The 72,089-nt window shown below is 35.9% G+C and overlaps 1 protein-coding gene across 1 annotated transcript; it reads right to left on the bottom strand.

Moving 5' to 3' along the window:
* Nucleotides 1-36,417: 36,417 nt before the first annotated feature.
* Nucleotides 36,418-71,215, bottom strand: LOC145688170 (very-long-chain 3-oxoacyl-CoA reductase-like). The gene is made up of 6 exons (XM_081762010.1): nt 70,747-71,215; nt 61,787-61,833; nt 59,263-59,338; nt 57,195-57,532; nt 47,015-47,230; nt 36,418-39,943 (listed from the first exon to the last, which is right to left on the bottom strand). Exons 1-6 carry the CDS (start codon nt 70,895-70,897, stop codon nt 39,833-39,835), a joined length of 939 nt encoding a protein of 312 aa, XP_081618136.1. The 5' UTR covers nt 70,898-71,215; the 3' UTR covers nt 36,418-39,832.
* Between the last annotated feature and the right edge of the window lie 874 nt (nt 71,216-72,089).

Here is a 72,089-nt window from a genome sequence, read left to right as displayed (position 1 = left end):
TTAATGTTTTTGAAGGTAACACTGAAGCACTGTTTTTTTCCACTAACACAATACCTTTCAGTATGTTCGACACCATTACACTTATAACATCTAACAAAGCTACGTTTCATAGGCTGCAATCCTAATGTAAAACGTATTCGGTTTTCTTCAAACATGTTCGGTGTATGCATAACAGGTGGCATTGTTTTAAGTGTTGAGTAGTTTTTTATATTTTATAAAATGATCGTAAATTGGCGCAATGGTCAACAATTCAGAAACTGAAGATGGAATGGTTTCACCAAAACATTTTTATAAAGTTCTGGAAAATCCAGACTGGTAACAATACTACAGAATATTTGTTATTCAGTGTATGTCATACCAAGGACATTGCCAACACTGATTTTCTCTTGGGAAAACGTTCCAAGTTCTTCCCCTTCATTCATTAATCGGTAGAAAAATGTTCGTACATACTGTGTACGTCTTACCGTAGAAGTATATTTACAGAGTAAATTAGTGCAAATTTCCTAGCAATACACAGAGTAACGAAAGAATGAAAGGTCCAGTTAAATTAACGCCTAATTTGGGTTAGACTTGTCACTAAAATACATTCCAATTCTAAGTCATACCTATTTATCAATTCATCAAACCTAACCAGAATGATTAAGCAAGAATGGCTATCAGTGGCATCTACTATAGGTAATGATTTAATTTGTTGTTCCAATGAACGAAAAACACGTTGTACCAGCAACTTTTCAAAATTGCATTGAATGGCAGGACGTGTCATATTGGTCTGCAGTAGGTTCATCTGTACCAGTGAAGGCGAAACTCTTCCTTCATTATTAATGTAAGGAAACTCTGTTCTGTTCTTCCAACAACAGGTGTTCCGAAGAAATCGAAGATAAAAAAGTATATATATATATATATATATATATATATATATATATATATATATATATATATATATGGTATTATTTGTACATGTATTACTCTTTAACATAAATACCTTTTCTATAATACCCAGAATAATATCAAAACAACACTTTGACTTGGATATAAATACTGAGCACAACATTATACCTGGAAAAAAGGACCTCGTGGCAGAGCAATGTTAACGAATTATTTTGAAGTTGTACATGACCAAATATATGAATAATTTTGCCCTTTTCGTGCCAGAATAGTACCATGAAACTTCCTTTCCTATTTACACAAATTTAAAAAAGATTATAATACGACATATTACTAATTTAGACCAGTAATAGACTAAGTCACAATTTTTATCCCTAAGTCCGTACCTGCGAATTCCAAAGTGATTGGAAATTCGGTACGGCACGATTAGTTTCCGGCAATATTATCGCAATTGCCCACCAGGTGGCAGCACACTTCAGACACAGGAGTAGAAGCAATATATTCCCTCTTTCTCTTGGAAGAGTATTATCATAGTGCTCTTACAAATATATTTGCATATATATAAATAGATACAACTGCATTTATTGGTGCTATTACGTTACAACTGTTCGCCTCAATTGCTGCTTGAAAATATTCATTTTGTACATGTGTTTTTCTTCCGGAAGGTGGTGAATCTTCGAGTGTTTCGTAACCGTTCTTAAACTTGTTAAACCACTGCTGCACTGTCCGCGTAGTGAGAACACCCTCACAAAAGGCCTGGCATATCTTCCGCCCCGCTAAAGCGGCGTTTCACCCCAGTTTGAACTCGTACAGCTTACACGCCCTTATGACGTTCTGTGGAGGTCGCATGTTCACTCTGTTCTTACGCAAGTCCACGGTGTAACTGAATTGCCACAAACAGGTAGTATGCTGTATATACCTACACCAACAACTGACACCATTACATTCAATCCATTCTCCTTATCTCCATTTGCATCCAACTCACGGTGTGATGGCCAATTGAACACATATCTCCACATCAAGCGATAGAACTTTCTAGGTTACCTTTATAGTATGACTTATTAACTACTTTGTATTACTCTTTCATTCTGATATACATTATTTTATATAGAGAAATTTCATTAGCAAATTTCGGAAGTGCTAGGGTCGCAAACTTTCAAGTAAGAAACCTCAGAGAAGAGTGGCCCCGCTTAGCCTAGTTGCTAACGCTCTTACCTTTGATGCGATTGGTCACAGGTAGTGATGGGTAAATTCCCGGGAAGATATTTTTCGGGAATGTTCCCTGGGGAGATTCCCAAAATGGGAATTTATCCGGGAATTTATGTACATTCAGAAAGAAAATTGCATTCTATTACTATATTATGATTTCAAAGTTGATTTTTTTATATCACAACATATTATTACTGTTGTCCACAGAGAATTCTTTAAAATGTATATTCTGAACGGTACTATGTTACTTTATTAACACTTTATTATATTTAGAGTGTACGCATAAATGCATATTTATTTACAATATGTTCTATCAATTAAATATGTGAAAAAATTATATAGTAACAGTTTAGATTTATATGTAAGTATATTTGCTCAACTTGACTCTATTACTGATATTATAAACACATTAAATTTATAAATGTTATAAACCAATTAGATTGGATAAATGCTAGAATATACATGACTCACCAATTTATCAACATTTGCGCATACATATTTTTGTTCACAAAATTTGCAAAATACTTACTTATCTTTATATTTTAGCACGTAATATTGCCATAACCTTTCATTTTAACTATTTCTTGAAATTCCATACGTTAATTCACATGTGAAAGAAGTCCGAGTAATTCTTCAGAAATTGGAGTCAGAGAGAGAAGACAGACCGACGTCTATTACTAATGGTGGTTCAGGGTTTATTAATAGTACTTCATCTCTCATAATTCTAAATTACTTTACAAAATGGTTCCTTTTCATCATTTGTAAATTAGTACTTTGCTAATTTTGGCTGTTCTTTAGCATTGGAGGCCAGATTTTGCACCTATTTTTTTTGCAATATTCTATTCCGATGCGGTTGTTTTATGGTTTCATACGTTAAATTACGTTACCAACATTAAATTCAGAGAGCATTGCGGAGCGAGCGTTAGCTAATGAAGACGTGTTAGAACCCCGCATGGCACGTTGTTTTCTATCTTCGCTACCAACAATTGACTTTCTTTTCTCACATAAATCACATCCACTTACCTTTCCGTTTTGTATAAATCCCCTACTGCCTTAAAAAAAATATGTTCGATACTTTCTTGACTACTTGAACATCACTATCAACTCATTTCTTCCGTAAATCATCCTACATTTTGCTAGTTTTGGCCTCCAATACTAAACAATTGCCCTACTTTTTAGTGCAAATGGAAATGGTACTTAAAAAATCATATTATTAGTTATATAAAGTACCGTCAAATAATTTTAAATTTTTTAATCTCCAAATTCTTTAAAACCTAGAAGTAAATTATAATATATTAAAATAAAGTAATTAGTCATATGGTTCTTATAATTTGGAGGATAAAGTAAAGAAATGAAAATAAATTCCTTCCTGGGAATTTATAGGCCAGGGAAAAACCCGGGAATATTCCCATTTTTAAATTCCTTCCCACCGGGAATATTCCCACTGCCCATCACTAGTCACAGGTTCGATTCCTGTTGGGGACTCTCGGTCTGAAAGGTGTCACCACTTTTTCAGGTCAACCATCCTGAGTGAGGTTTTCTTTGGGTTTTCCTCATTAATACCAGGCAAATGCCAGGGTAGGAATCTCAGGCTGCTTCTTTCTTTTCCCATTCCTGTCTTCCCATTTCCCCAGCTGTGAGATCGCTGAGGAACATCATCCGTCATACGTGACGTGTTAAATGGTTATAGATGCCGAAAACCTAGAAATCTAAATCATAATCCTAATATTCGAGAAGAAAGAAGTATAACACAACATAATGATTTCCTTAGGCTAGTTTTAGGCGGAAGCATTTATCGTAGCAAAACTCGTATCATTGATATCTTACCGTGTAAAGTAGCAAATGCTATAGCATTTCCCATGCCATGGCATATCCTATTGCATTTGTTGTCGATATAACCTGCTCTATTTTGTAGCATTTCCTCCAGCATTTCTGGTCCGATTGCAGCACCGTGGTGTGTTACAAGAAAGCTTAAAATTTTGTGCTAAATATCCATGCTCTTTGTTTTGTATGGGAAATTGACTTCTAGTAAAGAAAAATGAGTTGGAGTAGGGATGCTCTTTGCCCACATACCTCTTTGTGGTTTTCATTTCTTAATATAACCGGCGAGAACTGTTGTTACAACCACTTTAGCTTTAGCTACTTCACGCTTTAGTTTCGGAGCCATAATTGCGCTCTTCTCGAGTAATTTGTTTGCTACGTCACAACAAGATGCTTATCAAAATGCTACCGTATAAAAGCACCATATACTTTTGATGTCGTAGAATATTATACGAGATTTTTGACAGCATGTGCTACGATAAATGTTTCCGTCTAAAACTAGCCTTATGGAGGAATTCATTGAAGAAGATGTTGAGTTTTGTTATGTGATTTCTTTACTATTATGTTGCTTGCACAAATTAACTACGTATACTGTATTCTTTCGTTGTGATATATTACATTTCACCAGTAAACTTTGAAAATATTCAGGCTCATATTCTTCATCGCTACCTTTGAATCTCGAACAGAAATTAAAGACGAATTGCTATTCAATTTACATTTAGCACAAAGTCAAAATGTGTAGTATGTATACAGATTTATAGATACGACTTAAAGGCTTATTCCGTGCTAGTATTCGCAACAATTGCGAAGCGTAACGCAACGCAAAACTTACAAAAATCAATTATAGCTGCTCAGTGGCGGATCTAGGCCGGGGCCGGGGACTAGCTTCTTCCCCCCCCCCCGGTTTTTTGGGTTACAAAAATATTTTAAGCTATTATGTATATATTTTTCAAAGTTTATAGTAAACTCATCATATACCTATCTCAGTCTGTGGTCTGGCTGCCTCCCCCCAATTTTTACTTTCTAGATCCGCCTCTGTAATTGCTATGTGGATTATCACAGACTAAAATGCAGAATTTACGCTGCGTTTACGCCAACCGTTAAGAGATGTGCTCCTATATTGAAATTTCACGAAGATGAGAACTTTGATTAGTTAGATAGATTTTAGTTTAGCGTCCCGTTCAGTAGGGAGGATATACGAGACAGGAACCTACAGTTTAACATGGAATCCGAACCACTCAGCAAAAATGATAGTGTTAAAGCAACTGAATCATCACACAGGCCTGTGGACCTATCATGGCCATCATTTTTGCGCATTATTTCAACACCAAGGTTTCAGCCTTTTATTGGATTTTTTTTTTTTTTTTAATTTTTATACTCCAGCAAACCGACTTTAAATTTTGGTGTAAGAGGAAAATTTAAATCATCTCTTGGATAATCTGAGTAAGACACTGCCTTAAAAGTTTGACCCAGTTTGGTCTTGAAGTATTGAACAGTCTCTAGGTCTGTGTTCGTGAGAACGAGCAGATGGACAGAATCTAGAAACTCTTTCTAGATATGTGGATTTAAATATATAAGCCCCTGAATTTGTTATATTATTATTTTCATTATCACAAAAAAGAAATCGATACTGAGTATCTTTGTGATTTTATGGTTAGCGTATGCCTTCCGCTGGGACTCGGATTGGATTCCCGGTGGAAGCTCATGTGATTTAGATACTACGTTAAGCTATAGATACAGGTCTCACATACATCTTTAATGTTGAAAAGGATCTTAATCCCAATACAAACCAGTCCATCCCTCTAACCTTGTTATTTCCTGATACTGACCGCCACACTTATCAAGGAATATATTACTACATATTTTTCTTGACCAACAATAATTCACCGCATATTCGCTTTCTCTTCACATTGCCGTGTACATTATATATGGGTGCGGACTTATTTATGCATTAGCGTACATGTTTCCTGTAGCTTACGCAAGGATGTCCATATTTTAATATATATGTTTTAAAAGGTTAAAATCCTTTTCTTGAGTAAGATATTACGCAGAATGAAACATTTACCATATTAAGACATGTATACAAACATCTGAAACGATGAGTTTGAACCCCCCCCCCTCCCTGATGAAATTATATGTAACTTAGCCATCTGACATGATACATTGTCACTGATAGCTAAAGTCATACGATGTTCTCTGTCATCCTAAGAACGTGTCGGCGATGGTACGGAGTGAGAGCACACAAAAGAGTATTGAGTTAGAGGAGGATACTGGAAGCTATGAATCAACTAGATAAAGGGGAAATCTGTTAGAAATGCCATGCCTCTCTCAATACATTTTGATGCCAAGGACTACACTGACCTGATTGACTGGATGAAATGTAAGATGTTTTCCTCTCCAAAGACAGAAAACTTAAAATAATTTGTCATTTATGGAAAATAAAACTCTGCCTGAATTTGAATTTATAAATTTTCTATCACGCCCAAACATTTAAAAGATGTATTAATTTTTTAACAGAGTTAGCCGATGAAGTAGGCGGACAAAATAGCTGAAATGGCTATATTAGAACAACATTGCAATTTTTGATGCCTAAATTAGACCGGAAATCTAATTTCAAGATGATATCTTATATTGATAATGGTGAAACAACATAACGGTGAATGGTGAAACATGTTCTGAATGATTGGATATGGCATGGACGAAGCTCCGATTGCACTCATCTCCACGTGGTGGCATCTAGATAATTTTACCAAAAATAATTTTGCTAAATAGGTAAAGAGCTGCAAGCTTTTTCTTAAAAGAAAAAAAAATCAAATCTAAGTATATAAAATCACCCTCAAGGTGAGTAAAAGAATAATCTTGTATACATTTGTTGACATAAAAGTGTATCTGTTTGTAATACTGTTACAAAATCGTTGTTTCACCAAAATTAACTTATTTAGGCCACATGCACGAACCTTGAATATACTGTTGTGATTTTAAAAATATTTTTACTATTATCAAGCAGCTAAAATAAAATAATTTCATGCAATTAGAAATCGAAAAAAAAAATAATCTTTAAACTTTGACCATTAAAGCAATAATCGTTGCTTTCGATCACTTCTTTTCAAGCTGTAGGCCTTTTGCGCCTGAAATATCAAAGATAGGAATTTTTCAATATTCTTCTTTATTAGGATGTATACACGCAACTTTTTTTCACACTATTATAACCTATAGAAATCAATATTCGAAAATTCACTTTTTTCCATCCACTCTACTGTACGTTCATCGGGAAGAATGGGCATTCGAAAGTTCCTTTTTCGCTACATAGGCACTCAAACACATAACCCTTTCAGCACTACTGATTCTTACATATTATATTTAATGCATTTTGATATTGTTACTGAAATTCGTACACAATTTTGGAGAAAAAAAAAGATTACATTTTCAAGGTGAACTTGAACTATAGTACTTTGTGAATACATGATGCTAAATACAATATTTGCAATAATAAAATCACTAGTTTAGTTACTGTATTGATACATCATGATGATATGCATGTTATATGTGACGTATCAATACAGTAACTAAACTAGTGATTTTATTATTGTAGGTATTAAAAAGAGATTTTTTTGTTCAGTAATTTTAGAAATTTATATTATTATTATCTATATCCTCTCTTGCCAAAACATTCACTAATTCAAACTCAGTTTGAAAATTTAATTTTTCTTCAGTAAAACTTCATACAAATTTCAGTAACAAAAGCATATATCCTATTGAAATTCCTCCGAAATTGTAATAACATTATTTGATTAATATTTTACTTTATTATTTACCTAGTCATGTTTGGATACTGATTTGCAAGACGGTAAAACATACACATTTCAATTTTTCAGAAGAGGTCTACGATTATCAGGGTAGTAAGTATGATGTCTTAGATTCAATTATGGAGGAAATACCGAAAATATCAAACCCACAATTGGGAGGGTATCCACTGAAAGACTTAAATAAATAGTTTATTGCAATCCATTATTACACAATTTCTTAATGTGCATATTTTACGTTAACAAATTATGATGTGGGGTGCACTTTCGCAATATAATGTATCATGAATATGATCAACAGTTCTGTTCCATATATTTTATAGAAGGTAATAGAATATTGTCATCTATAAAATATGTTGCATACATTAGAGTTATATATAATATGTGCAATTTATATTTGTATTACTTTGGTGTTTACAAGATGCTGAAAAGGCCAAATAAAGAATTATGAATAAAGAATTTTAGAACTAACATTATACATGTTATTGTATCTTTCGTGATATGTCTCTGTATATGATGATAAATTTCCTTGTTTTCTGGCTATGTTAAGAGGTCTCATTTTTTCACTTGCTATTCTGATCCATTGTGTTACCAAGATTTTTTTTTTTTTTTTTTTTTTTTTTTTTTAATAGTGAAGTTACACATTTTGCAACAGGGAGTGCTAGGTTGAAATGTAATGTTATACTTCAAAGAAACAATTGAAAACCTCATTAACCTGGTTGTACATACTTATAGATCTTGTTTCAATTTTCTTCCTTGACAAGGTGATTAAATTACCGTATATTTTCTCAAAAAACGATGATCTCAGAAACTACTGTTATAGAATTATATTGCATTATTGTTATTATGAACTAGTTAATTGCGCTTTTGGAGTATTTTGTATTACGCGTGAGAACTTTAATAATTGCGCCCATATTGAATGAACCTAGAAAATGTTCTACCTCATTTTTTAACGGCTTTAAAAAATCTATGTTGATATCCCGAACAATTATAACAGTATTCTCGACTTTTCGAAAATAATTTAATGTGTATCCATGTTATTTATAAATATTTCTATATTATTGTCAGGAGTTCTATATACACATACAATTACAAGATTGTAATATACAATTTCAAGTGTGTAGCTTTCAAAATGTTTTCATTCAAGTATTGAAACCTAGTCCATTACTTCGTTTTTAGGCCGATTCTAGCAACATATACAAGTTTTCCCTCTATCTTTATTACTTCTGTAGTACCTCCCTCTCCCCGCCCGTTTTAGCTGAAATTGCAGAATGTTTAGATATCCTAAGCAATTTATTCATAGCCAGCGTTCTGACATACAGATTAAATTCACGCTCAACAACTTGCTCGAAAGTAGTTTTTCTAACATGCTTCTTTTTTATATATAAAATGTAAATTGTTGTACATTGTACTGAAAACTAACTATATTATCGTTGTTACGTTTGTCACCTACTTTGTGAGACTGTATTCTTTTTCTTTAAGATTACTGTCTTTCAGTTATTTTATCTGCAATAACATTACTGTCATAAGACTATTTTCGATTTATCACCCATTAATTGCTTATCAAAACTACAATTACTTTTACGGATATATTTATTTTGGGTTGATGATGGTACCATAAAAAAATTATAATTCGAACGGTGCGTTGGAGGTTTCCTTTTAGTGATTTCCTATATATGTTATCATGGTGAGCGACAATTTGTTTAGGAGAAAGAATGATATCAGAGGAGTTCCTATTTTTAATATTAGGGTTTCCATTGATACCTTCTACATTAGCTCGTATGACATGACTTCATTTTCCATTTACTGCTTCAGAACAAATCGTTTCATCAATTGATCTTCGCGACAGCTTATTGCTAAATGACCTAGTCAGTGCAGTTATATTTGCTTCCCTACTCGTACTTGCAATACTGTCCCCACCTTTGTACATCTATATCTATTTATCTATAGCTATCCATCTATCTACCTACAGTATACATACATACATACATATATATATATATTAGACTTTACTAGTTAAAGTAAGGCTATCATTGTTTATTTAAATTTTCCATGATGCTGGAATAGTACTGCCTACTTTCAGCTCGTAGTTCCAAGAAACTCCCATTTCAATAGTAGGGGCTATACTTAGTTTAGAAAATGCTCAACTTTTCTAAGAACATTTGTTAAATGGTTGCCTAAAGTATATACTGAATATCTACGTCTGTATGTAAAAGAATACACTCACTGACTCAGTTAGTGCTAAAATATTTGAATCTGCAAATTTGATGTCTTGTACAGTCTGCAGCAGAGAAACTGCAACATGAACATGTAAGTTCATTGTGAAACTACGCCTAACAGCGCAGTGTCTAAGTGGCATGAGTCACCCCAGGAGAAACCTCGGCGTCCTCCCCTGCACACTTATTTTGGAGCAAAAGACTGTCGTTTCTCAATAAACTTACAAGCTCATGTTGCAGGTTTTTTGCTGCGGACTGTACACATACTCTTCTAAAATTTAGACTGTGCATAAGATAAAGTGTTATGAGGTTCAGTTCCTAAGGTGGAGGAAAGGGTTTAAATTTTTGGAGGATGTCTTTGGAAAGAATATCGGAAGAGAGAGTAACAATGTGCGGAAGGTAGCTAGAGAAAGGAAGATAAGCAAGATAGAAAGATTTAGGATATGAACATGGGATGCATGTACCATGCTACAGGGAGGAAAATTAGAAAATCTTAAAGAATAAATGAAACAAAATTATCTAGACTTGATAGAAGTTTGTGAAGTTAGATGTAAAGTTAAATGGTGTGTTGAACAGCGAAGGATATAGAATGTTTACTCAGGTAGTGAAAAGGTCGGTTATAATGATGTAGGAATAATTTGGTAAGCTATTAAAATAGAAGGTAGTGAACGTAGAATTTGTTGATGATAGAGTTATGATGTTAAGGGTTAAAGGAAGAAAGAAGGATATAATGGCGGTACAGACATATGCACCGACCACGTCACAAACAACTGAAGAAGTAGAGGAAAGTTATGAGAAAATAGAAGAAATTATAATCAGGAAAGAAGAGGGCTCCATACCTAATTGTAATGGGAGATTTCAATGCAGTTATGGAAGAAAGAGAGCAAGGTAGTATCGTAGATAAATATGGTTTAGGTGAAAGAAATGAAAAGGCAGAGGAAAAAGTCAATTTATGTAGGCAGAATTTACTAGTAATTGGGGACACTTGGTTCAGTTACCACAAGAAAACATTACATACATGGCATCCTTAATAGGCAGCCGAAGACACCAGATGGACTGTGTTATGATTCAAGACAGGAATCGGAATAGCTTGAAGAACGTGAAGATCCTTCCCGGGGCCGACATTTTCTCTGATCATAACATATGCAGGCCGAAGTAGATATTAAGCTGAAAAAATGTAGGCAAAACAAGATGAAGTCAATAAGATGTTGAATATTGGAAAGTCGGAAAATAAGGAAATTAGAAATATTTTCGTTGAAAAATTCGAAGAAAAATACTTCAACGAGGAAAGGATAAGCACAAGTAGTAACAAATAGTAGGAACATTTGCTTACAGCAGGCTGCAGGGAAAGTAGTAGGTTGCCGCTAATACAAAATAAAAAGGACGTGGAAACAGGTTAATACACAAGAGGGCAGAATGATGTACAGGAAGTTAAACAACGAGTTACGAAGGGAAACAGACAGAGCAAGGGAAGAGTTTTACAAAAGAAAATACGATGACATAGAAGAATTGGAAAGAGTTGGGAAATGAGGAAACGCACAAGAAGGTGAAATATATTGCACTTCGGAGGAAAAAATGGGTATTAAGATGGCAGTAGAAAATAAGAATGGGAAGGTAGTCTTAGGAAGATGGGAAGAATATGTTGGGGGCTTTTATGAGAGTAAGAATAGATCGTGAAACCTAGGTGTTGAAGTAGAAAATGAAGTAGGCGAAGATGATAAAGGGTCTAGTATTCTTGGGGATGAGTTTGGAAAATATATATACGAGATTAGAAATGGAAAGGCAAGCGGAATAAATAATATACTAATCGAATTCATTAAAAATATGGGAGACAAGTATAAGAAAGAATTGTTCCGACTCTGCAATGAAATATTAATACAGGAGAGTGGCCGAAATAGTTCCTGAAGATAATCATGATATCGGTAGCTAAGAAATCGAGCCCAGAGAGATGTGAGGATTACGGAACTGTTAGTTTCACATCGCATGTGGCAAAAATTATGCTTCGAATAGTAAACAGAAGGCTGTATGGAAGAGCAAGTGAAAAAGTTGAAGAGGAACTACTCTGGTTCAGGAAAGGTAAAGGCACAAGATAATCAATTATATTATTAAGGGTAATCAGGGAGAGGTTTATAGAAAAAATAGAAAGAGGTGTATGGTGTATTTATTGATCTAGAACCGCTTGAATTTGAAATTGTTGTTGGAAGATCTAAAGAAAGTTGGGTTAGAATGGAAAAGATAAAAGATTCATAAGAGAATTTTATGGGAACCAGTAAGTAAGTTTCAGAATATGGGAGAAAATGACAGAGAAGAGTGTAATTGGAAGGGGAGTTCTACAGGGATGCTGCCTCTTGCCAACATTATTTAATATCTACCTAGAAGAGATAGTGAAAAAGAGCTTACATAATGAAGACAGTACTTCGGGAGGAGGTAGAGTAATTAGGTGTATATGGTTTGCAGATGATATGCCATTCGTGGTGGAATCTGAAGAGAAAATCAATAAGATATTAGAAAACTTGAGGAGGGGCTGTGAAGAATATGGGATGAAAATAAACGTAAGGAAGACAAAAGTCATAATGATTGAAACGAAGCAGTTGGTATAAAATATAGAAGTAGGAGGGGAGAAAATAGAACAGATGACTAGTTTTAGATATCTGCGTGGTATTATTTGTGATTAGGTGAAGTGCGAACATGAAATAACAGCATGGATAGGAATGGCAAAAGAAGTTCTTAGGAGAAAGAAAACTCTATTTTATGGGTCTTTGAATAAAGAGTTGAGAAAAAGATTCATAGAAATGCTTCGTGTTAAGTATTGTATTATGACGAACAAAAAAACATGGACATTACGCAAAAGTGGTGAAAGATGACTGGAAACTTTCGAAATGTAGGTGTGGAGAAGAATGAAGAGAATTGCTGGGTCGGGCGGAAAACGAATGAGAAAGTGTTAGAAATGATAGGGGAGAAAAGAACAGTTTTATATATCACTGAAAAGATGAAGAGAAACTGTTTGGGAGATTGGCTGAGAAGGAACTTATTATGAAGAACGTGCTAGATGGTATAGTGATAGGGAAGAAAGGAAGGATTCTATAATTGATGGACGGTATCACAAGAGAAAAGTCGTACGTGAAAACGAAGTTAGGTGAATTTAGTGTAGCATGAAAACTTCTCAGTTGCAGCAAGCGACCTGCCAATAATAGCAAAAATAATAGCAAAATATCTATAATGAGACGACGACGATGATGATGATAATTACTAGATATCTGAAAACACTGGACGAAATAACTTAAAAATATGTACAAATGTTTCTCTTAAACCCTAGACTAAGTGTAATGGTGATGTGTAAAAGTCATCTCTTAAGAAAGAAAATAGTATTAGATTCTTTACTGACGGACAGGCACTAATCTATAATTGGGAGATTCTAACTCCAAAATATGAATATGTCAGTCACTTATGCAAAGTAATGTAGTGAACTCAACCGGAAGGAGAAGCTCCTTTTGAACCACAGTACTTAGTATATATCAAACTATCCACTTTGTGAAGCCATTCAGGTCATCCCCAAGCATAGTGACGGTATGTCAAGCTTCCAGGATTTTATTTCAGAATTAGATTTACGTATTTCAAAAAGAAAACGTTTTTAATAGACACAGTTTGCAATATGAACATTGTTCGATCACTTAGGGAGGGACGAATCTTCTTTCATCGTGCGTTTGAATCTTCTTAGTCTCCTTCTGAGACACATAACTGGTTGACCTGAAGATGTACACTTTCTAAGAGTATTAGGATTGCTCTCGTTAAGCAATTTAATTTTAAACTATACTGAAATGACTTTTAAGCAGGGAAATACATAATGAAAGTAAAAATTACCTTATGAGCCTTTCTAGTTTCCTTAATGGATGCTAATCTTCGATTCAGCGTCCGAGCTATTAGAGAAAAGAGTATTTCTTACCTACACACAAGGGCTACAAAGATTAATAAAGAACGCACCCTATTAAGACTGATTACATCAGGCAGGAATTACCTAGCATATATGATGTTGATATGGTATGTTAAATGCTTTTAATGATTATCTGAGATTTTGGGCATTTAGTTTAAACAACTGGACTAAATTAACAAGCTACGTTAAAGAGCAAATTTATTTCATTAATATCATCAATTTTCGTACGAAACTGGTAAGAGACCAGTACATAGGAATTGTCATATTATTGAAATATTTGTTTACAAGTGATATTACATTTAATTTTACATAATATCACTTAAATATTCATTAACCTCGCAATAACCTTTGTTACACAGAAATTTGAACAACTTTCTGAGTTTAGGTATAATTTTAATATTAGTTAAGTAAATTGACAACTTATTGTACAGTTTAATGGACATAGGAAGGAAATTATTTTAGTGCAACTATAGTTTTGATATAATGTGTATATGCTGTTTTTTGTCGTGTGTATCATGTGGTTCGGATCCCATGTTAAGCTGGAGCTCCACGTTTCATATAGCCTCGCTGCTGAACGGAACACTCAACTTAATCAAGTCAAATCAATTTTGTCGTGTGTCATATGAATCTGCATTTACATAAATAAAATTGTTTCAATTTCCTTCAATGTTGTGACATATTTTCACTACATTCTGTTAAATCATTATGTGTATGAAATTAAATGAAAGCTTTGAGTTTTACCTACCACGGTTATGCCGGTTAGGCTAAAGGAGACGGTGATGATGAGTAATGAATAAAATGGTGGAATGAAGAAAGTGGGAGGAAACGGTAGAATCCCGAGAAAACCCACGCACACGGTGTTTGTCCACCACAAAGTTCACTTGGCGCGAGCTGGGATCCAACCAGGGACCCCACACACCAGAGGTGAACGCTCTACCACTGAGCCACCGAGTCCCAGTCATTATGTATTGTAATCATTTTTTTTCCTACTTCGACTTCGATGTTGACAGTGATAGAAGTCTTTTCTTTTTCAAATATTAACATCACTTAGCCCTTTAATTCTAAATATAATGAAATTGCTATATACATATCTGATACACAGCCACATTATCTGATCCGAATTAACATTTACAATGAAGAAAAAGTTCTATGAAATGCGTAGTTTTAAACCCCATGATTATGTTCTGTAATGAATGACTAAAGAAGTACGCTACGAGCTCTTTCACTAAAGTTATTCATCAGATAGGAAGGATAAATAGAGAAGAAATATGTAAGAACTAAAATAAATAAATACATAAATAAAATTTTTTATATAAAAAGCTGAAAAGTTTCCAGATGGACACCATGTTTAACTACAGGGTCACATTATAGTGTTACTAGGGTGAAAGTAGATGGAGCTATTGTGGGAAAATAAAACTAATGAAACAGGGAGTCAGTAGAAATGCAGGCGAGTTAAGAGAAGATAAAATGTGGCATGATCTAGCGGACAATGATTTCAAAAATGAAATAAATGAACAAATTATGAAAAATATATGTGTCTTGTAAAGATGAATATTTTTTGTTTGCACGTCTGTCTGTTATACAAATCCATACCGTTGAACCGTTTGCAGTTAGTTCCAAAACATAGTTAGTACAGTAAAACCAGTTAAGTTGGCCATGTGTCTATCTTGGAAGTTGACAGCATTGAAACAATGTTGCTCCTGTGCTCTTAATGTTAAATTCACCTCTGTATATTGGACACCTGAACATCTGGCAGTATACGCAAGCTTCTTAATTTATTACAAACACTTGCAGAATATCCTTCATTCCTCTTATGTTTTCGAAGGTCAATAAGCCCAAGGAAGAAAAGGGAAAATTTGTCCATTGAAAATAACTTCTCCAAAAATAGATTAAGCATAGTCCTCTCCATTGTTGCTTGTCTATTGTCGGCGAGTGTGTAAACAGAAAAAAACAATATTAATAAACCCTCCCACTCATATTTTACATTAGTCCAATCTACACGAATTTCTTGAGTTTTGGGTGTTTCTGTTATTGTTAAGTGTTTGAAATCTTTCCCCCTTAGAAAATCGCAGGGAATTTATAGCGAATGATGTCCAAATTTATGCTGCAAGTGCAAAAAGAAAAAAAAAAAAATAATAAACTTATTTTCACTGCTTTGTGGTCAAACTCCGTTAGAAAAGTTAACCTATTTATAAATCCAGAACTAAGGACAAGTAGGGGTGGAACAATATAGATATGTTGTTCTCTAGAAATAAAATCTTTATCTGTCACAGGTGGAAGGAAAAAAAATAACAAAATAAATCATAGAATGTGAATGGCAAATTCAGAAAGATATTTATTACACTTTTCATTATTATTATTATTATTATCACTATCATTATTATTATTGTAGAATTAGTTTTATTGTATATTATTTGGCTGGTTGGTTCGAAGGTTAATGTCTCGTCTTTTAGCACCGCAACTGGGTGGGTCATGGACAGAACCACATTAGTTCCCACCGCGAATCCAGCCTGTGTCTCCAGCGCCAAATCTGCGTACCGAACCACATAACCACGGAGAGCTCTCATATATATTATTCGTAAGATAGAAACTAATACGTGGATAATATTTAGTTGTTCAATTAGAAATGATTATGTTACAATCTACAATAGTTATTGCTTCAAAAATATCTTAATTTTCTGTAAATTGGTAACCAGTATAAGTGGGCTACTTCTCAGCGCAACAATGGTGACCAACATAGAGAAGTTTCAGTGCACCTACCTCTTGAGTTTTTTATTAGATCACATCGATTAATGTACCCCCTAAAGGAGGAAGGAGCTTCAAAATGTCACATGTGCCAGAATTTTCCAACATTCCGCCGTCTAAAAGGAGGAAAGAAGGACATTTTGTATATTATTTTAATTTAATTTTTATACTATTCATAAAATAGAGAAAGCAGAGAACAGATGAATCCTTTAAAATGATTTCCTAAACATAGTTATCACTTGGATTTATCTGAGCTTTTATAAATACATTTCCATTTAAATAAGTACCCTAGGAGAAGAAAGGAAAGGAGTTTTAATACACCTTTCAAATATTTTCCTCAAACCTACTTTTTATTTAAGAACGGGTATATCAGTTATATATATATTTTTAAGTGACTATAGGGAAAACATTGTATGTTATTTTACTGCCTGTGTACTACTACCGCTGTTTAATTTTTCGCTATTTTCCCGAAAACAGCTTCAATGAATAACACTAAGTATATGAAGTGCCATGTAAAAGAAAACAACATATATTTTACTCCAGCAACACCATGTACGTCATCAGGTAATATTAAGTAAATTATTTTTAAAAAAATGAAAAAAGAGTAAAACTGTGAAAATAAATAAAACATGAGAAACATAGAAACTAACAGCCAGAAGATATTACATGAGTACGTGGCTAGCCCGGAATTTCAACATGACGCTCGCCTGAACGTTTCTAAGGTTCTTTGTTATCTTAATTTTTAGTTATTTTCTCCCTATTTCTTCTGCTCCCCTACTCCCACATCTATGTGATGAAATGACTCTGTTGAAGTGCTCATAGTGTACTTTGTTTAATGTTATGATCATGTTTATTGCTATTTTCTGGTAAGTAATTCATTTTCTGCTCCTATCTTTCAAGGAAGCTTGCATAAAACTTACAAATAGTATTCATAAACAAATGAATACACACATCAAATTGTTTGGCTGGGCAAATAATGTAAAACCAGAACCGACGGTATAACAGGATGATAGTATTTCTTCCAAGCTTTTTACAAACATACTTGAGTTTTTGTTCCAATCTCTCACTTGGAAGATTAGAGATAAATGTAAATAGGCCTAAGTAGCTTTGTACTCATTTTCGTTGTACAGGTGACCTCGTTCTCTTAGCGGACAACAATACAAAACAGCAAAATATGATAGAAGAACTAGAAAGCTAGACTGAGAATGAGGAAGGTGAAGTTCAACAACTCCGGAAGGAAGTCAATGATTGAAGTTGAAAATATTGGATTAGAAGAAGCGGATAACTACACCTATTTGGAATAGAAGATATATGTGTGTGGCAACATTAAATAAGAAACTAACAGTTGTATTGAGCGATAATGGAGTGCATTTGGAAGAAACAGATTCATGTTCAAAAATAAAAGATGAATGTATTTAAGGTGTAACATTTTCAATGAATCAACTCTGTATGTATTTATGTAAGAATCGCAGACGTAGACACTAACAAAATCAGCTATTTACGACACGACGAAACAGAGAGTTGTATGTTGGAAATCATCCACAAACATAAAACTCATGAATAAGAAATATGACAAGAGTGACGGATATTATCATGGAAATAAAAGCATTGAAATGGCATTTAGTTGATATTGCAATTGGGTGGACAATTTTTGGAGGCGAGGATTTGATTGCAGAATCTGACTTACAAATACTCACTTCTCTCTTAGTTGACGTGAAACTCGTGTCTTGGTTGCTATTATAATGGTCAGATCAGAAGAGTAAATTTCTGGTACCTCGAGTCTGGAGGAGTGACCGCTCAATTCACCAACAGTATTTGAGAGTATGTCGTGAAACCTCTCGCGACGTATGAACATATTGGAGCGTCTGGATTAAACCCTTTCATAAAGGAATATTACTTAGAATGAGATGTCTTCAAGTCTTCGGACTAGAGACAAAGCAAGGTATAATGTCCGCGAACCATCTCTTTCTCACCGAGATCAATGGCAACTTTCGGCAACGTCTTGCCTTGGAATTAGTGAATAGTCATATCGTAACAAACAGCGATGGGTGTATGTTGTCAAGAGACAGTTTTACCATCTTTCCTCCACGTTCTAGTTATTGAATGGATCGCTACGGAGTTAAGAGAGTCGAGGCCCTGTATAGTTCGGGAAATCAACCTGCACCAGCTGACATGCACGTTTTTTAGATTTGGGCTTAAATGTTATTGCTGTTGTCATCAATTAGCTTAGCAACCCTTAAAACTACGGATTCGACACTAATGTGGGCCATTTTGGCCATATTTTTCACCCCTTCTTACCCCATGAGGACTGAACTTGGCTTAAACGGCAGCAAGTGTACCACTATTCATCTCAGCGATTCCCAAAACTGTGGATTGAACACGATTATAGTTTATTATTTTTAAATCGGTTGTTGTTTATTAGTTTTAAATCTCACCCACCTCCTTCTCCTCTAGAGTTGATAGGGTGTCTTACACCTGATGTCTTGTTTTTCAGGTTGTAAGTCCAATGTGTACAAAGTTTTGGGAAATACCTCCAGGCATTCCACAATTATGCTGGAACACACACACATTTATGTATACATATATATACATACTAGCAAACCCGCAAGTCGTGCGCAAGCGGAGGACACTGTTGTTGTCTGTAATATTAAATATGATACAAAATTAAAAATATTTATGGCTAACAAAGTAGTTTTAATAACACGTTAATAATATATTTAAGAATTTCTCTATAATTACTCGAATTTAAGACGTCCTCGAATCTAAGACGCACCCCGATTTAGCTGGGTTAAATTAAGGAAAAATAGTAATATGTTCCGTTTTTACAATTACTAAAGCGCTCTTTGATATTGGTCATTTTCGGTCATTTTTATACAGTATATCCCTCTCCCCTCCCCATGTTGCGGGGTACGACATGATACAGATTTTCTCAGGCCCGAATGTCATGTATGTTGAAAATTTGATCGAGATCAGTTGGGTGGTTCAAGGGTTAAGTTCCATTTATTTTTATATATTAATCTCCCCTTCTCCTCCCCCTTCCCTAGGTTCTACCGTCAAACTGAATAGCTAAAAACACTTCCAGGCCAGAACTGCATCTACGTCAAAAATTTGATCGTCATCGGTCGGGTGGTTCAAGAGTCAGAAACAAAGTCATTTGCAATTTGTATCTGAAGTTTTTTGTTCACAGACACCGCTATTAATATATAGATATACTATTTATTAACCACCCCATTAACCTATATTCAGTAGTGTTCTTTCAAACCTGGCACTTTTTAGTATCCTTCTGTGTACTAAATTTCAGCTCGATCGGTTAAGTACCTTTTGCTGCAGCGAATTGTAACTATTACATTTGTCATTCCCTGGGAATACTCTAATTGCAGTCGAATCAAAAATGATTTAGATTTACGTACAGTGAAACTTGTATGTATCGATCATTATTGGTTATATTGAAGAAATAAAAATTTAGAAAAAAGGTTTCTGAAAAGTGTGTTTTTTAATCAAAAAGGTAAGTAACTAAACACATTATCTAATGCGGTAGCTAATTATTATGTAAATGTTAGTTCGTATTGTAAACATTTACGTGCGAAGACTATTTGAAAAGTAATGAAACTGTCTTTTGGCACGGTTCTGTGTATTGCACTACGGGTTAACGTGACTGAGCTTTCAGTTCTACCGTTGTAGTCTTCTACGTTGTGTCACAGCAAATGGAAACCTTAACAAATATCGTCATAATAGGTGAAGGTGAGTAGAGAACCAGCTCTATCTGTTTTAGCCCATTGATTTACATGGAAGTATCCACTATTTTCTTTCTTTTTTATTTTATTTAAAGGTGATTTTAATGATCTGATTTTACTGATTTAAGTCTAGTTAATGTCTCTTGCTTCCTTATATATGTAAAATAATATTACTTAAATATCGAAATGATATAATTCAATTTCAACGAAGCAAGAAGCGTTTAACTAGATTTGGAAAAGAAATCAGTAAAATCAAACCACTAAAATTTCAGTTAATTTAAATGAAAGAAACAATACACATTTTTCACTCTTGAAATGATATGAAATGAGCACAGTGGGGAGACTATTAGTTGTGCAACAAAATCTTTGTGATTAAAACAATACGACTGACGAAACGCAATCAGAAATACCTTGCTCACTGGTTGTTCCAGCCGTAAACATTGACAAAGCTAATATCTTGCGAGGAATAGAATTTGTTACGATAAAGACTCTCAGCTTTACTTACTATCTTATTCGAATGTCTCAATAATACATAATTATTGACTCACTGCAAGTATTTCTCGCATATGGTCAGGCACGTAGCCAAAGGGTGCCCCCCCCCCCCTTCGAAACCAGAAATGAAAAAAAAAATAAGGAAAGATGAAACAAAAAGAAACGAGAAGAGTCAGCGTTAAAAATATAAAGCTACAGCAAGCGTTTGATTATTTTTTCTCATGAGGAAGTTTGCGTGGAGGAAACGAGGAGAGGTCAAGATGAAAATTGGTATTATGACGGAGCATTCTGAATTCCATGTAGCTCCATGCTAATTCTATGGACTACAAATGACGATCGATAAACCGGTTCGATCAGATAGACTCTCAGGTAGAACTTAAGAAATGCCCACGATTACCAATAATATAAGCCTGACAACATAGATTCCAGTTACAATTGTTAAAGAAATTTTCAATTTCGCGGCAACATTAATACATTTTATAGGATGTCTTTACTACTGAAAGAGATCTCCTTGCTATCTTTGACTGTATTAAACGAAGATATACAAACGACGAAGAAAGAAGACAAAAAGAATCGAGTTCAAATGACCCAGGAAGACTATATCTTTTTCAATACTTTTTAGTAATCTTTTACTAGAGATTTCTTCATAGTGTACCGTAAGCAAAAAAAAAAAAAAAAAAAAAAAAAAAAAACTGTAAATATTAAAGAAATAAAAATCAAAATAAATTGTTATATCATAAATATTGTTATATCAATTACAAAAGGAATAGCGAATTTGTACCTTAATTAAAGAGTGCAATTAAACTAATGGTTGCAATCTCTTATTGTCATAAAAAGACAATATTTTATTAATGAAACAACTGACTTACAATGGTAGTATAGTGGAAATTTTTGTAACAATATAAATTATTTAACAGTGAACATCCAAGAGTACTGAATACAGATTATCAGATTAGTATGTCAGATTAATTGTATAACAGATCATTATAATTCTACTCAATGCTTAACCAAACGGAAATAAGCTAAATATTTAAACATTCAAATCTGCCTGTCACTTTCAGAGACCTCCTAATTTCATGTCACATGTACAATAGACAGTTAAAGTTCTCTGTAGTCATACATTACCTTATTGCATATTTCGCTTGGTCTTGGCCGGACAATGGTCTTTCTTGCGGCATTTGTAATTTCGTATAGACCATTCCATTGTGATTCTGGATACAGGACCCAGAATGCAGAATGCAGAATGATTTTTTGTTTGCAAACTTGGTCATTTTATATGGACTATTGTCCTTGTTTGCCTTAATTATTTTTTCTTTTAACTTTGCCGAAAGCCAACATAAAAATTTACAAAATCTTAGGAAAGTCCTAATTACATTTTCTGACAAAATATTGTTGTTATCTAATGATGTAAAAATAAGTATTTTTGAATTTTAATTTACCCTGAGGTTTGCTTTCATCTTTTTCGTGATTTTATCCGAATTGTTAATTACTACTGACAAGCAATGTTATTTGACTACAGGTAATTCTTGACTATTTTGCTTCTGCTTCCAACGATTTCTTGATTACAAGTACTGTCCTTGTGAGTTTTTTAAAAATAATGTGATGCATGTATCCAAAAGTTAAAATATTACAGAAAACTTAGTTCCATCTTCACCTACCAAATTGCCATTATAATTTTTATGAAAAAATGATTTTTTTTAAATTCTCAGTTCATGGTTTCATTACAATAGTTTGTTATTAAATACTTACTAACATATCCTCATATCCTCATTTTATTGTCCTAACAAACCAATATGAGTATGTTGCCAGTAAAATAGTTTAGATTGATTGAGACCCTGCAGTATTTCATGTCATGCACCTCCCTATTACGAAATCCTGGTTACGTGCCTGCATATGGTAGCTGGGTATCAGACTGATTAATTAATTGGACTTCAATATCCTTTTTCAACACAAAATACGTGAGATGGAGCTACTCCTTAAATGGGAATCGAACCACTACTGGGGTTTACATCCGAGATAATTACCGGCCACCGAGGATAGAATCCGGAATTGCGTATACAGAAAACACGGCAATGATACATTGATGAAGACAATGATACATTGCCTAAACTATAAGGGTGTTATCTATTAAAAGTGATTTGTTTTGGTCAGATTTTATTTTTAATTATATAAAACACATGTTAATCACTTGGTAATGAAGGGGCACTAGTTGGGTACCAGATCTTTCTCAGAAGGGCACTATGTAGTCCAGAGTTGCTGAAAACTAGTATATTAAGAAAAAGGAAAAGGAAAGAAAAAAACTAGTATATTAACGTCAATTATAACGTATATTTGTTAGTATAGTGACAATGAATTCAAACACACATTTCAGCAACAGTTTTATATTTGGTCTAGGAATTAATTCGTGCGGGTGGACAAGAGATGGCGCAACGAACGGAGCGTCCCACAGTTCCGTGTATCCACACATGTGTTGCAAACCCCTGTCATCGCGTATCGTTCGTAGTATATAGCAGTGGATTAAAGCGTCAACAACACCAGTTTGTAGTTAAGTGAACATGGCGCAATTTGTGCCTGATAAAGTGTTTTTGCGGGGTGTCCTGCTGCATTACTTTAACATGCAGAAAAGTGCGACTGAAAGTCATCGTATTTTGGTGGAAGTGTATGGTGACCATGCTCTAGCTGAGCGAACGTGTCAGAAGTGGTTTGCACGGTTTAGAAGTGGTGATTTCGGCTTGGCAGACCAAGAGCGAGCTGGACAGCCAAAAAAATTTCAAGACGAAGAATTGACAGCATTGCTCGAGCAGGATTCTTCGTGTCAAACGCAGGAACAACTTGCAGCAGCATTAGGCGTTGATCAAACAACAGTCTCCAAACGCTTGAAAGCCATGGGAATGATTCAAAAGATGTCACATTGGGTTCCACATGGATTGAAAGACAGAGACGTTGAAAGACGAAAAACCATTTGCGAATTGCTGCTTCAACGACAGAGCAGAAAGGGGTTTCTGCATCGAATTATTACGGGTGATGAGAAGTGGATCCATTACGAGAACCCTAAACGAAAAAAAGGCCTGGGTGAAACCAGGTGAACCAGGTCCATCACAACCAAAACGAGATATTCACTGTGCAAAGGTTATGCTGCGCATATGGTGGGATATGAAAGGTGTGGTGTACTATGAGCTGCTGCAACCGGGTGAAACTATGAATGGAGAACGTTATCGACGACAATTAATGCGTTTGACGCAAGCTCTGGCCAGAACACGACCAGAATGGGAGAACAGACATGATAAACTTATTGTTCAACATGATAACGCTCGCCCACATGTCGCAAAACCGGTCAAAACCTATTTAGAAAATGTCGGATAGGAAGTTTTACCCTACCCGCCGTATTCACCAGACGTTGGTCCTTCGGACTACTACTTGTTCGATTGCATGAACAACGATTTGATTGGACAGCGGTTTACTTCTTCAGAAGATATCGAAACATGGGTCTCTGACTGGATCGCTTCCAAGGATGAGGACTTCTTTCGCCACGGAATCCGTACATTGCCTGACAGATGGGCGAAAGTGGTGGCTAGCGATGGACAATATTTTTCTTAAGGTATTTATGTATTTTGTGTTTGTACTACAGCTTCAATGTGTGCGTACCAACCCCACGAATTAATTCCTAGACCAAATAGGAGAGTATGGATATGAAATGTTCCCATTCGCGGAAGTCGGAAAGTAAAACCAAAGGATCAGACATGCCAAAATTAATCTTCCCAAACTATATTCAGCAATGCCATTTCTACCTTTAAGAATAAACAGAGAGGCAGTCTCATTGTCCTTTGTCATCTGTCATACGTAGTGAAGGCTTTATCCAACACGGCCTAATATTAAAATGACAAATAATATATGGAATAAATACGTAAGTTTGCTACTTGCACACACACTGATTATAATTTTGTTTAGTTCAACATACTAATTATATACAACAGGATGATGATAGATATAGGCACATACTTTGCTGCAAGGATATGTTCAATATTCGTTAGTAATCTCCTACGAGTGCTTCCTCAGAATGAAATTTTTTGTGTGTGAAAATTTTTGAAGTTCAATTAATCTAGTGTGACCAGATTCTGATAAGCGAAAAGTAGAACACAAGTATAATAGTATATGATAGTTTACTGCGTCGGTAACACGCATGTCTTTATATTTCATTTAACATTAACCTTAAGTTAATCATTCATTTTTGTTAAAAAGAAAAGTACTGGACAAAAGTATTAAAGGAATTCAACACAACTTCAAATGCTTTGGTGAATGACAAACTGCAGGCTTTCCAATGCTAACAATAATAATAATAATAATAATAATAATAATAATAATAATAATAATAATAATAATAATAATAATAATAATAAAAGGAAATCACGACGAAAAAATATAGGAGGTTTCGAGAAGCTGTGAAACGGACATTTCAACTACCCAATAGGTAGAAAAAAAAATCACATAGAAATTACACCAATTGTTATATGAAATACATTCTACTCTAAATATTACTAAGTTGGTAATTATCTCGTTGCAAAATTTTATACGAATTTCTTAGTGTTTTCGTACGTAGTTCACCAGTACCAAGCAACGTCCATACGCAAAGTGTAAAAAGGACCTGTATCAGAAAATCAGTATTTGTAAGTATAAGTCTCCAAGATGTGAATAATTTCATCACTTGCAAAATCCTGTCATTTCTATGTTATTTTTTTTTTTCAAATAATATATATATATATATATATATATATATATATATATATATATATATATATATAAGTTGTAAATCTCAATACAAAATTCATAAAATCGCAAAACACATGATACAAACAAGGAGTTGGTTTGGTAAGTATCTAAATACACATTTGCACATAGAACTTGGTATATCTAACGAAATATATACAACAGTAAAAGTATCAGTTACACTTTCATTTCTTTCAGTGCCTGAATATACTTATTTGCCATCTTCCGTTTCCCTTTGTTCTGCTCGTTTTGAATTTTCTGTAGTTCATTCATCTTCAAGGATGCGGTTTGATCATTATCTGGGCAACACTAACGTCAGCCATGTCCTCTTTTTTTTTTTTAATAGCACAGAAGATAATCTTGTCTGAGCATCTTTCATTAGTCTAGTAGCTACTTCCATTTCCTTCTGCACAGTTTCGTCCATTTCATTTAATTTCTTCAGAGACGATTCACACTTTGAAACTTCCTTTGCTATAGTGTCTTGCTTCGCATCAAAAGGCCTTCTAACCACCCACACCTTATTTCCTTATGTTATTTCCACAAGTGGAAGTAGCAATGCTACAAAAATATAGGAGGTTTCGTTAAAATATACGAAACATAGGAGTTTATAGGAAGAGAGACAAATATATATGAACAATAATAATAATAATAAAATATATAGGATCATTGGAAAGCCTGCAAACTGGTTTATTGTTTATGAACGTACAGTGAAACTTCGTGTTTGGTTAAAGTTTTTTTTTTCTTTTAATTTTTATTTTTATCGATTTTCGGAGCGTGGTATTATTTTAAGGAATGCGAGAAAATTTACACCGGCACGAGATTACCTCTACTTAACTTGGTTAGCATCACTGTCGTAAGTTGGAAAAGAAACCTTTCCTACCTTACCGATATTTCAACAAGCCTTTCTCAGTAAAAACAATGTATTGCGAAACAATGGTTAGTTGATTGTTCTCCATCCTTAATCTTTTGAGGAGTGTTAAAAGAATACAACGGTTCATCATTCAGGAAAAGAGTGCCTGAGTAAAAGTGTTGTGAATAAAGAATGAAATGTTAAGATATCGGAAATAAGTTAACTCAGAACATTTTAGAAAAAAGTACATTTCTCGATTTTCTAGGTGTCTTCGCAACACGCAGGACAGTTCTTTGAAAAACAGCGTTGTACTGCGAAAATCAGTACGTCTGGTCACCCTAATAAATCTGAACATTCGTCTAATCTGGATTACCAAGTATTGCAGAAAATAACTGAAAAAGTTCACTGAGACTACTTTATATGATCCACTTAGTTTACTTACCGACAATGGAAATAAAAAGCAAATAGCATTACCACATCCTGTTTTTGAACAACAGGACTTGTCACTTCCAACAAACAAGTTGTCCTATCTTGCTGCTATTACAATGAACTTTATTGGTTGATTTGGATACAGTCACAAAGACTATATAAGACGTACAATCCGAATCATGTGAGCTTCCACTGGGAATCAAATCCGTAACTCTGACGCCGAAGCCAGGTAAGCAAACATTACAATCACAAGACACTTCACATTAACCTTGGGTTTATTGACTTCGCGAAGCATAAAAAATAGCACCGTTCTTCTGAAAGAGTTTCTAGAATGAACATTAGAATGAAAATCTTCTGCCTAGTGTTACGTTTAGGTGGCCAACACACAGAATAGAACTTAACATTAGCATAATAAGAACCAACAAGAGCTAGAATCGGGGAAGAAATTACAGGCAGAAGTAAAACTTGAAGGAAAGTTCGACAGGAATGTTGCCTCTCGCCAACATTACTTAAAATATATTTGGAAGAAACAGTGAAGATGAGTCTAGAGAGGAATGACTGTTGGATTTAGAATGTAGAATTAGCTGTATATGGTTCACAGATGATATGGTCTCTTTTGCGGAATATTACCCAAAATTAATAGAACGTTAGATAAGTTAAGAGAAAACTGTGACTAATACGGGATGAAAATAAAACATTAAAAACACAAAGGCAATGGCTATTGGAACGAAGCAATCTATATCAAAAAGCAACATACTAACTTGTGTTCGGTACTATTAATGAAAACAAATTCCATTTTGAAATAAAAAGAATAGGGATGTCGAAATAAGTATCTGTAATTATATTTTGTGGATCTTTGAATAAAGAATATATATAAATAAATAAAAATATATTTGTATGGAGTACTGTATAATACTATGCAAAATCGTGGACACTACGAAAAAAATGTCAACAATAATTAGGTCTTTCCAAATGTGGGTGAAGAGAAAAATGATGAAAATTCAATAAGTCGAGCAGAAATCTAAAAGGAAAGTGTTAAGAATGGCCATAGTTGGTAAATGAGAAATTTATCAGGTTAAAATTAAAAATTATTGCCCGAAAAAAAGGAGAAAAGGAGCTACTAGAATTAAAATTCACTTTAAAATTAATCAATAAAATTAGAATTAAAATACAATTTTCACAACTATACAAAAAGAACTTAGAGGAAATTAATCGACGATTGTGAAAAGTTACTGTTTTTATACAAAACTGGTAATAAATAAAGTTTAAAAAAATATAAAATAAAGTTATACATTTTTTTTTTTTAAAAAAATGACTTTTTGTTATATTTGTTAGTATGTACGCACTTCTCTACGAGGGACATTATTTTCAGGTTATATTGTCATACGAAAAGGGTATGCGTAATCACAGCTGATAGTGATAATTTCAATAATACAAATGCCATGAGAGGATGTCTCATGACTGCTCATATGATACGTCCATTGAAGCTATAGATAACATTAGATTAGATAATTAATATTAAAATTTTAAAAAGAAGTTGTTATAGTAAATGATTGTGCATTATAGAAAACAACACTTTATATGCACTTCACAAAGTGTATATTTTTAAGGAAGCTCACTATGTGGAAATATCCGTCTGTTACCTACATATATTTTTAGAAACGGAAAGTTACATATATTTTTTGCCAGTGATGTAAAGCGGAAACTTACTCATTATATTTCCGGAAATTGTTTCGTTCTTAATGAAAGATGCTTAAATAGAAATTAATATTGTTACGTGACCACAGAATGTAAGTTCCTACCTTAATTTAAGTCGCCCAAACCTGTAGATGAATTCTTAATTCAACGTTTATTATAATTATGAAGTACGTTTTTGCATACTTAAAGTGTAGCAAAAAAAAAAAAAAAAAGCGTTTTATTTGTTTAGTGTATTTACAGGAAGTTTATTCAAGTGGAAGCGTAATTTGATAATACATTTATTATGAGAAAATAGACAATAATTGTGTGAAATAGGGATATAAAACTTCTCTGTCATAAATATTACGTTTCTCGAAAAAAAAAATGTAAAGATGTAGTTTCTTTCATCCAAGTTTTCAGAAAAAAACTATCTTTGTAGATTTTTTCATTATGTTATTCAAGTCCAAGAATTAAAAACTTGCCTGTAACGATAATTTTCTAGATTTTTTTCAGCTTAAAATGTTTCGCTTTACATAATTCAAAGTTCTGATTTGACATCACTGTAAATACTGAAAAGAAAAAAAAAGAAGAATATATATATATATATTTTTTTTTGCTAAAAAGTTTAATCACTGAATATAGTATTTCATAGTAAGACCCGCTCATATATCAAGTAGATCATGTGGTACAGTTAAAAAAAATAGTTATCCGAGGATAATATTACATATTGTAGAAATGAGTAAATAAACTACACATCCTGCTTGATTGTAGCTTAATACCTCACTGTATAGAGAGATCAGATGTACTCTGTTTTCAAGATTATTATACTCTTTCGGAGGAACCAATGCTCTAACTTTATTTCTATGGCAAAAAAGAGTTGCTTTATGTTTCTCGCTCTGCTACTGATTTGCCAAAAAAAAAAAAAAAAAAATCATAAATTATTAATTAATCACCTTTGCACAAGGGAATCACGTCCACTTTTAGTCATTTTTGATATACTTCATCTCTGTCTGAAATTTCATTCAGAGTTTAAAAGATTCGTGTTCAGACATTGCAAATAACTCTTATAATGCAAGAAACAGTACTAACTTTTCCAAACTTTATGTATCTTCTTTCTACCGACTTCGGAAAATGGACTTGCTCCCTTGTGCTCTGAACGCCTCATATCAAGAAATGAACCATTTCAACAGAACCGGCGGCTTAATATTTCATTCTTGCAACCATGCTCAAGTCAGGCAGCATTAAATTCGAAATCGTCAAAACTAAAATAAATATCTGGTTTGTACAGGTCAGTTTACTGTTTATTGGTTGGATTGCAATTTAGTGTAACTTTCAACAATGAAGCTATACGAGATGTGAATCTATAGCTTGAGTTCGAATTCAAACTATCGGAATACGTTCAATTTCTTCAAGGCTCTCCCACTGGGCATCGAACAAGGGTTACCGTGCAACAAAGACAAGCGCGCTAGTCACTAGACTAGCAGAGTGGGTTAGCTTATTTATGGCCATGCTCTCTTTCTCTTTCATGGTGATGCAACTGCAGTAACCGCTAGCAAGAGGCACCCCTTTAACAAGATATAGTACCAGTTCGGGTTATGTACTTTTCTTTTTTTGGAAAAAATATTTCGGATCATTCTGCCACCGAACATATTAAATATCTTCAATAGCATGAGGCGTTTATTCTTTGAAATTCCTTCCCTTTGTTTAAATATCTGATAAAGCGATAGGACCTTCAGATTGAGATAAGACATTAAAATTCCAGGAGAGGGGATAAACAATCAGGGCCTTATGCAGAGTCGTTTTGATGTATGATTAGCCTCATACTAAAGGCCTGACTACTACAGGAAACATGTTAGTCGAACTCTTTAGTATGGCACTAATCAGGCGTCAGAATGACTCTGTATAATGCCCTCAGAGTTTAACTGCTAATAAGTCATCTAGACATATGAAACAATACGTATTCTACTCTGAATGGATCAGACATTCAGAATACTCAATACCTCTGTGACTGCGTAAAGTTGTCACCTGGGGGAACATACGTTTTTCCTTACTCCACAGATAATTAAATTGGGTGCGAAGACAATACTGACATGTAAATAGTCTCAAACTAATGTAATAGCCCCGGTATGACCAATACAGGGTGAGATGTATTGGCTGATCTGGAGTTCAGCGTCCAATTTAGTACCGACGCTGAGAGTTGTAGACTTCTAGTCTGTAGGATAGCAACCACATGAGCTTCTATCAAGAATCGAATCCGGGTACCCCGCGCCGACGCGTATAACCACAAGCGAGATCACTTGGACTTGGAAACACGTTAGATATCTGGTTTGTCGACAGTCAGCCAACGACCGCAGTACTTGGCTGTTGTGGTAGTGTGTTAGGGCAAATTCCGTATCACGTGAAAAGTATTAGAACAGCAATATGGAGTGAACTTAGCAGGCAGTAATAGTATAAAGTGGGCGACCTCTCTGGTTTACAAGGGCAAGTTGTTGGTGCTCGATTATGTAGTGCAAGATGACAAACGTGATGTGTTGCGAGGGAGTCTCCACGGTAATGACGTCCTATAAAAAACTCTTAGCAATACCACACAGGCAAAGAGAAACAGTGGTCAGATGTAAACTTTCAGTGATAGGTCCCGCTGAGCATTAAAGTGGATTATCACTCAAAATCGTCGTGCGACTTCGATGGAAGTAACGGAGGAACTCCAGTTTGAGGAATATCAGACTGAAGTTGAATACTTACCCTGGTTTGCTCAATCCTCGGACCTGAACATAAAACCTCTATGGTCTGTTTTAGAGACACGAATTCAGAGCAAGTTTCCGCCTCTATCCTCTACTACGAAACTGAGTGTTACATTACACGCAAAGTGGCCTCCATGACTCCATTCCATATCGTATCAGAGCTGTGCTGAGGACGGAAGGTGGTCCAATGCTATATTAATCCAGTAAATTGTACTTTTCTCAGGAATTTCTATTAAACTAATAAGTATTTGTGTGTACATATGCTTTCGATGTGTGTAGGAGGGAAACTAAGTAGCTTGTTCCCTTGAAGCAGAAGGGGTTTTATAGGCCAAACAGGTCAGTAATACAGAATGTGTAATATTTTTGCTCATTTAGAAAGGCATCGTCTTCGGAGACACGGAAAAACGAAATTTCACTTTTTTCAATAGAAAAAATAATTATTTTTTCTCGGGCAACTAAGTACGCAGAAAATATATAAATGCGTTTCGCTGAACTGCCTCTGTCATTGATCTTGGGACATCTGCGCGCCACTTTCTTCTACAAGGGATTGAACCACTTTCAGAACCTATGTGGGTTACGGTTGAGCGTTTTGCACTTTTGTTGGAAATTCGATAACTGCTAGTGCGGAAAAGGTGCCATTAGTTGTACCGACCTTACTGAATTGTTTGGGATTTTTTTCTGACAACCCCTCACGCTGCCCCAATGACAGAGAAGCTACTTAGGGTCACTCAGAGTTGCTTGGTTATAGTACAATTATTTTAAAAGAAACTTGTAGCAACGGCAGTAACTAATTTACTAATGTTTATGAGTCAAAGTACAGCCATATTAGCTCAGTTGTTGGAATGAATGTCCAGAATTTGTTCGAAATGCCACGTTCAAGATGATTGTAGGTATAATGATTGTTACAATACGATTTGTTTTGTGTAAAATCGCCGAAGATTGCAGTTGTGAGAGGATACGCAAGATTCCAAAGCTGAAATTCAAATTTATTGTGGACCAAAGAACATCACGGAAAGTGAGCATGGGTAACATTGACGTCCGAACAAGAAAATCTGTCAAAGACGTTTTCTCGTAAGGTGAGCAGATTGAAGGGGCAGAGAACCAAGAAAGAGGCTGGAAGCGTTGAAGCAGGTCCATCAACTAGTGGGGTTAGGCACAGGCCAAAGATACAGGCGTCATCAGAAGAATCCAGAGAAGCTGTTGAATCAGGAAGCACGTCGCGATCTGACTTCGAAGCGCGGCCAGGAAGGAAACATAGCCCAAAGCTCATTTGTCTTCAAAATACAGCGGAGGCAGAGTTTAGAACTGGAGCTTCAGACAGACAGACAGACAGCTTTGATCACTTCTGCCACACTTCAGGGCGTGGAACTCATAACGCCAGAAGACAAAAATCTTGTTGACCGATCTAAGGTACGAAAAGGAAAAGACAAACTGGGTGAGGTGATCCAGAAAGAAGAGGCTTACCTAGACCGCGTGATTACAAGTATCTACTTCGACTGCAAAAAAATATGCACTTCTTGTGTATTTATATAATAAATAAATAAAAGCGAACTATACAGACAAGAGGTTACAGAAAAGCACATCCCACTTCTTTCGGAGCCCGGTTCAGAATACTTGGATTATGCCACACTTAAGTCAGGCACTGGCAAAAAATATAGCTTTATTGGAACTTTTAAACCAGAATTAGTACGATGTGTTAGGTATTGAGGCGGTCGGTAGCGGCGTTGAAGCCACGAACACAGGATGGTATAACGGCGTTATAAGTCGGATAGAAAGATCCCTAGGAAAGGAACTGCAGCATCTCATTTGCCTTCTTCATACCAACGAGTTGCTCTTGCGACATATGGTTACTGAATTGGATGGTGGGACGATAGGACCCAACACTTTCTCCGACCCCATTGGAAAGCAATTAGAAAATTGTGAATGTTCACCGATCGTCTCCTTTACACTCATTTCCATTGAATAATAATAATAATAATGATAAAGATGGTTTAAGCAGCGACCAGAATTCTCTTTCAAATTTGTAATACTGTTGCAACAGGAACGTGCACTACCGATCTAGCAAACAGAACACCAGGAGCATTATCACATTCACGATGGCTTACATTGGCCTGAAAGATGCTTCGCCACTACATCGGTACTGATAAACCTAGCTCAGTGCTGCGTCTACTTTGCCAATACATTGCTAAAATATACGCTCCCGTTTGGTTTTCAATGTGGCGAAATGGAAGCCATTAATCCGTTTAGCATAGTTAAGCTATCACGTTTTCTGCCAGAAAATCTACAATACATAGTTCATTCTGTCCTACAAACAAACGGATATTACGCTCATCATAAAAGCCTGCTGATAGCGATGACATCAGATGATAATCCGGATATTCGAACGTTATGCTGGAGAAGAATTAAAAAAAGTGCAACAGTCGGAAGACAGATCAAGCCGCCCACGTGACTTCATTGTTCCGAAACTAAACTTTACAGCCGAAAATTACTACGACATGATTAATGGGCCTAAACGTCTAACAGAGCCGCCAATCATTCGAAACATAATGGATCAGTAGCTTTAAGAAAACATCAGAGCTTCAGCTATTCTAACAATCATTCCCGTGCCATAGTCAAGCTTTGGAACGCACAGTGAAGCTAGTGTCCGAGGCGGCGTCCAAAAATTGCGGCCAGAACTTAAGAGATATCTACCTTAGAGCCAAACTGAAGTCTAGAACAAGAGTGCCCCGCTTCGAGACCAAGAACTACGTGACCTAATGTCAAAAGGTCAACATAGGCCTACAGGGTGGGCGCAACTCTATGTGCAACCATCTCCCCGTGATGAGTTCTGGGTTATTTTGCGTACAGAGAAAAATAAAAGTAGAGTTGCACAAAACACTGTATTATAATAAAGATTATACCTACAATCATCTTTAGCGTGGCATTTCGAACAAAATCTTGGCATTCATTCCAACAGCTGAGCTAATATGGCTGTACTTTGACTCAAATATTAGCAAATTATTTACTGGCATTGCTACAAGTTTCTTTTAATAAAATAATTGTATTATAGCTATCAGGCATCTCTATAAACAACTCCAAGTAGCTTTTCTGCCATTGATGTGAGTGTTGCCTAACAAAACACGGTAAGAAACTAGGTCCATTGGGGCAGAGTAAGGTTGTCAGAAAATTCCCAAACAATTCAGTAAAGTCGGTGCCATTAATGGCACCTTTTACGCACTATAGCCGTCATTTAATTTCCAACAAAAGTGCAAAACTTCCCACTCTAATGTGAGTGAGATAATGTCATTTTATTGAAAGTAAAATGAAATCAGCCTTTTCTGCTCTTCACTGTCAAAAATGTTTTCCTTTGCATCATTAACAATCAAATGAAAACAAAAATTATGTTTTAATACAGAAAAAGAATACAGTTAAGGGATTTACTCAGCATTTGCAAAGTAGCTTTAAACGTTAACTCGTAACATTAGCCATACAGCCAGGTAACCTTATTACTCCGAGCGGTAAGTTACTTCGTATATTACAGGAGGGTACTCTCAAAAAGGTAGTGCAATCCTTTGTATTCATTTCTTCCTGGGCAGAAGCATCAAGAGAAAGAAAATATTTGCAGAATGTAGATCCTTAAAATAAGGTATTTCACAACGTGTATCTTTCTTCCTCCTTCATGCCTTTCCCGTCAGTTTTAGCAGATACAAATCATATTCGCACATTAGATTACCATCCACTGTCCAACCAGAGGTAGCCGACTGAAACTGTTGTCAGATTCTCTAGAGAAAATAAATAAATAAATAAGAGAAAGCCAAAGTTCAATTATACGTGAAAAATGTCCCTACACTTAGTATCGAGAGGTACTAGTTGTATGAAGGACGCAGCCAAAGAAGGGGGCCACCGGATCTGGACCCTTCCCCGAAAACTTCCTCTCTTTTTTACACACTATGCTTGATTTATCTGCACCTGGAATGATCTCCCGGGTGGTTGGCCGGTCCAGGCAGTCTCCAATCTTTTTCGGGGAAGGGTATGAAACAAATCTGATTATGTGCATGGTCGTATGTTATCATACACAGCAACATATCAACATGGGAACATATATTCAGGTGTTTGATGTTACCTTTTATAATTGTATTTCATGGTTGTCCTGTAAGGTGCAAATAACACGAATATGAAGTATGATAAACTGTGAAATCTTAAACCATGCTGTGAGTAGAGTTCGATCGCGCAATTACCTCATATTTTATACGCCCCCCCCCCCCCCCCACACACACACACATTGCTCAACAATTTGCTTAAGAAAATGGAACGATCAACTGCGACAACACAAAATACTTTAATCCTTTGCGAGGGACACCCGGGTTCGATTCCCGGCAGGAGTTCATGTTTTGATCCCACGTTTCCATGTTCATAATAAGTCTCGCTGCTGAAATGGACAATAAACCCCAATCTAACTAACAAAGAACAATTATGTCGATAGCGCAGTCTTCCAATAAGTTTAAAAGAGGCTTTTGTGTTTGAATCACAAACGGTATAATATACCGTTGTGCAGTTTTGTTTTTTGTCGGCGCACTTAAAAGAAACAAATCTAAACCAGACATAGTATCGTCAGTAAACTAAATTAGACACTATTGGACACAGTGGGATTGCCTTCATGAGAGAAAGTCCAAAGAGTTGAACCTAGATCCTTTACGTCCCTCGGATCTCCTTACAAGGAAAATCGATTTTCCCTCCATTCTGTTACAGAGCAATGTAGGTATTCTCAAAGTGAAATAGACCATCTGGATATTGCCTCCAAATAAATATTCAGGTGGCATGTAGAAAACAATCATAAAATGCAAAAAAAGGGGGGGGGGGAGTACACCGTTAACAGTATAGTAACAGAAACAAACCAGCTAACATACATACGCAGTTCGTGTAGTGGGTAAAGTAATTGATTCGCGTGCTAATATTTATTTTCAACATAGGTTCGAATCCCGGCTAGGCATTTTTTTTAAAAACAGAATCTCCATTTTACTGACCTGGAGCATTGACGTTTGAATGTAACAAATTTATACATACATATCACAGCTCTATAATATAATACATTAGAACATACATATTAAATAAAATAGGTTTAAGAATAAAAAAACAAACAGTTTAATATATTACTATTATTTACTTAACAAGAACTGAGCACAAAACTCGATTTATGTAACAAACAACACAATAACATATGCATTTGGAATGCTTCTTAAAAAGAAAACTTTTCTGTCAGATTACACACATTTTACGTCTCTCACACATACATACATTACCAATATAAAAGCATCAACCACGTGGTCCTCAATAAATGCTACGGAAGTTATGTTGCCTCTACAAAGTAATTCATAACGAACGCTTTCTGCTGTTGCTCTCAACATTTTAATATATACAAACGTGATTCTAACTTAACAATATTTCATTATAAATATTCCAATTCATTAAAGCAAATACAACTGGAGATACGGAACAACCAGGTGACAAACGTCTTTTGTTTGTAAGTGCGTAATAATAATAAAAATATTAAAGTATTTTAGTTTTAATCAAATGAAAAAAAAAAAAACAGAAAAAAAAACTTTTTCATCACCATAATCTACTGCACCTCAGAGTCCATCCTAAGCTGGCATTGTGTTCGTGACAAAATCAAAATTGTTGTATGTTAATCTGCTGAATTTAATACACAGAATTATAATTCACGCTTTTACATTATAATTGACTTATCTGTCATACATAATGATTTTATAATAAAGAAACAAATTATCCACAACACACAGTGCTGAAATAATATTAGGCGTTATTGGAAAATCAGTAACTTTGCCTGGGATAATATCGAATTATAGTATTCTGTAAGCATAATTTATTATTGTTATTATATATTAACATCACTACACTATTTTGTACATGCTTCAGCTTTTCTTCTTTGTAAACTATGAATACATTCAAAAACAACGAGACAAATTCTGACTATTAGGTTAAACAAACAAGTACAAATTTAAAAAAAAAAAAAAAAATCCGGAAACAACATTTTCTGAATTTTGTGAAATGCGACTGTATAATTTACATCTATTAGATGGCCAGGCGATTTTAAACCAATTCTAGTTTAAGCATAGTTTATCTTTAAGAATTATGGGACACAAGAGATTTAAAAGACGGTACCGAAATGTTAACGTTTAGTACCGTATAAAAAAATAATATATATAACGAGGGATTCCCTAGCCCTTCTATAGGACTATAAGAATTCAAACCGCAAACTACAAATAACCAATAATGGAAAGAAGCACTAACACATTAACCTATGTTAGCTCAGAGTAGCAAGAATTATATTCATTCAGGAACAGTTGAAATGTAGTACACTTTTGTCACTTGGACTGCATGCTCCAACGAAACATTTGTTATCAAATTAACTTCTATAAATAACAGATTTCTTTGCTACTTCTGCAGGCGAGCTGACAGTGTCGCCTACTACTGTGAGAAAAGTGAGATGTAATGACTCATTCGTTTGTGTTCTTACAGAGGAAGCTTACGTGTTATTTACCGCACCAGGACTACGTGTTAATGCTAAGTGTCATATGCATACATTTTATGCACACTTACTTTATTACTGGTGGCAATGTGCATGTATGTTATGCACACTTCACATGTTGGTCAATAGGCCAGTGAACACTCCTGGTCCCAGAGTTTAAAAATGATTTTGGGACTTGGCACTTAAAGAACACAAAATGATACATTTTATACAAAATGATGAAAATATAAATAGTTACAATTACGTTGTGTTAGATGTTATCTTTTTGCGTCATAATTTCACTTGCAGCTCAATGCAAAAACAATATTCCAAATGTGCTGGAAGTAGCTATATTAGAAATAAATTACTGATGCCTAGAACATCTTCAATTTCAGACTAAGAGTAACTGCGTTCTTTAGAATGAGAACAGGCTACATTGAGAACAAGCATTATGACCTGTCATCGCATTACATTAACACATACAATTCAAGCACAAGCGCACTCACCCCCCCCCCCCACCTTCCTCCCACACACTCACATTGCACTGGCATTTTAAACATGTCAGTTTGCATTATGCGCAGTCTTATGGTTTATGAAGAGTGACAGAATCATCTCACGTCTCAACACAACTGACAAAAAATCTAGTAATTAGTGGTTTATTTGATACGTGCTACAAGTTGAGATAACCACCATCTGACAAGCACGTCATGGAACGATTACATCAGCACAATATGACTCTTTCAATATTTTAGAGTCTTAGCTGAACATATTTCTCACTTACTGGCCACTTTAATGTTTAGTCTTAAACTTAAAGAAAATTGCAAAAATTATGAAGTCACCTGACAAAGTCTAATTAAACCTATATTATCAATTTAAATATATCAAATCAAACATGGAAAATCATACATGAATACATCGCAAAAAAATGAAAATTCTCGTAACATTTATTAGGAATATTCGTAGAAATAATGAACAAAATGAAAGTTTTCCAAAACTCGCAAAGTCAAAAATCGTGATTTTTCAGGAAGTCTTCACCTAATTACTTTGGTCTTCATCTAATTACTATGAACACTGTCGTATAGATATAAAAATATGTTCAAAAGAAACTCGGACGTCAAGTATCCTTTTCTTTTTTTCTCCACTTAAATGCATAGCTCTGAGGACTAACAAGTTGAAGAATCTTTGGAAATGTACACAAAATTTTTAAAAAAATCCTATCCGCATTCTTCAGGTAAGATTGATTCTTATTATCTCCTATCTTTACGAGTTAAAAAACACTCCGGAAACAGTTTTTTGATAAAATTCAGGAAACTATTATTGAATACTATTATGTAAAAGGTGTATGCCATCCATATAGGTAAAGTTTCAGACAGAAAGCTGATTTCCTTCCAATACGGTACTACGCTACTCTGTCTTATCCTGGCTATCTCCACTGTGTCAAAACTGACTACAATGTGCGGAAAAAATACACCCTGTTACATAATTTCCTTTGAAATATCATTGTAGTCTGGAAGAAAATACAAATACTTAAGGCGAATGTGACTCTACATCAACCGAATAAAGTATAATGGATAACTATTTCGTCAACCACATTAGTGTTATGTGTTTCGAAAATTAGTTATTTTATATAGCTGATAGTCTGGATGGAGTGTCAATATCAAGTTTCAGATGGATTACATCGTTCTTTCAAAATGTGAGAGAGAAATGGTGACTAGCGAAGTTTAAAAAAGATTGACTTACTCTAGCGATTTGACAAAATCTCAGCGTTCTATATACACATATATATATCCAATCGAAATTTGGAGAAATTACAAGAGATTTAAGTAGCCCTACAATGTCCTAACACAAAATTCAATTCCAACCAAAACTAAGAGTAAAATTAGGAAGAGATCTTTAGTATAAGAAATTTAGACCGTTCTGTAACCCACTAAAACTTTGCTCATACAAGTAATCTTACAGAGAATTTTAAATTTTCAGTATTTGTGGAACTGTATTTTTCTTACGAGGTTAAATAATGTGGAAAGAAAAAATCACTTTCGTGCTTTCTGAAGAGCTCTTCTGCGAATATTCTCCAGTGTTCTCGTGATGAACCACACAGCCAAATTAGGAGAGATGCCCTCCAGAAGTCTTATTGTACCAACCTGAAATGAGGAAAAAAAAAATGATAGCATGAATTTTATTTATTTATTTATTATTATTATTATTATTATTTCACAACAGTTCATTATAAAACATCTTATACTACTTAAAAGCCTGAAGCTAGAAAATTTGAATGCATTAGATATAAAAAGTTACAAATGCCCTTCAGCGCCTGCATTTGCACAAAATTGAGATATTTGTACGATGTTAGGAGTAAAATAAAATATATTCTGATACTTAACGATTCTACCAAAAATTTTCTGGATCATTTTTCCAGATTTTTTTCTTCTTTTCGATTAATTGGACGATGGTAAAACTATAGTAAGCCAAAGCTACAAAATATTAGGTATGATTACAATTTACTCACATATCCGCTATGATGCTTTAGAAAAGTGAACAGAAAGAACTTGAATTTCACACTGGACGAATAATGAACTTATAACAATATTCAGCCAGACACAGAACTGTTCGCCAGGTATGCATAAATTGCTCTGCATTGCTTAGGGCCTGATTTTACACCAAACAATTTACGTTAGAATTTCGTAAGTAATGCTCAACAGCGAGGGAGAAGTCTCATAACGAGAAATGAAGCACATGGAGGATGCCTTGGAATAGACGGATAGGACAATTCATAATACACAGTATGCGGAGCGAGATGTTATGCAACGGCAAGTTATGTAACTGGCGCGTGTGTGAGAACATGGCAGTGACATTATCATATATATGTTACGTATTACTGTATAAGTTTCATCGGGGTTGCTCAACAATAACAGCGGATGAAAACATCAGTGCTGTATATGGAGAGGGAACCCTCGATGTGTGGAAACGTCGGAGATGGTTCCAAAATTTTGGGTATGGATATTCCAGCGTGACAGACGTGTCACAACAAGGGTGATCTATTAACCTGCATTACTCTACTTTGCGGGCAGCTGTTGAAGCCACGGTAATCCACATCAAATAGCGGAAGAATAGACTACAGTACCCCATTCCACTCTTTCGAATGTCCATCGATACCTGCAAAGTCCCATTACGTGCCGGAACTAGGACAATTGATACCTGAAGAGTTGACACCACTGCAAAAGCAGTTTCAAATTCCTTGCTCTCCCGTCACAGAAGGGAGCCATTTCTGGACAGAATATTAACGGGAGATGAAAAGTGGACCCCTTTTACCACAACATCAAATGCAAACGTCATTGCGTTCCAAAAGGGGATACGGAAGAAACAGCAGCGAAACAGGGCCTCCACCAATGCAGGATGATAATATGTCCTTTGGTATGCGTCGCATCGTCCACTTTGAACTTCTGCTACCGAACCAAAAACTCACAGCAAAGCTTTAGTGATAGAAGCTCGAACGACTGCGGGACAACTCGTCCACATACTGCAAGGAAGACACCGAGGATGAGCCATTTAAAGTTTGCGGAACGGATCAGAGAAATTTCCTCACGCAATGTATTCACCGGATCTTGAACGAACAGATTTTGATCTATTTCGCAGTTTCCAAAACTACATTGATGGAAATTAGTGTGTGGACGATATTCGGCACACACTGTTCGAATTCCTTGCATAAAAATCCCCTATTTATATCAACAGTGAATTCAACGCCTGGTTGAAGGTTATGGGAATAGGGTAGTTCACAGTGTGTTTCAAAAATAATGACCCAATTTCATAAGGTTATATTTTACACGAATATATATAGAGCCTTGCGACAAATTTTAAAACATATATTGAAACTCAAATACGTCACATTCACCCATTCATTCGAAACTCAAAATTTCCCTTTGTGTCAGTTGGAAGTTGCTGGTTCACGTAATTGTCGGTAGGAGTCTCTATGGTGCACTACAGACAATAATCAAACTCATCCCATTACTTGTGAGGGCACTTCTGGTGTTACTACAGCCACTGCTGATGCTATGCAGTGATGCAGTTCGTTCACTGTTGTTGGAAGGGGAAGTACGTAGAGGGAGCCTTTCACAAACAGAAAAAAAGCATACTAGGTAGTGTACCAGCGGGCGAGCACCAGGGAGACTACTACCGACAAGCACTGGACCAGCAACTAGCGCCAAGGGAAAATTTGAGCTCCGATGTGAGCATTCAAATTTGTCGCAAGGATCTATCATGTAATATTATATATATACTTACGAAATCTGGCCATTCTTTTTTGAAACATTCGCTATTATGATGCCTAACGATTGTGTACATGACTTTTTTTCAAGTGTGTTTCATGGTGACAAAATGGGATAGCCCGATATATCGTATCAATGACAAAATTAATACCGTAATAACTAGACACACGATTTTGTAGTAAATAACAATTCGCAATTTCGTTATAAAAAATACGCGTAAAGCGGGGTAAAATCGTGAATAAAAATTCAATGTAAGAACACTATTTCCCTTGGCAATTATAATTAGTTACCTTTTATTTCACCTTAATTTCCACTCATCAATCACCATGGTATGAGCTTATGCAAGACTATATCAAACAACATTTGAGTTTTTTAAAAAATAACACTAACCATTCTCACTGAATAAGAGTATCATTTAAAGAAAAAAAAAACACACAAGAGAAAACATTAATAGAAAAAAATAACTAGTGTTCACAGTTTACTTATGCAAATAACACTTAAGCATAGTTTCAATGTTTTCTGGTGTTAAATTTGTTCTTTTGTCGATAAGTATGCCATTGTAAGAAGAGAGAGCCCTCTCCACATCAACATACGAAACTGATATGTACACTCATGTCCAAAATGATTGTCGCATATCTGTAACTGTCTTCTTGTAAGACATAATTTGATAATGTTTTTGTAGGATACTTTTAATACTGATAATATGTGTATAATCGGGAAATGAATATTTGTGGTAAATTTCATAGAGAAAGAATTATAAATACGAAAATTAGTATGAGTGAAACAAAATGTTGCTAAATGGACAAGAAAGTTTTATTTTCGTTTTATTGTTCTTATTTACTGCTCTTTTGACACGAAATGTGTCACATATATGTCTTTGCCGATTATACACATACTGAAAATGTAAGAAATACGGGGCAAATTCGTTATCAAATTATATTCCTACAACAACATATTTATAGACATGCGACAATAATTTTGGACACGAGTGTACATGTGTGACTATTGTAAATCGAAGTAATTTTCACTGGATTTCTATCCCCATGTGTGTGTATGAATTTTAGAGACAGTAATTTACAATTCATTTCTTTATAAGCGTACTGTCACATATTACTATCAAGGTCAAAATATTTACATTTGACTTCATTTCAAAAACACTTGAATATTTTTTTCGGCCTTTTATATTCATCTTCATTCAGGAAAAAAAAAAAAGCTTGAATATTGGATTATTTCATACTGACATTTCCTATACCCAGAATCAAATTGTATCCCATATTCCTACCCCTTCCTCAATAATAATAATAATAATAATAATAATAATAATAATAATAATAATAGAAGAAGAAGAAGAAGAATGGTCAAGCAACCCTTAATTGGTCACTTCATATAGATTGACCCTTTTAAAAGACTTGTCTGAACAACACTTTACGTGTCCCAGTACGTATTATTAATTACATTTAAAAAAAAGTTGTAGCTGGAAGAAAAATCAAATTTCTCACTTCAATAATTTATTTTACTAACAACTTGAAAAACTGTCTAATTTCAATAGGTTTCTAGTGAAGTATTAATCATTGAGTTGCATTTACCTCAAAGTCAAATGAAGAAAAGGCCTGCAATACCCACATCTATTTTACTTTCTTCCAACACTATGTAAATACTAGAAAACTGGAGGGGGGCCTTGTTGACCAAAAAAAAAAAAAAAAAAAGTCAAATGCACTCTCATCTGCAGGAACTTTTCCACTCGTCATCTTCATTTCAACCTAGTGTTGCTGAATATTAACAACATGGAGCAACCACTGTCCTAACGAGGGTAGAGTTGCCTTTTCGAAAGAATGTGAGACAATGATTTTAAGCGTTCAAGCTTTATTATTTATTTATTTATTTATTGAAACACACGCCAAACTGATAAAACTAAACTGCATCTTTTTAAATAAAATGTATTCAACCAGAAAGCATCTCTTGAAATAGTAAAATTGTGCCAATTTAAAACATGTGTTTTAGTATTCACCGCACTTCCTTATAATTTCTGATCAAACTAGTGAACCAGAACAGTTTTCCAAATCTCAAATAACTTCATTAAGCTGTGTGAGAGAGAGAAAAAGAAAGAGTGAGAGAGGAAAGATCTCATTTATGCTGAACTTTTTTTTGGAAAGACCAAAAAAAAAAAAATCTATGAGCGTAACAAGGTATGTTTACAGACATGTATGCGAAATCGAATATAGAATTGAATAATATATTCAATTTTTTTGTATGGCTGTGCAGTACAGTCGACCAAAATTGCATATTTTCTGACAATTTCTTTCGTCTGTGTCTGCTGAATGAACTCTCAGAAATTGTGGTCAAGTGATATTTGCATTCTATTATGAAAATTTTTGAGGAAACATGCAATGTTTTGTACATGGAACTGCGTGTAAAAGCCTGTCAGATTTTGACAGGCATTATACAGGCGCCTGTTTCGGCGAAAACACATAAAAAGAAAATATTACAGGCACATTGCCTTCAGGTGATATGCATGTCGAAAAAAGTATTAAACTTCTGTTGGAAATTTTGCACGGAAATACGCGTTGTACAGAGCCTGTACATTAAAATGAGAATATGCAATGTATACGTAGTCACTCACATGCAAGTAAATGGAGGGAATATGTGCATGTAAAGTATCTTGAATGGATTGTTGATAACATTCGCAATACAGTAAGAATGAAAAGTACAAGGAAGGTGCATGTTTATCAACATGTTATATACATGTGTGACGTTCACATTACATGTAAATATCATGTATTAGCGTACAGCACGGAAAACGCATGATGTAGAATATGTTATTTTACATTTATCATTTTCGTGTACATGCGAAGTGGGTAACACCCGTACGTGCAGTGTAAAGGCAATGTACAGGTGAACGGGAACATGAAATGATTATGATTGCCAATTAAACAGATACGTGTGGTGAACAAGGTGGATTGGAGCTGAACATTCACGTTATAGGCATAGGAGACATGCAATATTCAGGCACAAGTCTCCAGCTCGACATTCGCTACGGAAAGTCCTGACACATGTATAATGCATGGGGTTACAACTGAATACATTGCCTGCATTATCTCCGTGTACATGCGAAGTGCGAACCCACCTACATGCAATGTACAGGCAATGTGCAGGTAAACGGAAAATGCAATCATGATTGCCAATAAATGGGTTAAACTGGAGCATGCTATGAACAAGGTTGATTGGAGTGAATCGTTAATGTTACAGATGTAGGAAACATGTAATATTCAGGCAACAAGTCTCCAGTTTGTCATGCACATATGCAAGGTCCTGACACATGTACAGTACTTAATGCGATGTACTTTACATGTATATTCCGCTAACACGCCCACTAATTCCCTAACACCTGTATTTCACATGTATTTTAACATGCCAATTACATTCTTATCAAATGTCAGATCCTCATGAGGTAACGTATATGTCAACTGCATGGAATATGTTGGTTACGTACACGTCTTTCCACTCTACATGTTTACACGCATTTTTCACGTTGCAAGGTCGCAACCCTATCAACATGAAAACTACCCGTTTCCATGAAATGAACATGCAATGATCGTGAAAAAAATCTATACCTGTCTCATGCGTTTAAAAGTGTTCCATTTCCAGGTGCCTGTAAAAATATGCCTGTTTATGCATGTTTCACAGGCGCCTGTACACCATCTGTATTTTCTGTCAGGGTTACAGATAATCGAACTGCAGACAAATCATACAAAGACATTCCATAAAGTTGTACACAAGTGAGTCCACTTATTCCCAAGTTACGACATATGAAGCTGCATGATCGTTGGTGCTGCATGACAGACTTCCAAAGAGGCATGATCGTTGGTGCCCGTCTAGTTGGAGCTTCAGTGGCGACGATTGTGGGGGTATCGAAAGGTACTGTGTCCAATGTCACGAGGGCATACACAATTCATGGGCAAACGACGTCTGCAAAGCACAACAGTGGCCGAAAGACAATCCTGTCAGATAGGGACCGGAAGGCATTAAAACGGATTGTAGCAGCTAAAAAGACCACTGCAATGAAAATTACGTCTGAACTCAATCCCGGCCTACAGAACCCGGTCTCATCGAAAACAGTGCGACGGGAACTTCATAAAATGAAAATTCATGGCAGGGCCGCTAGCGCCAAACCCCTGGTCACAGCAGTAAATGCGAAGAGGCGTATCCAGTGGTGCAAGGACGACAAAGCGTGGACTCATGAGCAGAGAAACATGTAATGTGGTCCGATGAATCGACCTTCACCTTGTTTCCAACAACCGGTCGTGTTTACGTATAGAGAACACCGTCGCAGGCCTATGATAAAGGCTGTCTGCTCCCAACTGTAAAGCATGGGATGGTTGCTACAGTATGGGCAGTGATATCATGGTTTTCTGCAGGTCCCATCATAGCCCTGCATGGAATGATGAATGCTAAGGCGTATGATGTCATTTTGGAGGAGCAGGTTCTACCCATGGCCCAAATATTGTTCCCTGATGGTGCTGGCATCTACCAAGATGATTTGGCACCCTGTCACGTTGCAAAAACTGTGAAATCGTGGTTTGAGGAGCATGATCAGGAGCTATCACACCTCCCCTGGGTCCCACAATCACCAGATCTGAACATCATTGAGCCATTGTGGTCTGAGTTAGAAAGATGTGTTCGGTCTCATTAGCCTCCACCAGCATCCCTTAAGGAACTGGAGCAGGTTTTGGAGTAACAATGGTTCAAAATTCCACACACCACGATGCAGGAGCTGTATACGTCCATTCCACGTCGGATCCAAGCTGTTTTGGATGCAAAAGGAGGCCCCACACCATACTAGGTATGATTTTCACACTCTTGCAAATGTTTTAGATTTTTTTGTCCAACCCCTGTATTGTTCACAGTATACTATCTAACTAGTAAAAGCACAGAAAAATTTTAGAAACTTACTAGTATGTTATGAGGATAGTATCCAGTGGTGTTATCTTGAATTCCAACAGTTTTCAAGGCACTCTTCACATAGGTTGCTGGAGATGGTGCCATCCATGTTGAACGGCGTATCATACTCATCTTGGTAGCTACATAACCAGGCATCACACACTGGACGGTAATACCTTTCTTGCTGTATTCGTGGGACAGATCTTCAGAGAACTTCTCTACGTAAGCCTGAAATATGTAACATTAAAGAAAATTTTCCGCATGTGTTTTATACTTTAACTTATCAAATATTAGAAAAAAAAAATATGCATTATCATATTACACCTTAATAAAGATCACACAAGAGCAGTTACTAATATGAACAAAACAGTGATATGATATACAACTTTACAACTATTCCTTTCCCCGTTTCTTAATGGCAATTTACGTGATGATTATCTAGAAGATCGAAAGTGGACACAGTTTACATAGCGTATTCATATTCATTCTTCAGTAAAAAGCTTTTCGAAAATTAACTGAAACAACGACTTTCATTACAGATAGGTAGTTAAGCTCATATTCCAGTAGTAGGTCGTATCCTTACACGTTAATTATCCCTTAGCTAATTTGTCTGGGAGCGGAAGCATTTCGAATTTCGAAATATTTTCATGTAAGATTTGATTTTACGAAGTTTCTGCTATGTGTAGACGGGATATGTCCATAACAAAAAAGCACCTTCAGTGAAAACTGTTTTCTTTTCCTCTTTTCTGTCCTTTTGTCCCACCACAAGGAGTAGGCTTCTGTTTACGTGTTGTCAAGTTGATTGACAAAACAACGTTAAGTTGACAGAATACACAATTTACTTTAAGGATACTAGAATCGTGATTGAAAAATTAATACATCCCACGGTGATGCCCTTTAAGTTCAAGGAGAAGAATGATTAGATAAATTGAATGATTATGAAATCACTGGTGCATGAGAATGTAAGAAAAATCGGAAGAACCGAAAAATTCACGGACATGATTCTGTCCACCACAAATTTATACGGTATGGCATCGAACCAGACAACTTTCACCTAACAGATGAGCAGTCTCTGCACTGTGCCCCATTGCTCCTGAGACTTTAAAATTAACTATTACCGTAGAACGGGGTGATACCGATCATGCGGGGTGAAACCGATTATTTGCAACTACCTGCATTGAAAGAGTGCTCAAGTCGAGTGTAGGAAAGATATCATAAGAAGAAGGGACATTAGATACGAGATCTGTGAGAACAGGAAGTCAGAGCACGATGCATGCAGATTGTGTATATAGCGCAAATTTTCTTAATGGCAAAAACGTAAGAATTGCGGAGCCCTGTTTCCGTTATATTGGTGTGACTACAGTACGTAGTTTATAGCTTTTGGTAGGACACTATATCGTAGCAAGGCAAAATAACTTGCTTCGTGTAAGTTTACGTAACAGTATCAAAACTGGTCTAGTGACGGTGGGTTGCTTTACAAATTTATGTTAAGTTTAGGGGTGAAACCGATCATGCCGAGAAAGTGTTTGGTACAAGTTGGTTCGCATGCTTGGAGTAATTATAATGTAAAACAACTTGAGGAAAAAATGCCAGAGATACAGAAGGGTGGAATAAGTATCCGAAAGACAGCACAAACGTGTAACGTCCCATAATGGTTAAACAGTTCTCACTGAGGAGGAGGAGATGCATCTTGTTGAAGGGATATTATGTGCTAAATGCCGTGTAAAATTCCCTGAGAGCAGAACCCACACATGTTACTTTATTGGACAAGCAACGGAAGTCATGTGTTCAACAGATAGGAGGTAAAGTTTCTTCATAAAACATGTTAAAAAAAAAGAGATTATATTTGTTCCCAGATATTCCTGATGTACCTGACTGATCTTCACTAGATTGTCATGACTGCGACTGAAAGATAGGTGTGTCGGCGAGGTGTCGAATTTCTAGTTCTCGACGTTGAAGGTGTGGAATAACTAACAGTGAACGTTCTTATTACCACCATTGTACGTTTTTTTTTTTTTTTTTTTTTTTCTAGCGTGTTCTGTACTCTGACATTTACTAATAGTATATGTTTGAAATATTTCTTCATGCTCTATATCACCTCCCACTCAGTCTTATATCGATCATCCACAGCAATATATGAGTCATCCCACTATGCGGGGTGATACGATCAAGAATTCGCATTTAATATCTCATGCCATAACGTAATACTACACGTCATCTTTTAGCACCTGCTAGAGAAACAACATAGGAAACTAACATCTACTTTTCAATATTTTTGTTGGTTTTCCAGCAAATTAACACTGACATCAAAGAAATGGCTAACAGTTTCTTGCGTAAGAAAATTCCCCATACAAAGTCACGCGAAAAAGTGCTGTAGAACATTATAAGCGTTTCATCACAAAACAGAACATTCATTACAAGCATTTTGAGGCGCGTAACTACGATCTCCAATCGATTTTGGGGTATGATCTGCTTAGTAACACTGATATGTGTACCAACTTCACAAAGATATACCAAGTTTGAAATCGGGAGCTCCAAACTTCAAACGGTCATACATCTTAAAGTCCTTGCGGACCCGTTATGTATTTAAATATTAACAAAGAGTTTTTGTTTGTTTTCACATGAGAATGGCCTGTAGCAGAAACGAATTTGCCAATCAGGAACATTTTGTAGTAAAACAGTGTCAAGTAACTCAGCATTATTCAAAATCAGCACCATTTCATGCATTATATACCACAGATAGATCTTTTCGTAAGGCAAAGAACTTACGTAAAACTTCTTACAAATTACAACAGTTACTTTACGAACAATTTACGAAATAGTGGAGTACATCAGGTTTCCTGATCGTGTGACATCTAGGCACGACAAAAACGAAAGAACGTCCGAAGCTTTCGGACGCGACACTTAGGACTGGTATGTTTTTACCTGTAGTTATTTTCTCTCCCACGTGAAACTTCGAACAGATGAGTTGTAATATCTTTCCTCACGGAATTGTACAGTCCGCAGCAAAAAACCTGCAACATGAGCATGTAAGTTTACTGTGAAACGACGAAGTCTTTTGCTCCAACATAAGTGTGCAGGGGAGCACGCCGAGGTTTCCCCTGGCGTCATTCGTGCCACTTAGACGTTATGTTGATTCCCTGGGCTGTTAGGCGTAGTTTCACAATAAACTTACATGCTCATGTTGCAGGTTTTTTGCTGCGCAATGTATAAATATCTAATAACAGATTTTCTCATAATGTAGTTACCAGTCTATTTCGTTAACTTAGAAATAAAATCCTTGGTGTAACATTCAACGATATTTAAGCTGAAGGAGTCGGAAATAAATGAACGTAAATGAAATGGAAGATACAAAACATAACAATCTAAGAAAACTCACGAAAATAATATTCACCACACATTAGCGTTGCCATATTTTAAAATTAGGAAAGCGGGGGATTCTAAACCGTAAGTGCTGATGTGAACTTGTGTATTACAAATACTGATGGGAGAGCTTTCGGACCAGTGGTGTAGGGAAGACCCCCAAAGGGTTTCGACAATGTACTTTGGTCTTTGATGTTTGTAACTTTTTCTCGGAAGAAACAACTGCCTTCCATGTGTACTCTATTTCAAAATATGTCACTAATGAGTTTCTAGACAAGCTATGTTCGCCAACGTCGTCTTTATTATTTTAAAATGTTTGCATCCCTTCTGCTCAAAGGGAAGAAAGGAAAGAGTGAAAGCCTATATGCACATGGGGACCTTGAAGTTATTGTTCTACTATTTGACATAGCAATGACCATATTTTCACGTATCCTGTTTGAGCCCAAGCCTTTGAGAATGAGCCAGGAAGGCAGACAAGAATCAGTTCCTTCCTGATCATAGAGTTTCCGAAGAGAAAGAAAGAAAGAAAGAAGAAAAAAAACCTTTGCTGAAGGGTTAAGCGGAAAAGGACATATTTCAGCCCAAGAAATCATTGACCTCGACAAAAATAACAAAACACGTGACTTGTCATCGCCTATTTTGAATCATTCACCGCCGTTCTCAAAGGATTAACTACTACAACAGGAATTCTCCCGCAATTGGCATCAAAGAAAGTGGCGATAACTAGTTTTCATTAACCTACAAGGGAAAAAAAAAAGATAGAAAAGAGGGGTAAAAAATAAAGATTTTCGTTTCTTGTTTTAGTTTCATTCAGATGAAAAATATTTGAGGAAAAATTGATAACAGGAGAGGATGGAAAACGAAAGTACAGACTTGTAGAGTAACTATCTCACAGCAATCTCTGATATTTGATCAATTAGAGCAGTTCAGAAGATTTGCGCGAGTTAGACGTGTTTAGGGTGTCGACATAAGAACTTACTTTGCACTTGCAAAATGTCGCAAAACGTTTTAAAAAGTGGTTAAAGCGGAAGAAAGACAATTATGTTAAATTCGGTGAGGAAAGTGTGTAAAGAAAACAAAACGTACAAAAATCTAAACAAGATATTAATTCAGAAAAAGACTTGAAAAACGTTTTAGAAAAATGGCTACAACGAAAAAATGACAGTAGTGGTGTTAATTTTGGCGAAGAAAATTTGCATAAACAGCAATCCAGAAACAATGAAGCAATGTGTAAAACAACAATTCTTCAAAGATGTAAGTATTATTATTAAAACTAAACATTCTAGCGCAACAAACTCATATTATATATATATATATATATATATATATATATATATATATATATATATATATATATATATATATATATATATAAAACTACATGAACTAATATAAAATAACGGGTACTTCCAGTTGATGTGGAAAGTTGTAATCTAGCATGATTGTAGCTTTCTGGGACTAACTCACAGAACTGCCAAAAGTGAATATTTTTTAATTTTTAGGGGTTTAAAGGAGAGGTAAAGAGATGCCCTATATTATTTAAATGCACCTTTTTTGGACATATAATCTCATGTTTTAACTACTTGGGAGTGAAATAAAAACTTGAAATTCGGTATGTTTGTACATTCTCCATAGAATTATTTAACAAAATCGGTAGAAATAAAAATTTCCAATTTGAGTGGTTTTATGGGCAATTGAAAAATCTTTCCCATGTTATTTATATGCGAGATCTTCTACGCACCAAAATTATAGGGCGCTTTCTGTAGGGCTACAATAATTAAATTTGGTATGATTGTAGCTTTTTTGGACTCATATTTTAGGTACTTGGAATTGGAATACCCAAGTATATCACTAAAAATAAAAATTTCCAACTTTAGAATGGTCTTATGAGGAACTGAAAAATTTTCCCACGTTACTTACATGGGATTTCTTCTACATCCCAAAATGTTTAGGCACTTCCGGCAGGATTAGAATGATGAGCTCCCTCGTGGCTAAGCGGTTAGCGTACGCGCCTTTGGCGTGGGAGATCTGGGTTCGATTCCCGGAGGGAGCTCAAGTGGTTCGGATTCCACGTTATTCAGTAGGTCCACGTCTCATATAGCCTAGTTGCTGAAAGGGACGCTAAACTTTCTCAAATCCTTTCTCAAGTCGCTGTAAATAAGCATAGAAATGACGGAAGAAAAGTGAAAACTATTATAAAAAGCTATACGGCGTAGTACATAAACATACTTGTCCAGGGAGATAGATAATGTAGTCACACTTTACATTTATGTAATATGGAATACGGATTGTCTGGGTTGGGTGAAGCAGACTGCTGTGTATATCAGCATTTTTTTTCTGTATGGTTTGTCTTAGTTAATTTTGTCCACTAAAGATGCCTATAAAGGCATACTATATTCGGTCCAAACTCCATTGTCCAATATAGGTTTAAGTTTTAATAATAATAATAAAATTTACAACAATTCTTTCCTTAGGACTGACTTACATATGTAGAAATTGATTAATGTCATGTAAGATTAGTGCGCATGTTAAGTCTTCAGAAGTACCACTCTTTGCTGAATCATTACGTAAGAGATGGGGTTGGGTGCGTAATACCCGTTACTATATAAAACACAGTAACAAGTCTGCCACAAGAGACAATATTATATAGAAACCCACGAACAGTGACAGGCCTAAAGGTACAATTAGTAGCACATTTTTTGCCGGGCCTATGTGGCAAAGATAAAGAAAGGCTCAAGTTGGTATGATAGAATAAAAGACGTATCGGGATTGTTGACTGAACCGGAAAGGAAGAACGAATTAAATGACACCACACAGGCGACAAACAAATAGGGCAAAGTGAGAAATAAGTACAAACTGTAGCATAATGACAATGCGGGCAGAACATGGTGAAAAAGATACATAAAAACTTGAGAGATCGTTTGGTGGCCATCTTCGATCAGTGCTGGTAAGTCTGCTAGTAGTGCAAAGTCAGCTTAAAGTTTAGCATGATGAATACAATCCACAAGCAGATGTTGAATACTTTGTCTAGCTCCACAGAACGTACACAATGGTGGGTCTTCGTCACGGAGTAGAAATCCATGTGTTAAGTGTGCATAGCAGGTGCAGAGTAAAGTTACAATTTACTGAACCTGTCAAGATGATCTTCAGTCGGTGATCCGGACACCAAGTGAAGATCTGAGAATATGTAATTTCTTGTAGACGGCCTGGTTCCATTCAAGTTGCCACCGCTGATGGAACTAAGCATTAAATAGAGAAAGCAGATCTATGTTGAGTACGGAGAGACTGAGCTCTCTTCCTTCATAGGCAGTGTCTGATGAAGTTACCCGAAACTGTCACACGTATGTAGTCTATTCATGTGAATATATTGTTTTGTTCAGCAAATAGTTGTTTTTGTTTATAAGCAGCAATTTTCGCTGCATGGTCCGCCTCTTCATTACCAGCTATGCCAACATGGCTCGGAACCCAGCAGTCTTATCTTACATCCCTGTGCAAATAACCTATAACATGATAGAAGGATTGTTGAGCGAAGGGATGTTTGCTGTGCACATCAAGAAGGCTATCCACAGCACTTTGCGAGTTACATCAGATTAAGGTCCTGTGGACATGATGTGCTGAGACATAACGTCAAGTTTGTAAAATTGCAACCAGCTCGTCATTAAATACTGAAGATGGGTGTAATTTAAAGCCATAAATAAATGTAGGTGTAAAAAGCCACATCCGCAAGAATAAGCATCTTTGGGAACATCAAGTAAAATGACAGTCAAGTCTCGAAACTGCTGTAACAGGAAACGGAATTCTTTAAATTCATGAGGGTTTGTGCTTGGCTCCTTGTATTGGCCAGATGGAAGGAAATAGCTGGACGAAGGGTCTTCCATGGGGGTGTAGGCAGAAAGCCCAACTGACGAAGGGGAAACTAGTACGTCAAGTCATCCAAAAGTTTCAGACCACGAATTCCAAAAAGCCAAGTAGCGTGCTTGATAACGTTGGTACCGGTCTCTAGCTTCCAGTGCAAAAGATGAAGGATGGTAAGTTATAGATTTTACATGAGCAAAATAGTACAGCATCACCCAATAATGGAGCGGCGTACAAGTCCTATTCACTTTAACACACAGGGTGGTGTACAGAAGGCACTGCTCACCAATCATGTCAAGATGATAATGTCCAGTTTGCGTAACGTGGTTAAGTCTGGGGAATCCATAAACAACACATCCATAGTCTAACGATGAGCGGATTAGATTACGATACAGTCGGAGAAGGACAAATACGATCAGGACCCCCAAAAAATATGGAAGACTTTCAGAAGATTGAGTGTCATCCTTAGTGATATAGGAGCTCCTGTAGATGGACTGCCTAAGATTGCTCGGCGATCAAACCGAAGGCCCAGGAATTGGGTGTTGTCAAACAAAAATAAAAGCGTGTATGACCTAGATAAAGATCTGGACGATATACGCAGTTACGTAAGCGACAAAAGTGTATACAAGTCTTATCGATGGAGACAAGAATAAAATCCTGTTCAGAGGGAGCTGCAAATGCCGATCGGCAACATGAGATCAGAGGAGTGAAAATAGTCAGGTCGTCCACACAACATTCCATGATTGGTACTGCAAGCATCTGTCACAGCACCATTCACGGCCACAGCAGAGAATTACACTTAAGACACTGCCTTGTGGAACGTCATTTTCTTGCAAGTGGTCGGAGAGTCTGGACCCTAATTGGACTCGAAAGTAAAAGTCTCCAAGCTCATAGTCTCTTACTTCCAAAATAGATAATTGACACACATTACCGTAACGTCAAGTGGGGTCATACGCCTTCAGAAAATCAAACAGGATGGTGATCAGATGTTGGGTAGCGAAAAGCTTTTTCACAATCGGTAGTGGAACAGAAGTTTCGGAAACCACATTGGAAATTGAAAAGCAAGGCGTTATTTCCCAAACACCATATTAAGTGTGCACTTTGCACCTCCAAAACTTGCACAAACAAATGGTTAAGGCAATTGGCCTATAACTGAAACTGGGCGTGGCCGATTTCCCAGGTTTCAGGATAGATATAAGATTCACCCCAGACATCGGGAAAGAATCCTTCAATGCAGACATGATTACAGATATGTAAAATGTGTGTTTCTATGGCAAGAAGATTGTGAAGCATACCATAACCTATGGAGTCTGATCCAGTGGTGCTAGTGAGCAGTGGTAAGTTCAGCAGCAGTAAAAGGTAAGTCTGATCATTATTTGGTGATGTAAAATTTAAGAGTTTACAGTCTACTCCTGCTTTAACTTGCAGAAAATCATACGAACAACAAGCTGCACTACAAACTGCAACAACATAATTGCTGGCCCAAATCACTGGCAATCCGCTGCTGATTAGTGATCAGTTCATCTTGCACAAGTAGCGCTGAAATGTCGAAGGAAGTTGAATAATCCTGAAGACTACAAACCTTGGAAAAAACAGTACTCATTGAACTACCTGCATTTAAACTAGAGATATAGTCGCGCCAGCTACGTTGGTTCTCTTCTTTAATCAAAAAGGCACGAAGGTGACGAAACCTACAAGAACAGCTTGGCGTATTTCTTCCAACCACCAAGGAACCGTATGTTTTTTGGGAGTATCATCGAACAATAGAACCGATGCATTAATAGCAGCCACAACACTTGCTTGAAAAGTATCAAAGTGTTCAACAGAAAGCTATGGGTTTGGTATAAAGTCAAAGCTGAAGAAAAGAAAAGAAAAAAAAAAACTAATCCACATAGTGGAGATTTTAACGAGATAAATGATTATATTGTATACACGTACCCCAGTGAGAATGGAGAAAGTGATCATTGCCACATACATTATGGTAGACACGTCAGTAAAGATTAATAGCAAGTCGTTGGCTGCAAAGATCCAGACGTGAATACGTTTCTGTGGCAGTGATAAAATGTATTGGACTGCCATCGCTTAATGAGACAAAGTGTGAAGTGTCGAGATAAGCTGCAAATTCTCAACCTTGAGAGTCGGTACGAGTGGAATCCCATAGTTCATGAGTTGAAGTCTCTCCCCACACTACGTAACTGGGAAGTGGGAGCTGGCGATATATGTAATCTACCTAAGCAGATGTAAAAGTTTCAGGCTGTGTGATGTAGATGTTGCAAAAAGTAATTGGCTGTCGAAAACATGGCACCGAAGTTGAAGAAATTAAAGAAACCAAAATTGCTTCATTATGAGAACACGTTCAAGACCATTGAAGTAGCGCCTAACTCAAATTATTCAGACGTTTTAGAGACTTTTTTTTTTCCTAGCAGAGAAGTGCTACAGAAAGTCACGTTACAAAGAACGAAACAATCACTTTGAGATTAATGTGGAAAAAGTGTACATGAGGACTTAAAAAAACTGAAATTTTTAAAATAGCAACTTAAAGATATTTACTCTTTCTCGTGTATTTTCTGAACTACCACTGAAGTTTTAGTTGTTTTTCCTCTCGTATTTTTATAAAGAGTTTTCAACGTTTTATCACATGTTTCGCTGCTGCTGTGAGGACAATATGTTTTGCGCTACAAAACTTAAAATACAGAATAACTTACATGTGTTTGCGCAGGCAGAATGTGGAAGACTGATTTTCAATGCTCCAAACCAAATACAAATGATTTTCAATGCTCCAAACCAAATACAAAGGTAAATTTCAAAACTATGTCTATCTATCGTATCAGTATAGTTTTTTTTTTTTTTATATATATATATATTTTTCAACTTTGCGTAAAACGGAAATATGTCCAAAACGAATAATAGTAATAATAATAATTGGACCCACTGTATTCCGTTTTATACAAATTTCGCTGTATAACGAACTCACCTTTGAAGCACTGTATACTGTTAGAAGTGGACTAGGAATAAGGGCTGTAGTAGACGATACATTAATGACAACACCCTTTCGTCTATCAACCATCTGAGGTAGTACTATCCGAGTCATGTTCGTCAATGCAATTATGTTGACCTTAATGATATCCTGGTAGATCTTTTCCCTGCCAGATAGCTCAAGGAAATAATCTGGATATGGATAACTGATTCCAACATTGTTAACTAAAACACCGACTTCCAGGGTTGAGAGTTCTTTCTCTATCCTTGTGAATATCTCTGGGCCCTCACTGAAGTCCACATCAATCACCTTGGTTCTCACTTTGTACGTTTTTTCTGAAAAAGAAAAGTTTATAGAAAAAAAACATCTATCACAATCAGAGCATACATCCCTTTATTAGTATTTGTAATATACATACGAAACTTAACTTCAAAGCCCTTTGGCCGGCCATAGACTTTGAATTACATGCATTTGTTTCAATCGACATATCTCTGGCTTTCTCAAGACTGCATAACTCCAAGTAATGCACAATGAAAATTGGAACACAAGTAACTGGCTATAGTTTGATTTAAAGATAATTTACCAATATGCTTCTATCACTTTTAACTAAAATTACGGCTTTATACTGAAGAGACCAATTTTATAAGCACGCTACAATACAGTACTAAATGCAAGCTATAATATGACCGTGGTATAGTAAACCAACCCTAATATATATTGCAATAGTTAATCTTGTTGGAAAAAAAAAAAAAAAAAAAAGGTTCGAGTTTTCTTTAAACTAAATACTGCGTTCTATTAAATCTAAATATGATCAAAGTTGTAATAAAGTATTTTTTTGGCACGACTTTCTACTTTACTTTAAATGTCAGGTAGTGAGAAAATTCTGGAAGATGGAAACAGTTATATCTTTTAAGCACATCACATGGGATTTTATAAGATAAAACAATAGATCTTTTAATAAATATGAATAAACATAAGAAAATTTTAAGAACATACCATATGGAAATGAAAATTAAAAGTAATGTATTGTTAGTGACATATGCGGCCCCTACCTCTATTCGATCCCGGGGATTCATACTCTTTCCTCAAATAGAAACTAGCATCCTGTGTTGACCAAATGAGACAGTGACGATGAGAATGAATTAATGGTGGAATGAAGAAAGTGAGAGGAAACAGAAGCCCAGCAAGCCTATGGACATAGTGTTTGTCCACCACAAAGTCCACTTGCGCAAGCTGGGATCACACCGGAGAGCCCATGTACCAGAGGTGAACGCTCTACCACTGAGGCACCGTGGCTCCCTCACCTTAAATAGACACCGATGAAGGTTAAGTTTTACATGGCACCCGAAACAAAGATGTTTTCAGCAGAAATCGAACCAGTGTCAAAAGCTAGCAGAAAGTTCTTAATTATCAACCAGCACTATATAAATAAGTCAATGTAAAGCCATATCCTGCTTTTCTTTGTTTTAATCACACTTCTACTCATAATAGACAATACGCTCACATACGGGAATTTCCAGTAAGAACTTAAAAAAGCGTTCGATACGTAACTCTTCAGAGATGAAAAACTTCATAAAATTATTCTATGAGTTAGATACCACGGTAGAAGTTACTTCCTTGACTAGGAACAAATTCGAAGGTTTCACTTCACTAAATCGGACCACTGTTCAATTATCCGATACCAAACAAAAAAATGTATCTACTCTCTAACTATATAAATTATTATCATTATGGTATCTAAATAAAGTTTGATTTTACACAGTAAGAACGATTTTGGTTAATGAGGAAAAAATATAGTTACAAACACTCGTGTCACATATATCAAGGTCATAGGAAGAATATACAAATAGCTTTAGGTGAAAATTTCTTAATCTCATTAGCAATTCTTTAAAAGAAACCTTGGAGATTGAACATACTACACAATTTTAATGTATTACAAAATATACTAATTTATTACACAAGATATATTAACCAAAAAAGGGGGTATTTAAAAAAATAAAAAATCAAACAAAATCGTATTATTGTGTAAAACATTATGCAATTGCAAACAGATTTAAGGCCTTACCGATTTCCGTTGCTAGAGTTTCAAGTTTGCTCAAGGATCTGCTAATTAACACAACATCCATCCCACGCTTTGCAAGCTACAACAAATAGGAATCAAAAAATTAATATTTTCTTACTCCATAACTTGAAAAATATGCACTTTCATCTAAAAACTTTGATGTCTAAGTAAGTGTATCCCCTTTATACCATTCTCAATTTTACTAAATACAGAAGTACTTTATCTCTGAATAATATAATAATAATAATATTACAAAGACTTTTAGAATATTAAACAACGACTGTGATAATTATATTTTACAAAATGACTTATGCACAGTAAATTATTGTTGAAAAAAATAATTCATTAGAAATTAACTGTGAAAAAGCTAAGTACAAGGTTTGTCCAAGAAGTAATGAGACTGGTCGCCGCACTTCGCTCCAGTCGCCGCCAGAGTGCTCTCAATGGGTGGTATCGGTGATGTGTCTTACCTAAGCATCGCACCGCGCGGCAGTCGCTTCTGAGCAGTGAAAGAATGAGGATCGATCGTTGAGCAAAGTGTTTTATTTCCTTTTGGTCACAGGATAAAAAGCGAAAAATGGAGTGGACGATAGAGCAGCGATACGCCCTCAAATTCTGCGTTCGCTTGGTCAAAACTGCTTCAGAGACTCTTGTCTTGATTGAGCAGGCCTACGGAGACAATGCCATGTCGAAAGCCCAGGTTTTTCGCTGGCATAAGGACTTCAAAGACGGGCAGGAGATAGTTGAGGACAAAGATCGATCTGGACGCTCTTCGATGAGTTCTTCGGATGAAAACGTGTCAAAGGTGAAAGAACACTTGGACTCTGAATCAGCGGTTGACTCTGCGATTAAAAGCTGAACATCATAACATGTTCAACTCAACGGTACACGTAATTGTAACCGAGAATTTGAACGTGAGAAAAGTTTGTGCAAAATTGGTTCCAAAAGTGTTGATGAACAAAAGCAACGACGAGTTGACGTGTACCGTGAAATGGTGGAGGTTGTGGAAGGTAAAGCAGGTTTTTCCTCTTTCTCAAATGAAAACCGCCTTGAAAGGTCGCCGTTTCAATGACGTTGCCACCATCCAGAAGGCCGTAAACAAATCTTTAAAAGGTATTTTGGAAGCTGACTTCCAGGGAGGGTATGAATCATGGAAATCGCGTTGGCAGCGGTGCATCGACGCCCAAGGGAGTTATTTTGAAAAAATTTCAAGAATTGTTAAAATCAGATGAATAAATTCCTGTTTATAGACCCAGTCTCATTACTTCTTGGACGAACCCTGTATATCATTCACAAGCAAAACTATATTATGCCTGAAAATTTAGAAGCATTATAGTAACAATAAAGAACAAATTAAATATGAAGGTAACATAGTGACAAGTGAAAACATGTAAATGATACCTGCGAGTGTCAAGGAAAGCAATATATATCTTATGCTCAATCAATGGCCCGATTTTAAAAATGATAGGTTAGACATTTGTTAGATTTAATCTAGAACTTGGTAGAGTAGTAACGAACGCTAAATTCAATATACTAATGAAGAGAATAAAAGTGGTACAAAAAATGCCTGATTAGATTACTCTCTTACATTGTTTTTAAAGAATTATTATTCATATAATTTGAAGAAAGTTTGGTTAAATACTGGAGACTACTGACACAAAATATACGAGTAAAGTACTGAATTGCAGTACTAGAAATATATCAACATAAGTTGCACTAAATTCAAATGTAAATATTAGGACAATTTTCAAAATCTTACAACTTGAACAACATATACTAGAAATTGCATTATATGATTATATGCAATATTTATATATAGTGTGTTGATATACCTAAGAGTGAAAAACTTTGAAAAGGTCGACTAATCTCTTTAAACGGATGTTAAATGAAAAAGCCACGTTTCAAGTTTAGCAAGCTGTTCGAACGGAACGAAAGAGCAGGCAAAGATGATACTGGAAGCGCGCATGTGAAGGAGCCCAGGACACGCCGAATCAGTTTCCTAACAATGCTATGTTGTTGGTATGGCAATGGTCCAAGGAGACAGTTTGCTGAACTGGAAACATAGGGTACCTTACCAACGTAGAGCACAAACAGCTAATGTGATTGGAAAAAAATCCAGTTCTAGATTATGAATTATTATTATTATTTTCTTAAGCCAACAACTTTCCTCACTTTTCGTCATTTTATTCATAACAGAGTTCACGTACGGTCCAGAACTTTTGATTCACCCAGTATATATAGACGCCAACTTACAGTTTCCTTGTTAATTGTATACCAAACAGTACGGAACCATGGATGACTGACGTTCAGCATATTCTTAACCGTTAGAATGCATTAAAAACTTCTCACACACCATTCAAGGAGAGTACTCATTAAATTGAAAGGAGGTGGGCACAAAGTGAATGATGAAAAACAATATACTGCGAATTAATAAAAAAAAATAAAAATGAAACGTATAGAACAAAAGAGTAATAACATCAAAAATTAACAGCACGTCTCATAGATAAAGTAAAGAAGTAATACTCACGGCTTCTGCATATGCTTTTCCAATTCCATCCGTGCAACCCGTTACCACTGAAAAAAAAATTAAAACTTATACAAAACTTGTAAAAAATATGTTAAACTAGACTATCATGTAGTAAGGAAATACAGACATAAATCCTAACTGTACATAAAACTCCTTTGAATAATAATAAATAATAATCCAAGTGAAAATATCAAGCTAATTATCTAGTGCTGGGCTGTTGTTTCTTCGGTTTAAAAAGAAAACAACCTTACTTCAAATTAACTCTTCCTTGTAATTTTACTGGATTCAATATTGCACCTTATTGACCCCAGATAAATAACTTCACAGTCCACCTGTGTTTCATTCCCTCGACAACCACCTCTGCGGAAGATCCTTTGCAAATAGAGACCTGCAGAACACACTCACGGACTTCTTTTAATCCACGACTGCCGTGATTTATCACCAGGGCATTGTGCAGGAACGTTGGCAAAAGGTGTTGGTTGCTAATGGCGATTACTTCGAAACTTAAAGGGACGTACCCTTCACTGTATTGCTTTCTTTATGACTGCTCTAGAACGGCAAGAACTATTTTGGTTACCTTGTATATAAGCTAAATAACTCCTAAACGAACATAATGAAAATGTCCACGGAAATAAAACATAAATAAATAAAATCAGATAAAAATAAAAGGACGCAGTGCATTGAGCAGTAAACAGTATCAGAACAACAAAGCTCACGGAAACACAGAGTGCAGAGACAAAATTTCTTTAGAACACGCTTTGTGGCAAGAAACGCCGAAGAAACCATTATCATTTTTGCCATGTGGTAGAAGCAAAACCAACCAGCACACGAATTAAACCACAAGACTCAAAATATTTCCCGCAAAATACACTTAGAAACGTACTTTCGAGGGAAACTAACGAACAACATGCATATGTGCTTTCGATAAAATTTTCTCAGTGATCATTCATCGGGATGTGCCACTTGAACAATAAGGTAGAATGCAACAATACAGACAGCCTAACCATCCCCAATGGTCTAGTGGCTAGCGAGCGCGACTTTGGTGCACAAAGTCCCGGGTTTGATTTCTGATGGGAAAACTTACAATTTGGTGATTCGGATTCCACCTTACAATATAGGAACACATCTTATAGATGCTGAAAAGCGATGCTAAACTACGAACACGAACTATTACTATTTTACTGTCCTATGAATCTTAATGATTTTTCACGATTTCGAATCTTAAGAATAAAACATTACTCAAAATGCCACTTTTGCGATATAACCGTACGAACGCTGTAGTTTGATTCTCATTTCAGTGAAACTATCGAAAAGCTGACACTCGCGGAGGATTACTTTACTGGCCAATTTTAGTTCAGCATTCCTCTAGCAGCGAGGCTATACACATAAGACATGTGAGCCTACACTAGCTTCTTGTGGAATCCGAACAACGTGAGATCCCACCTGGAATCGAATTTGGGCCTCCCACGCCAAAGACGCGTACGCTAACAATACACCCTTTGATATAAAATCTCACTATATTCTTTCTTAAGCCTTCAATGCAAAACTGGTTTCCAATTACACTTGCAAATTTGTTCAATAAATAACCTCACAGGGATCACCTGCACCAATACAACACGATGATAGCAACTGCAATAAGTATTGAAATCGATAAAGGTGTAGGAGAGGGCGTAAAAAAAACGGTAGCCAAGGAGGACGGCCACAGAACAAACCTGAGGTCTTCGAATGCTAAGAGCAATAAGCACTTATCTTCAAGTAGCATCTTTTCACCCATGTCGAATAATCAATATCGAGAGTACATAGTTCGCGAGATTACATCGTGAAAGTGAAAATTAATCTTCACTGAGCATGCATTTAATACAGAAACGCAAAGATATGCTGGAAGGATCTATATTTAAAAATACTTTTTTTTTTCTTTTTCATTTGTTTGTCTTCTACTCGAGGCCGTAAGGCAGGTTCACAAACATCAGCACATGATATGGCAGTTGGCCGCCAGTCCACTTTGAACAGTGTTCTTTCGAATGCAACTGAGATGTCTGCTTTGCCGAATATAATTTCAGTGCACCCACTACACAGTGTATGAATTAACTGCCAATAGAATTCAAAAATAAATATTTAATTGTATTAATGCAATAACTAAGTTTTAGTTAAGACAGACATTTAATGTATTCCTGTGTTACCTACTCCTAACTTTAACCATCCTGTTCTCTAGGCTAACTCTTACAGCACCGCGAATTGCGAATTAGGCCTAAAGTTTGAAAATATCCGTTAAGTTACTGAGTCAAACCCGGAACCCTTCGAAAGCGAAATACACTAACCACACACTAATGAGTAATGACTTTTCAGTTATTTGGAATCACTGAAATAAGAATCAAACCGAGAAGGACATAGATGGGATTGAGTATGACCATAACTTGTGTGATAATTCCACTGCTACTATTATAGCCCTTATTGTATGATTGCCTAATACTGTAATAAATTCTGAAGGTCACGAAAGAAATAATAATAACATACAGCACGCTCATGTATTATCTTTAAAAGTAGAGGAAAAATATATAATGCAACTGACAATATCGCACAGTTTCATCGGCGGTATTTGCCAATTCCTCATATTTCATGATCACCGGAACAGCGAATATGCTGACTCTCAAATATCATGAAGAGAAGTGATGGCGATGATAATCATCAGTTACTGAAGGCCAGTTAGAAACATGACCCATACATGATATTCTTAGTGACCTAAGATTTACAGTTTAATTCGGCTTATGCTACGCATGAAAAAGAAAATTGATTTTCACAAAGAAGTCAGTGAAATATTTACAGCTTGTCGCCTTAAACACAATCCAAATATACGAAAGAACAAGGACTTGAGCAACGTGAACCTGACCAGAGGCAGCTCTTGAGTGAAGACATACATACATACATACATACACATAAATAAATAAAGCCACAAGCTATAAGAGAAGAAAATTTCTTGTATATAGCTTGTAGCAATAAAATGTGTACTTATCTTGGTTTGTATCAATAGAACTTTATTTTGTTAACAATGTGATTTCCCTCAAAAAGCCGCCATTCAGCTAGACATTTCGAAAATCAAAGAGTAAACAAATACAAAAATACGAAAGTAGAAACGCAGAAATTAAACCCTCGATGATCTATGGGATAAGATTCATTATTTCAGCATTATTATTAAGTACTAGCAGACTGCCTGTTCTTCGTATGGGGAGAATGCTTTAATTTTGTACATAAAGAACAATGGAGGTTTGAATTTAAATGGGATCGGGATGCCACTGTTAATTCAGCGACCCCGAAAACTATGGATTCCACACTAGAATTTCTTATCTTCGAACATGTCTAAGTATCTTCACCTCCCCCTCTTTGCACTGTCGAATTGAAACGATAAAAAACGCAGACCCCAACATCAAATTAGATTCTGCCTTTCGGCAGATCCTGGAACTAATGAGGTTTTTCTTTTTCTTTTTTCAATTTTTAGATTTGGGCCTGGAAATGATTCTTCCACTTCTTTAGATCTTCAGCCTCCTTTAAATCCCAACATTTTCTTCTATTTTTCAAATCATTGACCAGTTGTGTTCTTCTTCCTATTCCTCGCTTTCCTTCCATCTTTCCTTCTGTGGCGGCGTGAAAAAAACAATTCCTTCGCAAGCTGTCTCCAATCCAATTGGCCTTCCTAAAAAGGCTAGTGGCTAGAAGCGTCCTCTTCTCTCCTATCCCTTTTAAAACGTTTTATCTTCTCCATACTCCTCCAATACCACATTTCTTCTCTTACTGCTGTAATGACCAAGTCTGAACCAATGAAGTCCAATGCTCCGTATATAGCACTTGAACAAACACGCAACGTCAATACGGTTTCTAGACATCCTTTTGTAACTGGACGTGTCCCCTGCTTTGGACCCTAAAAGTGATGCAGGCAGGTTTTTAAAAAAACGCGGAAATGTTCTCTATTCCTTCGAGGTACAGTTTTAGACAACAACTACTACGATATATATAATCTTTGAGTTTTACCTACCACGGTTATGCCGGTTAGGCTAAAGGAGACTATGATGCAGAAGTAATGAATGAAAGGGGAATGAAGAAAGTGGGATGAAACTGGAGAGCCCCGAGGAAACCCACACACACAGCGTTTGTCCACCACAAAGCTCATTTGGTGCGGGCTGGGATCGAATCAGGGGCCTCAAGCACAAGAGGTGAACGCTCTATCACTGATTGTGAGCCACCGCGGCCCTACTTTTAATACTGTTTGAATGTTTTCCAACGAAATAAAGCACATCCAAAGAAACTGGTATTGTAAACGTTCACTTTGTGTAAACTATACTTTCTTGCTACGCAACTAACAGACTTTTTAGACTTCACGAAAGGATTTGTATTAGTTAACAAGTTTTTTTTTTTTTTCCCGCAAGGTTTGTAATATGGTAAGCGCATACTAATAACAATTACTTCCAATATAATTAATAATTTTCTTGAAACGCAGGTAAAGTATTCTCTTATTGATCTTATACCTCAAGATTTTGAGGTTCACCCGGATTGCGAGGTCGGCCGCTAAGCCAATGACGGAAATAGAAAAAATAGGAGTAGTCGATCTCAGATCGACCAAAACGCTATCTCTCCACTCCGTAGCATTTTCACGAAAGTCCACGGCCCTAATTCTCAAACTACCAGTCTGGTAGTACCAGTATGAAATTTCTGAAAATCAAATATTTTACGATTGCATATAACATAAAACCATGGCAAATTAGTATTTAGAAATGAGTTTTCCTATTATTCTAGTGTTTCTGCTTAAAGACACTTTACGACTTGTTAAAAAACATTACAAGACTAATAGTCGATAAATCGACCCCAAATCGTCGAAGACGGGATGCGAACGAGAATTTGCTGGCACGTATACAGGAATTACCGTTCCCCCACTAGTTCCAGTTCCGGCCTACGAATTGCAAAGAACAACGAAAGGATGCGAATGATTCTAATATGCTGGGATAGCTTGTCCGAACTTGCGAACAGAGCGTCGTCATCTGCAGTAAAAGCAGTGCAGCTTTCAGGACGGAAAAGTTATACAGAAGCAATGTTTCGGGAAAAGAGTACATAAAGTGTAAATATATAATTTAGAATAGATTAAAATAAACGAATTAGTATTTCGTTATATCCATTTGATTAAAATATATACTATGTCTGAATTCAATACTGTTGGTAGTGCTACACCATTCTTGTTAAAATACCACAGGTTATATTAATTATCAGCTATGCCGACATTATAATGCAATATAATGAAGAGGGCAATGACGTCTTCATGGTAGTTTAGAAGAAACAACCCCACACACGGAGTACAAATTCCTTTATTGGCAGTTAAATGGTTGATTAATTGATTGAAAGGGTGTTGGCTGGGCGCGTCGACAGCGAGGTTGTTTGTATCCTTCTGTGACACAAAACAAGAAAGAAAGCCCCATATCCTAGAAAAAATGACAAATTCAAAGGGTCATTCCATTTAGGAGATAAAATGCCATAGCATTTAAGAAATGTGCGAGCTCAACACACAACGCAAAGACTGGTTATTAAAAAAAAAAAAAAAAAAAAAAAAAAAAAAAAAAAAAAAAGCATCCTTCTACTCCATGACAGCTTGGAAATAGGTAAACACACCTGAGGCCTCCCTTAATTAGTAGTGAATATGACACTGCAGAATGGAAAAGATAGAAAGCAAATGCTATAATAAGAATAAAATTAACATGACAACACAGGAGCATTGGACAAAATGAGAAATTAATTAAAATGGGAAAAGCTCTCACAAAGCAGTGAAGAAGCATGCTACAGGAATGAAAAAAAAAGAAAAAAAAAATCACCTGGGCATCACCAACGAAAGTAAGCTGATCTGTAGGCAGTCCAAGGTAGGCTTGCTCAGGAGCAAGATGTAGACATTGTACGAGAAGATAGCAAATAGTTAGCAATGCACCACAAAGGGCACAGGAAGGGCATTCTGGCCACGCAACATGGGTGAGTCGACCATGCCCAATACGTAAGCATGCTAATCTTCATTTTAGCCGTGAAGTACGGGAACTTATGGCCCAACACCAAACAGTTTAAACGACACTTATACCGGCAGAGCATGACAGAAACTGCAAATAACTTATTTCTAATTAACTGACACTGTTAGTTAATACGTTGTTATCGCAGTCTCCCAAGCTTATGATACGAATTTGAAGTATAAAATATCACAGTGAATCTTGAAAGAGGCATGATGATGTAACTTGCCTTCCACTGAGGCGCAACGTAAGAGGGGACAACGTGCATTTTACATGTAAATGGGCAATGTCGGTTGGCATGTCTCAACTGAAATTATGTCTTGCCTCCATCCTAGTTTTTTTTTTTTCTCCTTGAAGATCGCGAAAATTAAACTACTCAGTAATATGTGCTTGCCTATACTTTCCCCTAGTGAAAGAACATTTTCAAATAAATTATGGTGCCGTCGGTTCAAACAATGAACTGAGCAAGATGGGAGACTATCTGATGTCATTTGATGAGATTACTCAGTACTTAATAAGAAATTCATGAGGAGAAATATTAATGTATTTCTTTCTTATTTCTCAAAATAAAATAGAGATGGGAATGTTCAGTGTATTAAACATGTCTTGGCTTCAATTTTGAGTATGCATTCTTCAAATAATAGTAAAAATGACTCAGCAGAAATAAATTCAGAATAGGACAGTGAACTCGCAAACAAGAATACTTACACGAGTCTCATTCCACTTTCGTACGAAATACATTTTATGAAAATCTCATGAAGTTAAAAGCATAAACTACACATCCTCCTCCTCCTCCTCTCAGATATGCATCATCCTTTTACTATCCTTTCTGGTCTGTCTTAAGTAAGCTATGTAAAGTGTTTAGAAAAATTAATATGGCGAGTCACATTCGTGTCAAGTAGGAACTGGACACACTTGAATGCCGAAACTAAACTCCCGGTCACAATAGAGTATGCTGTTACGAACCCTGGAAGTTAATAACCTATCAGCCGGCGATATAAGTTAAGGACCCGTGGTTAGCAAACCAAGTCTTCCCGCCGTCATTGCTGAATTTTCCTGACAAAAAGTGTGCTACTTGTTATGTTATAAACTGTCCTAACAACGCTGGGCGAATGACGCACTATAGAGATCGTCTGATTTTCCTGCAACTTAAACATACCTATCTAAAGATTGATCAGACTTTAGCGTTGAGAGGGCATTGCCATTACTCTTCTACAGCAGAATTCAATGAAAATATTAGTGAACAGAAAAATGTGTGTACTCAGATCCTACAAACATCTTTCATATCACAGAAGAAATATACTCGCTTTATGAAATAATATAGTAAACTATAAACAATATGACAATGGAGGAGAAAAAAAAAAGCTTTATGGTACGGCACTTAACACTTTCCAAATTCTCAGTAGAAACCTTCTATACCTCTGTCCACCCTAAAAATCCAGCCAGTCAGCAGTCGGAACCGACAATCCACAGACTCCCTACATTATTTCTATACGTATCCCACAGTTGCTATTTCATAACTAATGAAACTATCTAGTAGTCCCACGATATTATATCGAATATTTAAAACCGCCCACCTGCACCGAAATTTGAGCCTGAAGATCATGCGTATCAATGGCAAATGAGCACACTTACAAGGCTGCCAACGGGTCCAGTCTCACTCCTATACCTCGAATCAATCGTGAGTGTAAGAAATGAGGGTACAACAGAAAGAATGCCGAATCAGTGATTCCATAGTATTTGAATTGAAAGATTCACACAGAGAAACCATAAATGATCCACATGGGCGTGTCATATGAAGAATATATTACGGAAGAAAAAGTAGGCATAACCATAGTATAATCGTTTTACGCAGAGACTTTTGGAACAGTCTGTACTGGAAAAAAAATTACTAGAAACATTTTAACAACAAAACCAAAACTAACCTCGATCATTGAAATCAGCCCATAAAAACACTCGAAAAAGAAGTCAATTCCCTAGATGGCACACCTGTTCTTTTTTTAAAATGACATTAGGTAATCTAAATGAACTGGGTTAGTGCAGAATATAATCAAACGGATGGCAGCTTCTGCAATGTTGAACACTATGCCTCTTGAAACGGTGAGTAAATGTGCTATCTATGTTTATCCCATTAAAGAACACTAAATAAACTATTTTTTTTAAGGCAAATGTTTAGCAGAAGGGGCCCAGAAGGACGTAAATATATATATATATATATATATATATATATATATATATATCAAATTTAGAGGAGAAATGGAAGATGCAAGTACTTAGACCTAACTAACCTAACAAAATCTAACCAAAAGTAACGAAATATTAAGTGAAATTTTATTTTATTTTTTTGAAAATTATGCTGGACCCCTACCGTACACTAATATAATCTAACAAAGTAACCGAAACTAACCCAACCTGACCTAATGTGAATAGAAACTACCGAAATTGTAACGTACTTTAGAAAAAAAATAAGCTGGACCCCTTTTATTAAACATTGTCCATCATATTACCCAAGAACCACGAAATCGAAAACTCATGGCGTAATTGCTCGTCAGTTCATTACACGGACTTTTTTTTTTAAGCGCGTATGCGAACAACCCCCACATACGAAACTACCCTTGCACTAAAACCATGAGTGACAGGGTAATTCACTAATATGAAAAGTGCATTAATAAATAAGAAATTAAGTAGAACACATCCTGAACAATACATTTAGGCCTATGTAAAGTATAGATCACATCCTGTGCATTCATAGGAATAAATGACAAAGAAAAAAAAATAGGTCGAAGTTAATACCTACCTATATCAGATATATATACTTACACAAACAACTAACTGCGTAGTTTCTTTATTTTGACTATCAAATATTTAACTATGAAATGTAAAATCAGATTAATTACGCTATACCGTTATATGTCCTACTATTCTACTTACCGGCCCATTGTCCAGTCTTCGAAACATCAATATTCATATTCAGTGCTGGTGCTATGAGAGACTGATAAACAATTTTGAAAAGGGCTCGAAATAGTTGGAACCCCAATACAGACATGCACACTATTCCTACTTTTTCCAGTGTTGTAAGCATGATGATAATTTAAATAAAGGTTTATACGAACAGTTTCCAAGTTTACCTCACAGAAACTGATTTTTAAATTGCAAAATCACAATTTTCCCACAGTTTGTTTTCTATAGAAATAAAATTATATCATAGTCACATCCACTGTTCACTATATTTAATTTTTAAAAACTAATAAATTACACTTCACTCATTCACACACCCCAGCGCCTGTCACACTAATCTCCTTCCGTTGAAATGATCTTGTTTTCTGCTGGCCTACTGCTTCAGGCAGCCAGCCACAGCGAAGAGCACCGACCTCTATCAGCGAACGACTGTCATGGCTTCGTTTCGTTCAATGCGCAGGTAGTATGCGTAAGTCGCTTGCAGGCTAGCCAACTGTCAACTTTGACCGTACAAGAAAAGTGTTTTCACCCTTTATGCTGGTGTACGGTCCAAGTACTGGATAGGGCGTTAAATGTGTGGTCCAAAATAAAGAAGCTCAGGTTTATTGTACTGTTAAAATATAGCTAAACAACGATGTTGTATTTCATATACTCTAAAATATGTATAATATTATGTTTCTGAAGTTCAAATCAGTGACATCACCGATAAACTCCTTCAGTGTGGGGGCTGCGATAACTCAATGTTAGAGCGTTCACATCTGGTGCGTGAGGTCACTGGTTTGATTCCAGCTCGTACCAAGTAGACTTTGTGGTGGACAAACATCGTATGCGTCGGTTTCCTTATGGTTTTACCGTTTTCTCTCACTATTTTCATTGCACCATTTTACTCATTCTCATCATCATCGTCACATTTAGCCTACATGATATAAACGTGGGACGTAAAATTGAAAGATTTCATTTCATTTTTCCTTCGGTGTGGGACACCCGGTCTTGATTTCCGATGGGAAAATGAAATGAAATGAAATCTTTGAGTTTTACGTCACACGTTTATGCCGGTTAGGCTAAAGGAGACGGTGGTGATGAGTAATAAATGAAAATGGTGGAATGAAGAAAGTGGGAGGAAACGGGAGAACCCCGAGAAAACCCACGCACACGGTGTTTGTCCACCACAAAGTTCACTTGGCGGGGGCTGGGGATTTCCGATGGGAGTTCATGTGGTCTGGACCCCACGTTAAACTATAGATCTACGTCTCATATGGCGTCGGAGCTGAAAAAGGACGCTAAAAACCAAACTAACAACCAACAGATAAGCTCTC

Source organism: Thermobia domestica, chromosome 6 (genome assembly GCF_964235325.1).
Source record: "Thermobia domestica chromosome 6, izTheDome1.hap1.1, whole genome shotgun sequence".
Lineage (NCBI taxonomy): Eukaryota > Metazoa > Arthropoda > Insecta > Zygentoma > Lepismatidae > Thermobia > Thermobia domestica.
Note: the sequence above shows the minus strand (reverse complement) of the source record. Positions and strands in the feature narration are given on the sequence as shown.

Bases quoted from the DNA above. Each gene is read 5' to 3' on its own strand.
- LOC145688170 (XM_081762010.1), bottom strand. From the start codon at position 70,897: ATGCTTACAACACTGGAAAAAGTAGGAATAGTGTGCATGTCTGTATTG. The intron at 59,339-61,786 runs GTGAGTATTACT...TATTTGTTGTAG, and splicing joins GAAAAGCATATGCAGAAGCC to CTTGCAAAGCGTGGGATGGA. The intron at 47,231-57,194 runs GTGAGTTCGTTA...TACATATTTCAG, and splicing joins CAGTATACAGTGCTTCAAAG to GCTTACGTAGAGAAGTTCTC.